At 39.4% G+C, this 60,948-nt stretch overlaps 1 protein-coding gene across 1 annotated transcript; it reads right to left on the reverse strand.

Annotated features, from left to right (window-relative positions):
- Window positions 1-18,014: 18,014 nt before the first annotated feature.
- LOC117553396 (protein jagged-1a-like) lies at window positions 18,015-59,217 on the reverse strand. The gene is given in 27 exon segments (XM_034227298.1): window positions 18,015-19,189; window positions 19,191-19,615; window positions 20,748-20,898; window positions 21,267-21,413; window positions 22,171-22,401; window positions 23,923-24,035; window positions 24,566-24,679; window positions 24,924-25,009; window positions 25,500-25,527; window positions 26,803-26,919; window positions 27,870-27,983; window positions 28,483-28,596; window positions 29,767-29,880; window positions 30,358-30,522; window positions 31,210-31,360; window positions 32,151-32,324; window positions 33,370-33,416; window positions 34,140-34,253; window positions 34,495-34,608; window positions 37,113-37,226; window positions 37,629-37,748; window positions 38,066-38,196; window positions 40,045-40,105; window positions 41,011-41,268; window positions 48,665-48,722; window positions 55,957-56,262; window positions 58,901-59,217. Coding segments are annotated over 27 exon segments (3,726 nt in total). The 5' UTR covers window positions 58,964-59,217; the 3' UTR covers window positions 18,015-19,093.
- Between the last annotated feature and the right edge of the window lie 1,731 nt (window positions 59,218-60,948).

The following is a 60,948-nucleotide window of genomic DNA, read 5'->3' on the forward strand; positions in this document are numbered from 1 at the left end:
TTCTAGAATTGTAATTCAACATTATGGAACTTTAAATTAACATTCTAGAATCCTAATTTAACATTCTAGAATTTGTATTCAACATTCTAGAATTCTAATTCAACATTCTAGAATCCTAATTCAACATTCTAGAATTCTAATTTAACATTCTAGAATTCTAATTCAACATTCTAGAATTTTAATTCAACATTATGGAACTTTAAATTAACATTCTAGAATTGTAATTCAACATTCTAGAATCCTAATTTAACATTCTAGAATTGTAATTCAACATTATGGAACTTTAAATTAACATTCTAGAATTATAATTCAACATTCTAGAATCCTAATTTAACATTCTAGAATTTAATTCAACATTCTAGAATTTTAATTCAACATTCTAGAATTCTTATTCAACATTATGGAACTTTAAATTAACATTCTAGAATTCTAATTCAACATTCTAGAATTTGTATTCAACATTCTAGAATTCGAATTCAACATTCTAGAATTCTAATTCAACATTCTAGAATTTTTGTAATTCAACATTCTAGAATTCTAATTCAACATTCTAGAATTCTAATTCAACATTCTAGAATTGTAATTCAACATTATGGAACTTTAAATTAACATTCTAGAATTCTAATTCAACATTCTAGAATCCTAATTTAACATTCTAGAATTTGTATTCAACATTCTAGAATTCTAATTCAACATTCTAGAATTCTAATTCAACATTCTAGAATTTTAATTCAACATTATGGAACTTTAAATTAACATTCTAGAATTATAATTCAACATTCTAGAATCCTAATTTAACATTCTAGAATTTGTATTCAACATTCTAGAATTGTAATTCAACATTATGGAACTTTAAATTAACATTCTAGAATTATAATTCAACATTCTAGAATCCTAATTTAACATTCTAGAATTTTAATTCAACATTCTAGAATTCTTATTCAACATTATGGAACTTTAAATTAACATTCTAGAATTCTAATTCAACATTCTAGAATCCTAATTTAACATTCTAGAATTTGTATTCAACATTCTAGAATCCTAATTTAACATTCTAGAATTCTAATTCAACATTCTAGAATTCTAATTCTAATTCAACATTATGGAACTTTATATTAACATTCTAGAATTTGTATTCAACATTCTAGAATTTGTATTCAACATTCTAGAATTTGTATTCAACATTATGGAACTTTAAATTAACATTCTAGAATTCTAATTTAACATTCTAGAATTTGTATTCAACATTCTAGAATTTGTATTCAACATTATGGAACTTTAAATTAACATTCTAGAATTCTAATTCAACATTCTAGAATCCTAATTTAACATTCTAGAATTTGTATTCAACATTCTAGAATTGTAATTCAACATTATGGAACTTTAAATTAACATTCTAGAATTATAATTCAACATTCTAGAATCCTAATTTAACATTCTAGAATTATAATTCAACATTCTAGAATTAAACATTCTAGAATCCTAATTTAACATTCTAGAATTCTAATTCTAATTCAACATTATGGAACTTTATATTAACATTCTAGAATTTGTATTCAACATTCTAGAATTTGTATTCAACATTATAGAATCCTAATTTAACATTCTAGAATTCTAATTCAACATTCTAGAATTCTAATTCAACAATCTAGAATTCTAATTCAACATTCTAGAATTTTAATTCAACATTATGGAACTTTAAATTAACATTCTAGAATTCTAATTCAACATTCTAGAATCCAAATTTAACATTCTAGAATTCTAATTCAACATTCTAGAATTCTAATTCAACATTCTAGAATTCTACTTCAACATTCTAGAATTCTAATTCAACATTCTAGAATTTGTATTCAACATTCTAGAATTCTAATTCAACATTCTAGAATTCTAATTCAACATTCTAAAATTCTAATTCAACATTCTAGAATTCTAATTTAACATTATGGAACTTTAAATTAACATTCTAGAATTCTAATTCAACATTCTAGAATCCTAATTTAACATTCTAGAATTCTAATTCAACATTATGGAACTTTATATTAACATTCTAGAATCCTAATTTAATATTCTAGAATTCTAATTCAACATTCTAGAATTTGTATTCAACATTCTAAAATTCTAATTCAACATTCTAGAATCCTAATTTAACATTCTATAATTCTAATTCAACATTCTAGAATTCTAATTCAACATTCTAGAATTTGTATTCAACATTCTAGAATTAGAATTCAACATTCTAGAATTTGTATTCAACATTCTAGAATTTGAATTCTACATTCTAGAATCCTAATTTAACATTCTAGAATTCGAATTCAACATTCTAGAATTCGAATTCAACATTCTAGAATTTTTGTAATTCAACATTCTAGAATTATAATTCAACATTCTAGAATCCTAATTTAACATTCTAGAATTCTAATTCAACATTCTAGAATCCTAATTTAACATTCTAGAATGTTAATTCAACATTCTAGAATTCTAATTCTAATTCAACATTATGGAACTTTATATTAACATTCTAGAATTATAATTTAACATTCTAGAATTCTAATTCAACATTATAGAATCCTAATTTAACATTCTAGAATTCTAATTCAACATTCTAGAATTCTAATTCAACAATCTAGAATTCTAATTCAACATTCTAGAATTTTAATTCAACATTATGGAACTTTAAATTAACATTCTAGAATTCTAATTCAACATTCTAGAATCCAAATTTAACATTCTAGAATTCTAATTCAACATTCTAGAATTTGTATTCAACATTCTAGAATTCTACTTCAACATTCTAGAATTTGTATTCAACATTCTAGAATTATAATTCAACATTCTAGAATTTGTATTCAACATTCTAGAATTCTAATTCAACATTCTAGAATTGTAATTCAACATTATGGAACTTTAAATTAACATTCTAGAATTCTAATTAAACATTCTAGAATCCTAATTTAACATTCTAGAATTAAACATTCTAGAATTAAACATTCTAGAATCCTAATTTAACATTCTAGAATTCTAATTCTAATTCAACATTATGGAACTTTATATTAACATTCTAGAATTTGTATTCAACATTCTAGAATTTGTATTCAACATTCTAGAATTTGTATTCAACATTATAGAATTCTAATTCAACATTCTAGAATTCTAATTCAACAATCTAGAATTCTAATTCAACATTCTAGAATTTTAATTCAACATTATGGAACTTTAAATTAACATTCTAGAATTCTAATTCAACATTCTAGAATTCTAATTCAACATTCTAGAATTCTAATTCAACATTCTAGAATTCTAATTTAACATTATGGAACTTTAAATTAACATTCTAGAATTCTAATTCAACATTCTAGAATCCTAATTTAACATTCTAGAATTCTAATTCAACATTATGGAACTTTATATTAACATTCTAGAATCCTAATTTAATATTCTAGAATTCTAATTCAACATTCTAGAATTTGTATTCAACATTCTAAAATTCTAATTCAACATTCTAGAATCCTAATTTAACATTCTATAATTCTAATTCAACATTCTAGAATTCTAATTCAACATTCTAGAATTTGTATTCAACATTCTAGAATTCTAATTCAACATTCTAGAATTCTAATTTAACATTCTAGAATTCTAATTCAACATTCTAGAATTAGAATTCAACATTCTAGAATTTGTATTCAACATTCTAGAATTTGAATTCTACATTCTAGAATCCTAATTTAACATTCTAGAATTCGAATTCAACATTCTAGAATTCGAATTCAACATTCTAGAATTTTTGTAATTCAACATTCTAGAATTATAATTCAACATTCTAGAATCCTAATTTAACATTCTAGAATTCTAATTCAACATTCTAGAATCCTAATTTAACATTCTAGAATGTTAATTCAACATTCTAGAATTCTAATTCTAATTCAACATTATGGAACTTTATATTAACATTCTAGAATTATAATTTAACATTCTAGAATTTATATTCAACATTCTAGAATTCTAATTCAACATTATAGAATCCTAATTTAACATTCTAGAATTCTAATTCAACATTCTAGAATTCTAATTCAACAATCTAGAATTCTAATTCAACATTCTAGAATTTTAATTCAACATTATGGAACTTTAAATTAACATTCTAGAATTCTAATTCAACATTCTAGAATCCAAATTTAACATTCTAGAATTCTAATTCAACATTCTAGAATTTGTATTCAACATTCTAGAATTCTACTTCAACATTCTAGAATTATAATTCAACATTCTAGAATTTGTATTCAACATTCTAGAATTATAATTCAACATTCTAGAATTTGTATTCAACATTCTAGAATTCTAATTCAACATTCTAGAATTGTAATTCAACATTCTAGAATTGTAATTCAACATTATGGAACTTTAAATTAACATTCTAGAATTCTAATTCAACATTCTAGAATTTTAATTCAACATTATGGAACTCTAAATTAACATTCTAGAATTATAATTCAACATTCTAGAATTCTAATTCAACATTCTAGAATTATAATTCAACATTATGGAACTTTAAATTAATATTCTAGAATTCTAATTCAACATTCTAGAATCCTAATTTAACATTCTAGAATTCTAATTCAACATTCTAGAATCCTAATTTAACATTCTAGAATGTTAATTCAACATTCTAGAATTCTAATTCTAATTCAACATTATGGAACTTTATATTAACATTCTAGGATTTGTATTCAACATTCTAGAATTTGTATTCAACATTCTAGAATTCTAATTCAACATTCTAGAATTCTAATTCAACATTCTAGAATTCTAATTCAACATTATGGAACTTTATATTAACATTCTAGAATGTGTATTCAACATTCTAGAATTCTAATTCAACATTCTAGAATTCTAATTCAACATTCTAGAATCCTAATTTAACATTCTAGAATTCTAATTCAACATTCTAGAATTCTAACTCAACATTCTAGAATTCTAATTCAACATTATGGAACTTTAAATTAACATTCTAGAATTCTAATTCAACATTCTAGAATCCTAATTCAACATTCTAGAATTCTAATTCAACATTATGGAACTTTAAATTAACATTCTAGAATTCTAATTCAACATGCTAGAAGGTGGTGGATGGGGAGGAGGCGGGCGGCAGCATGAACACCTGAAATCACAGCTGACTGCACGAGAGAGGAGTTAGGCTGCAGCAAGGTGATTGGCTGCTGAGATTGAGGTGAATGTAATAGGTTAACAGAAAGCCCGTGATTAGCTGATTATAAGCAGCTGCGGAGTGAATGTATACCAGTCTTCCTGAAAGAACTTGCGCTGAGCTTCATTTAGCAGACAAGCAACACTGGATCATAATTCAAATTAAAAGTCAATATTTGGGCAGCATTTCACTTCCTTAAATAAAGACAATACACTTTGACTTTTAGGAATATACCAGATAATTACAGTAGAGTGTTTATGCAAATCTGTTGTCTCACTTTGAGAATGCACACACTGAAAAGGAATCGGTGAATGTCTGTCACAATTAACTAACCCTAGCCACTCATCTCTTGTAAACCTCTCGTTAGTCATTAAATGTTTTCACTTTTTATCTTGCCTTCATCAAGGTGTTGTCATGTGGCTTGGAAAACAGAATACATACTTACATCTATGGAATGCAGAAATGTACATGAGAAATATGAATGATCAGAAATACAAAACATGTCACCTTACGGCCAACTTTCCTTAGTAGTACAGTAGTCTATCATCTGGGTAAAAAGGACACATCTCTTTTCTACCACATGTCATACTATTTTTGGGAACTCAAACAAAGGCCATACATGGTCTTTAAAAAGACGTATCCATATGTGGAACATTTCATGAAAATCAATGAAATATATAGGAATTTAGAAATGGATCCTAAAAGAGACACTCTTTTGTAAGCCACAGCAGGCTAAATGAAGAACTTCTGATAACGAACATGTGCTGGTTTTCACAAACATCCATCACTCCACAGCACTGATATCTCTGTCTGCAGGAGGTCGAAGGTCATTAAGATTAACTTAATCTCAGGATTCAAAACCAGACTTTGTTTCTTGTTACAAATAACTGTTAGGTTTCTTTGTAGTTTCTCTCTTTAAGTTCCTCTCAGAGCTAATTCCTGAACCCCTCCACATCAGCAGCAGTAATTAGCCCCACCTCTGTGAGAGAGTAAAGATTGCAACATGTTTACCCGTTTAATTTGATATTGATCTGCCGGTTTGGTTTCTCTGGAAGATCAGGGTTTGTTTGTTTTATTCAGGAGGACACACCTTTATAGTCTATGGGACACAGCAGCGTACAGTGATGATTAGTTATTATGGTGCCATTTGGGAGATGCTTTAAATCATTGTTCCTTCTTTTCGTTCTACTTTCACTTTTTCCTGGTTATTGGTGTATTACTCTTTGTGTAAATGCATCCACTATATGCATTTAAAATGAATGAATCTATAAGATCATATACATTTAAAAAGAAAAAGTCATGTTCAGGGTTCGTGAACTGAAGGCTCACACTTGTGTAACATTCATACTGGACCCCGATTGGCTTCAAGCTAGTTGAGATGTTCTTGTGTGTGAAAGATTTTTTCGAGGGGATATCAGAAAAGACAAAAAACTTAATTTACAATTAGCAAAACACACTTTTGAGTGGACGGACATTAATGCATGTTGCAATAATAACTGCGCAGGTATGGATTCAGTGCTTTGTATATTTCAATGTTTACACAAAGAAGATGGTGGCTGCTGGTGGACAGGTGTGTTTGGTGGAGGTTGATCCTGTATTTCCTGTTGCTGGTGGCCACTGGTTCTTCTGAAGAAGTTACTATATGCTACAGAAAAGTCAGCTGTTTTATGGATGTTTTTCTTCTAGCCTTTTATTATGGCTTTTTAAAGAGAGATAAAAACAGACACTAAATTACATTTGAGATACGTTTGAAGACACTTAAGCTGCAATTAGTCACTCCACAATATGGTCAGCTGATATTCCCTCATCTAGTTTGAATGGTTTCTTGTTAGAGACGTTGTTGTGCTCTTGACACTAAAACAGGAACATGTTCCCATTACATTTTTTAGACATTGTGATGCTAAGCTTACAGTTTATTTTACCAATGTCTGCTGCTTTCTTATTACATGACATGTTACTTGTTAGACGCTTTTATCCAAAGCGACTTCCATACTCAATACTGTGGACAATCCCCACAGGAGCAACATGGGGTGAAGTGTCTCAGGGACACAACGACATGCTGACTGCAGTGGGGTTTGAACCTGTGACCCCCTGTTCTGAACACCAACACACAACCCACTGCACCACACACCTGTTGTTCTTATGTTCTTATTGAACTGTTGCTCAGAGGTATGTGTATCTCTTTCTGCCCTTTACATTGTCAACCCTAAAATGCATAATAGGCCACTTTAAGTCTAATACTTGCACAAATGTAAGCAAACAAATTCTGAAGTTTGACATTTGCTTTTGAGAAGAGTTTTTACCAAAAATACTGACATTTAACTAAACTACTGCATTTAGAAGAAATAAGTGTTTAGGGTCAGCCTGGTTGAACCAATGAACAGCGTTTCATTCTCAATGTACAAAACGAAAGCCTTCACACATCAATATATTTTTGTAAAAAGGACGCTCTGCAGCAGGGATGTCAAACTCAATTTCATCGCAGGCCACATTAACATTATGGTTGCACTCAAAGGGCCGGTTGCAACTATATAAATATACATATATAATGTATTACATTACATTATTGCCTCTGAATTGGATTATTATCGGATGGGGTAATAACTTCGTAATTAGTCTGAAAGCAGAAGTCCAGGGCAAATAATTGCAAGTCTCTTCAGTGTGCATGTCACAAAACGAGATGCATTGTGGGACATGTAGTTTATGGGCAACCTGCTTCTGTAAAGTGGCATGTAACCGTATAATACACATATTATATTCTTAGCAAGCTCTTGCGGGGCCACATAAAATGAAGTCGCGGGCCGGATTTGGCCCCCGGGCCTTGAGTTTGACACCCCTGAATCTACAACTTAAAAGCAAATAATACCTGACCAAAGTCCTCTCAGACATTTGACTGTACCCAGTGCTTGAATTGGAATGAAAAAGGTGCCAGTACTCTAAAATCAGCAACTTTTTCAAGTCAATTTTATATATACAGCCCACAAACAAGAATTTGGCTACTATAATGCTGGTGGGTTTGTCTCTTTACTACTGTATATTTTAGAAAGGTTCACTGTACTTAACATTTTTTATGATAGGCAGCGGATATGGCTAAAGCTCAGTAAGGTCAATATTAACTGAAAATATAGCAATCAAAGTCTAGATCTTCTGCTGAAGACACATGAAGCAGAGACCTTTCAGGTGAGAGCCCCTCTGGTGGTGTTCAACATTAATGACAAGGAAACAAAGCTCTGGTCAGAAGCATTTTTTATAAAAAGCTTTAACAAAATTAAGTATTTCTGTACATTTTGAATGCAATCTAACTTTCCAACTCAGAAAACGAAAAACGAAAAGTGCCAAAAGTCTTCTCACATGGCTGAGCTGCTTTGCAATATACTTCACCACTGAAGAATACAAATATGTATAAAGTAAACTATGATGCAATCTAACTTTCCAACTCAGAAAAATGATAAAGAGCATGAACAAAGAACATGTAAAAACAAATGCAAAATGTGCACAATCTAAAATGAGAAACTGTAACTGCAAGTAACAAAGTCTGAGCCATGGTAAAGAGTTACATTGAACACCAAGCTGATCAGATAACTCCCTGGTTGGTCTGAAGTCCTTCTATCTCCAGGATCTGTACAAATCGGCACATTATGCCAAAAGTCTTCTCACTGGGTGAGCTGCTTTGCAATATACTTCACATTGTTAGAAAAGGCTCCAGAAGGCCTTGGGGACATCAGTATCAGGGGCTGGAGCTGGACAGGCTCTTTCATCAGCACTTCTCCTTCCCTTTGCCAGCCAGGACCTCACATACTGTTCCGGATTGAACTGTCCTAGTGATGGTCCATTACATTTAATGAAAACCAGGCTGGACAGTCGGCTGACAGAGAGAGCATTCCTTTTTGCAGTAAGGATATCGTTCATGCAGCTGAATGCCCGCTCCCACTCACTAGTGGAGACAGCGATGGTTCGGACTGCTTTCAGTAGAGGCTCCATGGCAGCAGGTGTACGGGATGCCCTGGTTTCCTTGTATTCGCGAAAGCCCTGAACAGTCTCTCTTCTGTCCACTTTCAGCACTTCGCACAAACGTAGCACCTCTACGTCCCCATACTGTACGTCTAACTCCTCTTCAGGCCAACTTCCAGGATGGATAACTTTCATGTCCTGGATTAGCTGATTGTCCCGGGCCTCCCGGCCATGTAATGGGATTTCTCTTGTGCTGACATGAGAGGAGGTTGTGGAAGTCATTCTGTGTCTCAGATTCTCTACCATACTGCGGAAAAACTGACCTGCATGAATCTGTACAAGCCTGCCATTCTCACGCAGGGCAACACCCTTGAAGGACTTCTCAGCTAGAGCTGTATGAACTGTAGTCATGTGTGGGCCAGGCATGGTGACCATGGATTCAAAAACTCGTATTTCTCGAGTTAAGAGCCTATCTGCTGTAGGCAGTGTCATCTCTCTTTTTTGGAGTTGCCGAGAGAGGTCGCTGAGCTCTGTGAGCGCATCGTACATCAGTCCCAGATTGCTGACAAACGTTGCAGATGTGAGCACATCATCCAGGCCCTTGTACTTTGCTCTGTCTCTGGAATCCCTGCTCGTGTCGTTTGCAGCATTTGTGAAGTGATCATGAAGCACTCGGTAGTTTTCCCAGACTGCTCTGACGCTCCTTTCACTTGAAGCCACCCAGCGGATGGACAAAACACGCCCTATCACCAGGAGACGCTGTCCGACTGCTTGCGCACACTGCGCTAACTGCCTCTGATTTTTGGGGGAGGCATGGAACAAGGAATAGAGTTTGTCAAAAAAGATCTGGAAATGATTGAGCCCTGAGACCTCCTTGACCACATCCCCAACTGCCAGCTCTAGACGATGATTGGAGCAGTGTCACACAAACAGGCTTGGGAATCTACTACACAACTGGGTAGCAACGCCTGTTCTCTTCCCTAGCATGACTGAAGCCCCATCACATGCAAAAGAAACGAAACACTGACCTAAAAAGTCCTCGTTAAAATCTCTTCCAAGACACTCCATTAACGCCTTTGTGATGTCATCAGCCGTTGTTCCATCCAACTCGATCAGCTCCCAAAAAAACGTTTCGGGCTCAGCATCAGCTAATGCTGAGCGTAGACACACAACAAGCACCGTTTTACCACTAATAGTGGTAGATTCATCGACCAAAACACAGAGTTTTCTTTGGTTTTCTGTAATGTCTTTTGCCATTTATTTCTTCAGCTCATGAGCTATGTGGTCGATGATTTCGCCACAGATTTTATTGGAGTGCAAAACCCTGCCCACGTTCAGCCCATTCAGTTTCTGTACATTCAAATCAGTTGGCATGTCTGTGAATGGCCGGCTATGTTTGCCAATTTTATATGCCGTTCGAAAAACTCTGATAGTGGTGTCTAATTCAGATTTATGCATAGACTGCACTTGATGTTGAATAGTTTCACGTGAAGCAGATGTAAGGATGTCAGCAGCTTTTACATGGGCTTGTGATTCTTTATGTTCTTTGATTTTTTTTCTCAGGCTAGCTTGTTGTTTGCCCTTGTCAACACCGAAATGAGACACTGCACACTCACCCCATTCAGTTGACAGTTTCAGTCCTTGTCCAGTGTGTATTCCCAAAGACTTGACATCTCTGCATATCCGACATCCTAGCTTCTTATCTTTAAGAAGGAGCCATGCATTGGTCTTGCAAAAATATTGCACCTGGTCCGTTGTCCAGCAGTCAGGTGCATCGCTTTGCCCGGTGTTGGTGGTGGCAGTTGCGCCAGCAGCAGCTAACGTTAGAGGCTCTGGAGGAGGCGGCGGAGCTAGTGCTAATGCTAATGCACTAGAACTTGGAGCAGGAGGATCAACCAAAGAAAGCTCCCCATCAGACACAATTTCCAACACAGGCACAGCATTCTCTGTATTTGAAGTTTCTTCCGGCGACAACCGCTGTCTTTTTGCACTTTTATTAATCCACGCTAACATTTTAGAAATGCTAATTTGTGACGTGACTTGCTTTCCTTCTCTCGGGGGCGTGCCTGCTCTGTTCTATCACTCTACATAGCCACCCACTGGGTGGGAGTTGCACTGCATAAACACAACACACGTGCATCTAGGTATGTAAATTGTAAAGCATTAAAACATGGTTTTACTAACAGTTTTCAGTATGTTGTTACTTCGGCATTATTATTATTATTATTTTGAAACGTGTATTACTATTAAATCACGGTCAAATAGGTTAATTTTGACATAGTCGTTTCCACCACAGTATTTACATGGAGAAGATAAGCCCCGCCCCCTCTCCAGCACGTTCTGTTTGAATGACAGGAGTAAACAGCTGACAGCCGCTGTGAAACTCCAGCGGTTAGAGCGATGAGAATGTCCGTTCGGCACCTCATGACGCATCTACTGAGTACCGGGCGGCTGTATATATATATATGGATGTATAATAAGAACGGCGGGAGAGTGTTGAGTACTGGCACGGTGCATGAGTACCGGAGTACCGCCAGCATGCCGGTACTGAGCAAGAAGTGCCGGTACTCCATGGGTCAGAACCAGAAGTGCCGGTACTGCGTACCGGTGAGTACCGGCCCAATTCCAGCACTGACTGTACCTAGAGAAGATGTGTGGCAGGAGATCACAATCTTTTCAATATTACATCGTTATTTGATGCATGTTGTTCATCTGTTGATTTTTAGATGATGGAGAGATTGAACAGATGCACGCTAACCTTTTGGCTATGATACTGTACTTTTCACATACCAACAGACCACCCTGCTGACTGCCTGACCTCGTGTTGAGCTTATCATTTACATTGTCTGACTTTGATCCTGACTTTTCCGTAACCATTTCACTTCCCTTTTTTAACCACGACTCATTCCTGAAAGCCCAATCCCTCCTGCCTAGATGCTGCTAATGCAGTCGGTGTCAAACTCATTTACATTTCTGCACGGAGGATGTTGGTAGATTGTTCATACCGTGGCTTCCCGATCCGCTGTCCACTCTCCCTCTTGGCTTTCTTCCAAGTTTAAGATCCCTGAGGCTGGCGAGCAGCACCACAGATGTTTACCCCAAACCCAGAGCAGAGAAACTGCATCCTAAGCAGTACTTTTCCTGTCATCGCTACCTACTGCTCCGTTTGGAAACAGTCAACCAGGCTGAACTGAGTGTGGTGGATTTGCGTCTTTGTCAGAAACAACAGACCACCCAAAACGGACATACGGTCAGTTTAGAAATGCCACCAACTTCACTGGCAGCAGACTGTCTGACAATGAGTCATTTCTGACGTTTAAATCGAGTTGTTCAGCCATGATGTCATGAGTCAGGCTGGAAACAAACACACAGCAGCATGTGGTAGTCATTACACTTTCAAAACTATCACTACACACACTCCTACATACATTCTGTGAGAATTCATGGTATGTAAGCGTGTCTGATTTATAGTTTGGACGAGAGATCAGACTTTAGGTTTCAGAGTTATTAGGAATGTAATCATTCTAGGAGAATGTTTTTGTCTTTGTACGGTAGATAAAGCAGGAATAGACCTAACATTAAAGGGCCCTGTTCGGCTCATTTTCAGGTTCATATTTATATGTAGTGCCTCTACTGGGACATGTCTCCATGCTTTAATGTTCAAGAAGCTCTTTATTGTTCTCACACTGCCTGTGCTGCAGCACCTCTTTTCACCCTCTGTCTGAAACCAGAGCCCAGTCTGCTCTGATTGGTTAGCTGGTCGGCTCTGTTGTGATTGGTCAACAGCTTAGAGATGTCCCGCCCCTTAGCCTATCATATAAAATGTGTTGGAGCTCTGTTGTGATTTGTCAATCAGTTGATGTAAGCCACATGTGTTCAAGCACTAGCCAATAGAATCCCAAGTGTTCCATCGTGATGTCATTATGTTACAGAAGTGAACAAAGGAGTCCAATGGAGGCATTTCAGACAGGTGGGGGGGGGGGGGGGGGGGGGGAAGTGTGTGGGAGAGAAACTTCCTCTGGAGGGAACACAGGGATTGGAGCCTTTGCAGACCATTTACATGCACACAAACCTATAGCACACACTACAGGAAAGGGAAACCCCTAAAACGTGCGCAAATGTAAGCAGACACATTCTGACACTTACTTTTGAGAATAGATTTTTACCAAAATATTGACATTTAACTAAACTAATACTGCATTTAGAAGAAATAGGTGTTTAGGGGAAGTTCTGCCTGTTTATGCAGTGTGGGAGGTTTTCCCTTTGAGAACGAGCTTCTTTGTTCAAGTTTTTTCTTTTTTCCCTCTCTCTGTTTGCAGATACGATTGTGAGAAATTGAGTCAAGATGTTGGATCTTTTGAAGAGAACACAGTGGACAGAAACAAAGCAAAGATAACAAGAAGGCGACAATAAAACATGTCAGGAATCATGATGGGATTCTGAATGTTGTTTCATTTTCTCCTCTGTGTTCAGCCAGAGAGAGTTGACGTCACTCCCCTTTTCTCCTCGCTGTCTCCAGACTCCTGCAGTTCCCACAACTGTTTCTGCACAGCTGAGTCACACACACACACACACACACACACACACACACACACACACACACACACACACACACACACACACACACACACACACACACACATACACACACACACACACACACACACACACACACACACACACACTCCAACCACACCCCTTCCAGAGCAATTTGTGAAAACACTGAGTTCTTAAATTACAACATCCATAACAACTGGAGTTGAACTTTGAATCGATTCTCTCAGGGTTGAAAAGCTCACAGCTCCACATCTGTTCACAGTATTAGCATTTGGTCACAGCAGGCATTGAACCCCCAACCCCTTTGGCAGTGCTAATGCCTTGCTCCACGGAGGCTTGTAGCATCAAAACTGTTCTCCAAACTTTAACGTCTTCGTTGAACTAAAGCGTCTGGCAGCTCCCCTTCCCCTCTGTGCTTTTGACATAATGGCAGACTCGGGTTTCTCAGATGGATTAGTGGAGCGTTGTGGAGGCGGCCAGGCGTTGGTGATCCTAACGATCACGTTAGCTCTGCTTTGCCAGCAGCTTTGAAGAAAGAGGTTCAGATTTCATGACTCTGAGCATTAAAAACACCAAAAAAAACAAAGGGACGCTGAACTGAGATGGGTGACTGTGGAGCTGACTGGAACCAAAGCACACACACAGGGAGAAACTGTGTGTGTGTGTGTGTGTGTGTGTGTGTGTGTGTGTGTGTGTGTGTGTGTGTGTGTGTGTGTGTGTGTGTGTGTGTGTGTGTGTGTGTGTGTGTGTGTGTGTGTGTGTGTGTGTGTGTGTGTGTGTGTGTGTGTGTGTGTGTGTGTGTGTGTGTGTGTGTGTGTGTGTGTGTGTGTGTGTGTGTGTGTGTGTGTGTGTGTGTGTGTGTGTGTGTGTGTGTGTGTGTGTGTGTGTGTGTGTGTGTGTGTTACTTGTGGGGACCTACATCTGTTTACACAGTCACGTGTGGGGTCTCACCTCCCTTATGGGGACAAAATGGAGGTCCCCATGAGGGGAATCATTCATTGTAGGGTGAAGACTTGGTTAGGTTTAGGGTTAGGCATGTGTTGGTTATGGTTAGGATAAGTCTCCAGGAAATGCATGTAAGTCAATGTAATGTCCCCTGAAGTGATGTATACGTGTGTGTGTGTGTGTGTGTGTGTGTGTGTGTGTGTGTGTGTGTGTGTGTTGTAAAGACAGCAGCATTTTAATCATAATGGATATATGGATGCACACCAACAACTAGGCGTTTTGTGCCAGATTCTGTATTAAATCAGCGATGTTGCCATGTTCAGCTCATTAACTACAAATAACATGTGTTTTACATTATTGATGATTTCAGATGTGTCTTCCAATTTGCATTTTTTCATTTGCATGTACTTAATTACACAATAAATAACTGTGATTTGCAAAAAAAGGGGTTTGTTTTTCATCCTTTTAGTGGCAGGGCCTGAGAAAGGAGACGTTGGGATTATTTTGGGGATGCCTGACCTTTCCTCTACTACTGTCAAACCTCTAGAATCAGCTTCACCCTCTTTAGGTCTGTTGTTTGTCTGTCAAACACTTTCATAATTTGGGGTGTAATGAAGACTTAGGTCGTATAACAAGTTCTGTTTTGGATCAAGTTTCGAGGTTCAGTTTATTCATCGAGTTAAATGAAATGGAAACCACAAAGATATGAGAAATTAGCAACCACAAAGTAAAACTAAATGTGGAAAGACCTTTTTCATTAAAGGGTATTATTCGTGAGATGTGATTCAATGCAGACTTCATTATCACTGTGTTATAATTACTAATTGAATAATAACTGAGACGAATGATCTATCTGGAATATGTTTCCAGTTTGCCAGTTTAATAAAGAGAAACCAGCTGCCTGGAAAAAAGAAAAACAGATTCAAAATATAAAAACTGTGACCCTTAAAGATTGTCAGAAAACACCTAAGCAGACCAAAAATAATTTTAATTTAACTGGCTAAATGTAAAATCAAAAAGGGTCCATTCAGAAATGCAAATATGTTAAACGTGTAAATACTTTAGGTTCGCTAGCAAGGACCACACAGCAACAACATAAAACAAAAATAAAGAGGTAAGGGGAGACCGAAAGAAGGGAGGGAAGGTTGAAGGGATGTGGGGAGCGATTAGGTTATGTATGGAGGAATGAATGTAGGAATGGATGAATGGATACAGGGATACAGGGAGGGATGAAGGTACGTAGGGATGGGTAAAGGAAGATATGGAGGAGGGCTGAAGGGAGATAAGGAGGGCTGAAGGGAGATAAGGAGGGATGAAGGGAGGGGTGCCCAATACGTCGATCGCAAAGGTGGTGTGGGTAGATCGCATGGCATTGGAAAAAAAAGAAGAAAAGAAAAAAAAGATTTTTATTTTTTAAAGTTAGCCTATCATCCATCCTTACTATGGCATTTGCCACTTGATGACGTACAGGTAAGCCAGAGTTGTATTGTGCCATACGGGTTCATGCAGTTATGAGGGGGCCTCACCTCCTCATCTGAAGCCAAATGCGGCGCACTATTATGCTTTTAAGCGGCGCAATTAGTGTAATTAGCCACAGTTTATCCGCCGTTTAGTCCACTAGCACCTCCCCCCTCCGCTCGCAACACAGATTGGGCAGGGGCGGCCCTGTAGGTAGATCATTTGGGCTTGGTCATTTTAAAAGTAGCTCCCAAGCTGAAGAAGTGTGGGCACAGCTGGATTCGATGATGTGTGGATGTAGGAAGGGATGAATGGGTGAAGGTTGAAGGGATGCAGGGATATAGGGATGAATGGATATAGGAAGGGTTGAATGGAAAAACCTAATTAAGTGAAGTATTTCTTCTTAAAATTAGATTTGTGTTGTTCTCAAATAAACAGAAAGACAGAGACAGTCTGAGAGTGGAAGTTGTGGTCTGGACCATAATGGCAGAGAGAGCGGAGGGGATTTTACACACAGGGAGGGGGAGAGATTGGCATCATGTAGTAGCCCAGATCGTGAAAACACACACCGCCACAAAGCAATCCAAATGATCGGCCACATAAAACCCCACTCTTATCCACTGACAGAGACTTTCTTTGCTTATCAGCAGGAGATTTGGATTCCCCTCAGCCACCGTTTGAAAATCACTGCGGAAGAATGCACATAAACACAGCCTTTCCCCTCTCGAGCCACCACACTGGAGCCGTTTGGAGGAGCAGGGATTGTGGTTCCCCGCGCACTGCTTGTCAGGATGAAAGTTTGATTATCGGGGCAGAAATTACGGCAGGAAAAAGCATTTATTCAAAATGTTCAAATGTTGTTTATCTGTGAGGAATAGTGGGTTGTAGGGGTCTTTTATAAACGCTCTCACATGTCTGCAGAGGACAGTGTGGGATGGAGATATAGACCATGGAGGATGGAAGAAACAAAAGGAATTCTGTTATCCACCTCCGTTAAACGCCTTCATGATGCAAGATGTCCGTCTGGGTGAAGAGAGCAACAAACAAAAGCACGAGATAATGGATGAAACTCTTTTCTTTTGATTAACGTTATGGTAAATAACCCATTATCAAATCTTAACCCACTATCAAATATGCTTATTAAATCAGCATTGTTTCAAACAGATTCTACTTTGGAAACATTTTTATTTGCTTTCTTATGTGTCTTCAATCAGGCAGCATTCAGTGAGATAAATAGGATTAAGATTGAGATGAAAGATGAAGCTGTGGTAGATCAAACATTTTGAAGTAAAGGGAGACATAACTATTGTCCCAGCATTGTGCATCACCTTTTAATGTCTCCTGGAATCACTTTGTTTTTTGTGATAATATTATATAATAACATTTATAAAAATGTTTAAAGGGCTCTTATTCTGCTTTTTGCCTTTTCCTGTTGTCTTTGTTTACTTCCAGAACATAATGACATCACCATGTAACACTCACACTTCTATTGGCTAGCGCTCGAATACATTGTACATGATAGGCTAAGGGGCGGGACATCTCTAAGCGGTTGACCAATCACAACAGAGCCGGCCAGCTAACCAATCAGGGCAGACTAGGTTCTGGTTTCAGACAGAGGGTGAAAAGAGGTGCTGCAGCACAGGCAGGATGAGAGACATAAAGGGATTTTTGAACATTAAAGCATGGAGACATGTCACAGTAGAGACAATACATACTGATATGGACCTGAATGTAAATGTATTTAAGAGTGAACATTAGCTTTAGGTAAATAAATATTATTGTTTCTATTCAAAGTAACAGATCGGGTGGACCACAGTTATTAGTTCTTTACGAAGTTCACGGTTACAGGTAAAAACAGCAGATACTTTATTTCTCAAGGTCCAAAAAACACAGAAGCAAAATGTATGAGAAAAACACGTTTTATTTGTTCCTCCATCAAGAACTAGAAGAGGCTGACGACTGTACACAAACTCTTATTCACAGCCTTACTTTTTCCTCCAATCAACAACAGGCAACATTTCACAAAAAGTGTTAAACTCTTTCAGTACTTCCTAAAATGGTTTCCTGTGACGTTTCAGACCTCGAGTTTCCACACAATGTTCACACTGGATGTAAATTCTACAGGGCTCATTCAGATTGTTACAAACATGGAAACAGAAAGCCTGTGCTCAACTCTTTTTTTTTTTACACTGTACAAATAATTGCAAAAAAAAGTTGCGTCCCTCAGAGAATGTAATTTCAGTAGCAAAAGCAGTATATGGGCCACCATGTTGGTTTGTATAAAAGGATCCTGCAGCAGCAAAATCTGTCTAACCATGAATCAATTACCCCCCTTCCTCTCCATGTACGTGTAGAGTGCTTACAACATAACATTCTGGCAAACATACCAACAAAACGGCCTCACAGACAATGTACAAAACATTTAATTGAGGCACAAAAATGCCCAAATCCAAAAGGCTAAAAATAAACTATTTTTCCAAGAACACTTTTGGCGTTAAAATTATATTAAAAAAAAACATTTCCATCAAGAAATCGTGAGCTTACAAAGCTTCAACTCATAAATAATAAAAAAAAAAGGCTCTTGATGATTAAGTTAATAAATCCAAATATACACATTGAGTAATAAAAAAAAAAATATTTACACATCTTTACAGAAACATTCTACACGGACGATTCTTCATAATGACTCAAAATTGGTCGCGCAAACAACTAAATAAATATTTTCCAACTTTGCTGCAGCACATTCAAACTACAAAACTCATTATTGAACCCAAAAACAAAACCGCTCATCCACGTCCAAATTTAACGAAAAGTGTCCGCAGTATCAGAGATCCAGCGGTGGACCGTCCAGATCCGCGTCATAAATTAAATCCATCAGTCCTGAAGAAAAAATAACATACAAAATTAACAAAAGATAACGTTTTTCCCCGTTTTGGGCGGTTTCATCTCGAAGGATTGTCCAGTCATTTTGAGCCCCGATGGTTATACAATATACTCCGTCCTGTTTACACTCTGTGACTGAAGTTGCCTGTTGTCCTGTTTGTTTGTCCAGTGTTTGCCTGTCAGATGATGGGGGGGGTCGCTCCTCCCAGTCCACCAGCGAATATGCCGGCGGGGCTCTGGCAAACCTCGCCTTCTGAAGCCTCTTATCCATCTCCTCCTCGTCTGATTGGCCCCCGTCGTCCGACTTCCTGATCTTGGCGTTGACCGCGTTCTTGTCCTCGCAGATGTGGTGGTGCTGGAGGTTGGGGGCGTTTTTCTCGATGGGGTTCTTGATGTGGTTGAGCTGCTCGCGGGGGGTGCTGACGCTGTTGTGGAGGGCGTTGTTGTCCTCGGTTGCCGGGGCTAAAGCTGATGATGTTGATGATGATGCCACCTGTGTGTTGACCCCGGTGTGAGCGCTCCGTTTCCTCCGCCTCCTCACACACCACAGCAACATGGAGATGACGGCCAGCGCCCAGATGAAGACCACCGCGGATATCAGAAGAGGCACGATGTGGTCTGCTGGATGGAAGAACAGATGTCAGGACAACTGAGAACACTATTAAATGACTTCTCTATCTGTACACATTGGTTAAGAATCTGTAATCTGATCTGTAATATTTATAATCTGTATCTATGACCTCAGACTAAAGTGTTAAACTAGTTTTAGGGCTGAGACATATGGAGGATATACAATATCACAAGTTTTTCGACCAAGTACCTCCATATTGATACTGACTTACTGGTGGTAAGTCAGTATCAATATGGAGGTACTTGGTTGAAAGACAAATAATATAAATGATAAAATGACACAAATTAACTGTAATACAGACTTTAAAATCTGAAATTGAAACCATATCATAATACCACAATATCCAAAATCTAAGATGATCTCATATTACGAAATCTATTTAGTTAGACATATTACCCAGCCTATATGTAAAGGACAGTCAGACCTTTTGGAAATGTTTAATTGTTATGAGCTGTCAAACTGCAAAAATGTCAGAACAACACAAGCCACTTTATTGAAGTTCAACTAAAACTGTACACATTATTTTAAAATCGGTATTACGCTGGACTAAACGTAAAATAGGGCTGGGCGACATGGAGGATATACAATATCCTTTGTCCTGTAGTCGGCTGACGGTAGAGAACGTGGCAATATGCAGTTAGGGTTATCCTTTTTTATTTAAGTAAAAACAGGAACTAAAATCCTCCATTTCCTCAAAGACCAAAGACAAGCAGAAACATTATCTTATCCCTGGTCAAATATAGGAATCGGACCTAGAGTTATAACCGTGATTTGAGCAGATTGAGATTACTCAGTAAATAACTTTATGGTCCTCAAATGGCCTCAGTGTGGACAAAACTGCTCAAGAACTGTCTTGGGTGTCAAAAAAGATGCCTTATTCTCCTCATCAGATAAGATAAGAGATCAGATTTTATTTATCCCGAAGAATTGTGCCAGAGTTACAAAAACACAATAAACACAGCAGCATAATAGTAAAATTGTACGTCACCAACAGTGCGGTAAAAAGAGCAATTAAATATCTACATCCCCATTATTTTGCTTATTTTGTCCAAAAACGATTCCCAAGAACAAGAATGAACGCTAAGACTTTAAAGCACCAATGTGTTTTCCACTGAGTCTCACCATTGGGGTTGTGGTTCTGCCGCCTCTGGACCCGGACCTCTGCGATGGCGCTGATGATGCTGCTGTTGGCGCTCCTCTTGCTCACCAGATCCATGATCCTGTCTGTGATTTCCTTGACGAAGGTCAGACCTCTCCTCTGGTCCTCCGTCGACTGGAATAACCAACAGAGAAACTCCATTATGGTCTGCTTATCTGTGACACTCGAGTCTAACTAAATGCTCATGATGGTTTCCCCTAATCAAAGATTCCTGCTGCACAATAAGTCAAAAAGCTTTTCCATCTCTAAGAGAACATTTTCTGGCATTTTGGATGCAGTGTTGCTGCTTTTATCTCAACATTCCTGTCTCTTTTCCATTTTATAATTCCAGACGTTGGGAACATTTTAATGTGATATAAAGGAAATAAGGATACATTTCAACCACAACTCATCATCTCATGACGGCTTAACATTGTTTTTGAGGGGGGTTTGTTCTGAACTTTCAACGACTAAAAATGACTTTAAGGCCACATGTAACTCACGATGGCAACGTGGATTTCGTTGTTGGTGCTGAGCGACGGCTCGCAGGTCATGGAGATGGAGGAAGAGGAAGAGGAAGAGGAGGAGGAGAGGTTCTTCTCGACATAGAGGCTCCTGAGCTCACGACAAACCTGCTCCACCGTCACACCCTGTACAATAGATAAATGTACTTTAATGAACACATTTTGGGAAGTTTTAGCACCAGCAGGTTATCAATGAATTCCACAGGGTAGAAAATACAGAGTAAATATATACAGAAACACTACAAAGATATGGAAACTAAAATATTACCCAAGGATACACATACTGTATAGCATAATAAGTGAAGTACAAGTACCTCAAATCAGCTACAGTAGGCAAAGTAAAAGTACCTCACACGTACCTTAGTATATAAAGTTAAGTACAAGTAGCTCACATCTGTACTTCAGTACAGGAAGTGAAGTAAAATGACCTCAAATATGTCCTTAAGCAAAGTAAGTAAAGTACTGTATAAGTACCTCAAAAGTGTATTTAAGAACATTATGTAAAATGACCTCAAATATGTCCTTAAGTAGTGTAAGTAAAGTACAAGTACCTTAAATGTGTACTTACGTGGAATAAAAAAAGTTAAAGTACCCAAAAAGTTCACATACAAGGAACGTACAAGTACCTCAAATGTAGACTTAATCAAAGTAAGGAACGTACAAGTACCTCAAATGTAAACTTACTCAAAGTAAGTAACGTAGAAGTACCCCAAATGTGTACGACAGTAAACTATTTAGTTACATTCCACCACTCTTAATCAAATACAAATAGAATGTTAATACAATGTTTTAAAAGCCTGATGAATAGCACTCGCCAGTAAGAAAAGTTTGACAGAGGATTATAAAAAAGGTGGAAGTAGGAAACAGGAAGTAGGAAACTGACCGTTGCCATGACGTCCTTGTTGAAGGTGAAGGTGAGGTTGGCACAGCCGCTCTCTGAGTCACAGCTGTCATTGGGCGGGGCCTGGTGGGCGGGGCTCCAGCACTCTCCCTGCCCCGGGCACGGCTTCACGAAGCAGTGCTCGTCCTGCAGCGCCTCGCAGGTCTGAGCCTCCGGACACTCAGAGCCTGGAGGCTGAGAGAGGAGACTGCAGGGGCGAGGGCCGCACTGAAACTGAGGAGGGGGAGAGAGGTTACACTCTCTAAATGTTCAATATATTACATGTAGGGCCGCACTGAAACTGAGGGGGGAAAGAGGGGTTACACTCACTGAATGTTCAATATATTACATGTAGGGCCGCACTGAAACTGAGGAGGGGGAGAGAGGTTACACTCTCTAAATGTTCAATATATTACATGTAGGGCCGCACTGAAACTGAGGGGGGAAAGAGGGGTTACACTCACTGAATGTTCAATATATTACATGTAGGGCCGCACTGAAACTGAGGAGGGGGAGAGGGGTTACACTCACTGAATGTTCAATATATATTACATGTAGGGCCGCACTGAAACTGAGGGGGGGAGAGGGGTTACACTCACTGAATGTTCAATATATATTACATGTAGGGCCGCACTGAAACTGAGGAGGGGGAGAGGGGTTACACTCACTGAATGTTCAATATATTACATGTAGGGCCGCACTGAAACTGAGAGGGGGGAGAGGGGTTACACTCACTGAATGTTCAATATATTACATGTAGGGCCGCACTGAAGCTGAGGGGGGGGAGAGGGGTTACACTCACTGAATGTTCAATATATTACATGTAGGGCCGCACTGAAACTGAGGAGGGGGGAGAGGGGTTACACTCACTAAATGTTCAATATATTACATGTAGGGCCGCACTGAAACTGAGGGGGGGGGAGAGGGGTTACACTCATTGACTGTTCAATATATTACATGTAGGGCCGCACTGAAACTGAGGGGGGGGAGAGGGGTTACACTCACTAAATGTTCAATATATTACATGTAGGGCCGCACTGAAACTGAGGGGGGGGAGAGGGGTTACACTCACTGAATGTTCAATATATTACATGTAGGGCCGCACTGAAACTGAGGGGGGGAGAGGGGTTACACTCACTGAATGTTCAATATATTACATGTAGGGCCGCACTGAAACTGAGGGGGGGGAGAGAGGTTACACTCACTGAATGTTCAATATATTACATGTAGGGCCGCACTGAAACTGAGGGGGGGGAGAGGGGTTACACTCACTGAATGTTCAATATATTACATGTAGGGCCGCACTTGCAATCAACCATGATGACACCAACTAAAAATAGCAAAGGTCCTTGAAGTACAGCTTTGAACAAGCAGAATACTTTTTAAGAGCAACATACAGAAATATATATTTGTTGCCAAGGTGCAGTTGAAACAGGAGGGTCTGCTTATTTGTTTAATATGAACTATTTGGTAGGTATTTATGTTTAGCTTTTGTTCCTGCTAGTTTTAATTTGAAGAACGGAAATGTCACACTTTTTAGATCTGTTCTACAATTATCTTACAATTAAGATTTATTTCGCGAATAAATCTTCACATAAAATACATGAACAACTTCTTAAATACAATATTGTGTTAACAAAAGAAAATCTATAATACAATGTGTCAAATCGTAAATACAAAATGTTTTTAAGAATGTCAAAAGAAGTACAGTGTAGTGCCATAAACCATCAGAATGATGTCAAACAGCAGGTGTACCTTGGTGCAGGTGGTCCTCCCGTTGTGGCAGCTGCAGATGTTGCAGTCGTCGTCCCACCGGCTGCCGTCCAGAGCCAGCTGCCCCCCCCCCACCACACAGGGCCGCCCCGACGCTGCAGCACAAACACACCGTTAATATATACTCAGAGTGATCAACAACAACAATTCAGTGCAAAGATATCCTGACAACTCGGCCATTTCACTGAACATAATATGATTGGATTGATTAAGTCTGGTGAATTGGTTTAACAGATATCCGATAGGTAGATTTTCTTAAATTGAAAGTGATGTTAGGCTCTTGGTAAACACAGTATATTGGCTGCTGTAAACTATCTGCACATACATTTTATTGTTCTCTTTTATCCTTTCGTCTGTATCTACTTGTCTTTCATCCTTTCTTTATAACTAATGCTGTTGATGTATTGTGATTTTTAAAAGCTGTCCATTATCATCTGGCCGGGGACAACAGCTAGACATTAGCAATGTTGGCTAAAGCTGCCCCATCTACTGTTTTGTGTGACAGTTGATCAATGGGGACTGTCCACGACACTATAAACCAATAAACTAAACATGTGAAGATCATGTCTAAGACCTGTTGTAACAGGATACAAACTGTATAAAGTTCACTGTCTGCAGGTTTTACCTTCTTGGCAGCGGGGGCCAGCTCTTCCTGGAGGACAGATGCAGCGGAAAGCGTTGATTTCATCCACACATGTGGAGCCGAAGGAGCAGGGCGACGACTGGCACTCATTGATGTCTGAAAAGAGACGAGTGACACTTAGTATTTTTGTCAACTGAAATCAATAACAGTGGCGTTTCTCTGTCTTTTGTAACACAGCGAGGCTGAGAACTTCACAAAGCTATCAGAGAGGAAAGTCTCTGAAGATGACAAGATCCAACAAAACTACAGCATGAAATAAATCAGTGTGTGTCTGATTATTATATGTTATTGTTGAATAAGCTGAATGAAGAGATGGAGGAAAGGTCAAAGGTCAACTCACTGATTCTGCAGTCTGGACCGGCGAAACCCGGAGAACATTCACATCGATACCAGTTGTCTCCATCCACACAGGTGCCACTGTTGTAGCTGCAGCACAGAGAGGATGATCAGATACACTGTGTGCAATAACAAGAAGAAATCATCTGTAGCGTGTACTCTCTGAAATCCTCAGTTTCTGGAAACAAAAACTAAACTACAAGTCAATAACCCTGACTTGACTGAGCTGGAGCCCTCGTACCAATAATATATCATTATTTTTTTTTAGATACGAGCAATTTGGGACACAGTGACTATTTTCTCTCCAAGACACAGAGCAAATAACAACTCTTGCTGGCATTGAGATGTCTTTTTCCAGATTTGATTTACTTGAAGGATAATTATGTTACAAAACGAAAGCAGATATAAACATTAGACCCTGACCGGTACACTTAGCTATGCCTTAAATAATGGTTTATTTAGTGTGCATCTACATTTTATATTCATATATATATGTATGTGTGTGTGTGTGTGTGTGTGTGTGTGTGTGTGTGTGTGTGTGTGTGTGTGTGTGTGTGTGTGTGTGTGTGTGTGAACTCACCAGGGATGAGGACTGCAGTTGTTGGCGTCTGGAAAATAAAGACAGAAAATGTTGCGTTAGACATCTATCATACCGTTAGCTGTTGACATAGTAAAAGCAACTTACAGCATAGAACCAAATATGCATTTAACCACTAACAAGTGTCGCTGTCCAAATATTTAGTGGTTTTCTTAGCGTATCTTCTACACATAGGCCATTTTAAAATGTATGAAATAAGCATGTTAACAAACTACCATTGTTATGCTAAATGCTATGTAACAATGTTAAAGGTCCCATGTCGTGGCCATTTCCACTGATCATAATTCCATTGTTGAGGTCTACTAGAATAGATTTATATTGTGCAATTTTCCAAACTCACTTTGGTTCCTCATACAGCATCTCTGTAAATTACGTGTATTCACTGAATTTCACTCTCTGCCTTTAACGGCTCGTTGTAGCTCCAATAGCCTCTCCAACGAGGCGTTTTGGGGAGGTATTTTCTGTGTTAGAGTTTTACTCGCTACAGGGTGTACTTTGAGGGTTTTGACTCTGCACACCGTTTACATGCAGAAAAACCTTCATAACACACAAGGGGACGGGTAATAACCGGAAAAGCATGACATGGGACCTTTAACATCTATTCTATATTATTTGTATTTACTTGCACTATTTTATCTTTTTTATTGGGTTGCACTGTTGGACCTAAGATTTTCATTGACATAAGTACACTGTAGCTATGTATAAAGGACAATAAAAGCCTTGAATCTTGAAATGTGGCTCGGACATGCTAAACGTGAGCGCATTAGCATAGTTTTATTGAACAGAGGTGCTTCACATTTTTAACACTGCATCTCCTGTCACAACTGATGAATACATGTCTTGGGACAGATGGTTTACCTTTAAAATGTTAAATTAATAATGCAGATTGGACTGGGTGCATATAATGCATTGTCATACTAAAAGTGACTTACAGCATAGCACCAAATATGCATTTAACTACTAACAAATGTCGCTGTCCGAATATTTAGTGGTTTTCTTAGTGTATCTTTGTACACATAGGCCATTTCAAAATGTATAAAATAATCATGTTAAGAAACTACCATTTGTTACATGCTAATTGTGGCTAGGACTTGCTAAACGTGAGTGCATTAGCATCGTTTTATTGGACAAAAGTGTACGATGTCAATACAAGATAATGCATCTCCTGTCACAACTGATGAATACATGTCTTGGGACAGATGGTGTACCTTTGAAATGTTAAATTAATAGTGCAGATGGGACTTGTTAATGCATAATGTGTGAACATGCGGGTGCAGTGACTCACTCTGGCTGCAGGTGGCGCCCTCCCAGCCTTCCTTGCAGACGCAGCTGAACGAGTCTCCGTCCACCACGCAGGTTCCTCCGTTCTCACAGGGACTCAACACACAGCTGCTGTTCTTCGCTGGAGACACAATCAAGTTTATTGCCAGGTACGTTTACACATACAGTACAAGGAATTTGCTTTGGTATCTGATGGTGCGAACATGAACAATCGAAAAAAACAAGTTGCAAAAGTAGGTAAAAAAATAAATATATAGGGATAATAAAAAAACAAGTATTTTTAAGAAGCAATTTAGCATTCAGAAAGGATGCTAAAGACAAGTATTTACACCAAATTGAACTGTGACTATACAAATAACACTAAAAGCTAAACAATAAAAAACACTAAGGACAATTAGTATATATGGCAAACTACGGTGTATTATATTTTAAAGGTCTCCTATTCTACTGTTTTTCATCAATATATTATAGGTCTCAGATATATACAGAACCTGTCTCTGATTGGCTGAAACACCAAACTGATGATTGCAGCATCCCATAATCCCCTCTGTTTCAGCCCTGTTTCCAAAGTGCTGATTCTCTGTCTGTTACTTTAGATGAAAATAAGGAGCCCCTCCCCACGCCCCTCTGAGAGAGATTTGGTTACAAAGAACACAATGGTGCTCTAGGAGGAGATTCAGGTGATAAGGTGGGGGGGGGGGTTACCTTGGTTGCTGATTGGCTAATGGTTACACAAGACAAAAAATCGTTATGACATCATAAAGTGGCCAAAATCTGATCAGCTCATTTTCAGACAGGTTTTTATAGAAATGGATCAAAAAGAGAGAGAATATTTGTTCCTGAAACTTTCAGAGTCTCTTTCCACAGAGGGGACACATGTTGATGTAGAAGAGACATGAAGAAGAGGGGACACATGTTGATGTAGAAGAGACATGAAGAAGAGGGGACACATGCTGATGTAGAAGAGACATGAGGAAGAGGGGACACATGTTGATGTAGAAGAGACATGAAGAAGTAGATTTGGCATAATAGGCGACCTTTAAAAAGTTTAAAACATGGCGTCATGCTCACCGATGCTACAGGTCGCGCCCTCCCAGCCGGCAGCACAATGACACTTGAAGGCATCTCCTTCATCGTAGCAGGTTCCTCCGTGGTTACACGTCTCCTCGTCACACTGACTCACTCCTGGAAATGAAAAAAGACATCAGTGAGTCACAGAAAGGGATTGAAAATATATATAATCTGAAAAGTAACCAAAGCCGTCAGACAAATGTAGTGTTTTTGATTTGAGATGTAGTGGAATGGAAGTATAAAAGGTGCATGAAATAAAAAAAACTATTATCAAACAATGGGTTAAAACTATTTTGGAACTGGATCACTTGAACTGTAGTACAATGTATGTTTTACTTGTGTAGAATATATCTGTATTGTCATCATACAAAGAACAACATTTTCTCTCACTGCAGTAAAAAATATAATAATATATAATAATAATTAAGAGTTGTGAACTTGAACCCCAAATCGCTTTGGATGATAAGGCCAGCAACTTGTTTAAATTGGAGTGAAATTGTAAAGCAATTTGGATAAATGTGCTATCTACTGTAAATGCAGCCGATTGCCATTTTGTGTCCATACAAGTCAAACCAGAAGCCAGAAAGTGATGAGAAAACACATAAATCCTCACGTGAGTGGCAGGTCTTCCCCTTCCAGCCATTGTTACACTGGCAGAAGAAATCGTTGACCCGATCTCGACAGACGCCGCGGTTCTGACACGGAGCCGAGCTGCAGTCGTCAATATCTGAACGACAAGAAAAGAAAACATGAGAGCACGTCCAACATGTCCGCTGCACGGCAGAGATGGCAAAAGCACACACATCCTTGGAAGTACAGATACTTGTGTTTAAAAATACTCTGATAAAAGTAGAAGTACTGACTAAACTTCTTTACTCAAGTCAAAGTAAAGAAGTATGGGCTTTGAAATGTACTTAAGTAAAAAGTACCCATAACTCCCAGCTGTTTTAAAGAGTACCTGACCTCCCTTTATATTAATATAACAATAATGTAATTGTTAGCTAATGAATGTTTCCATGCCGACCAACGGCAACATGACAACGTTTCCATTGGTCCCTCTTCTTTAGAGAAGACCAGGAAATGATGAATACACGGATCGTGTTCAAATCAATAGGCACGCAATGACTCTAAATAATAATGATCACGCCACCAAACACACATTCAGACTAAAGGAACCAGCCTGTTTGGAAAATGAGAGAAGTAGAAAGTACAAGTATTTGAGTTCAACATGTAAGAAGTAGAAAGTACAGGTGTTTGTGTTCAACATGTAAGAAGTAGAAAGTACAGGTATTTGTGTTCAACATGTAAGAAGTAGAAAGTACAGGTATTTGGGTTCAACATGTGAGAAGTAGAAAGTACAGGTATTTGTGTTCAACATGTAAGAAGTAGAAAGTACAGGTATTTGTGTTCAACATGTGAGAAGTAGAAAGTACAGGTATTTGGGTTCAACATGTAAGAAGTAGAAAGTACAGGTATTTGAGTTCAACATGTAAGAAGTAGAAAGTACAGGTATTTGTGTTCAAGATGTAAGAAGTAGAAAGTACAGGTATTTGTGTTCAACATGTAAGAAGTAGAAAGTACAGGTATTTGAGTTCAAGATGTAAGAAGTAGAAAGTACAGGTATTTGTGTTCAAGATGTAAGAAGTAGAAAGTACAGGTATTTGAGTTCAACATGTAAGAAGTAGAAAGTACAGGTATTTGTGTTCAACATGTAAGAAGTAGAAAAATAAGTAGTGGAGTAAAGTACTGATACCAGAAAAATGTACTTAAGTACAGTAATGAAGTATTTGTACTCCACTACTTCCCACGTCTACTGCACAGTGTGTTGAGGAGGAGGAGGAGGAGGAGGAGGAGGAGGAGGAGGAGGAGGAGGAGGAGGAGGAGGAGGAGGACTCACTGTTGTGGCAGGTGGGTCCGTCCCAGCCGTCTGCACAGATGCAGAGATACTGACTGACTTTATCGATGCAGGTCCCTCCGTTCAGACAGGGGGCGAGCTCACAGTCATTGATATCTGACACACAGAGAAGGACACATTACATTATTATTATTATTCATTCAGATAAAGCCCTGAAGTTAAATGAAGCTCTTCAATGGGAACAAACAATTATAATAAAGAGTATTATGGAAAAACGAATTAGATATTTATTGATATCAAATTGGAAAATTGTTTATAACAAAGCACATGAGTAAAAAAAATATACATATTAAATAATAAATAAAAAGTAATGAAATACATATTAAAAGTAAAAAGAAAAATATCGGTAGAGTTTGTTATTTAATAAATAACACAATGTAAAAAACTATATAATATTAAAAAGATAATAATAATACAGAAAATAATAAGCCGCTGTAATATACCAACTTACAAACAAACAATAAAAATAGGCGACACATACATTATAAAAATATACAAGTTGCAGTTTTTTTTAATGAATGTTATCTATTGGTCTTCTTCAGAACCATACATGATGAGTATGAATGTACTCACTCTCGTGGCAGTACGTCCCGGTGAACCCCTCCTCACACGCGCAGCTGAACTGTCCGCCCGCGTGACTCCGACAGCGACCGTGCGGCCCGCACACGTTGGACGAAATCAAACGCACCCCGCCCGGCGTGCTGTTGGACGCCACGGCAACCGTGCAGCTGTCAATCACTGAGGGAAAAGAGGAGATATTGGTTTTTAAAGTGCCGTCTTAACCTATAATAATATATCATCCTTTAAAGTAAATAAAAGAGTAAAAAGATAGTGTAGCAAGTCATTAAAAGTATTAATAAGTACAATTAGTAAGTATTAAAAGTGTAGTATGTCATTAATGTAAACAAAACTTATATTATAGCATTTAATAATATATCATAGTTTATTAGTTATAATTATATTTTGTATTAATAATCTGTGGATTAAAATAAAGTGAAGTGAGTCATAAAAAGTATGAATTAGTATGTATACGATTAGTAAGTAATAAAAGTGTGCATGTCATTAGTGTAAAACAAACTAATGTAAAATAAACTTTATATTATAGCATTACTTAAAATGATTTAATTGAATCTAGTGCCATAAAACAGTATTAGTGTAATATGTAATCAAAAATTATATAAATTCAATTTATATTGTTTGTTGTAAAAGATCATTAAAAAAAAATCCCCATAAATGTCATACTATAAAATAATAGCAGTGGTCGATATTAACATTTTAAGTATTTCATTAGTTTACTTAAAAATACTCCGGTAAAATGAAGTTCCTCAAAATTGTACTTATTGCAGTACTTGAGTAAATGTACTTGGAGTCTTTGCTCCGCTGTTAGCAGTCACAGAGGACGTGGGTAATAAGTAAAGTGTCTACCTTTGCAGGGCGTGGTGCGGCAGTGGTCCTTCAGCCGCGAGCAGTTCTTCCCCTCGAAGTCTTCGGGACATTCACAGACGTACTCGCTCCCCAGGTTGAAACACTCGCCGCCGTTTTGACACGGACTGTGGAGGCAGTAATCGATATCCAACTGTGGAGAGAGGACAATTCAGAAAGGTGAAAAACGACACTCAGCGTTTTACCGTTTCCACGACGGCTGCACAATACACACATCTATGGAGACCTCATACAGAACGACAACAAACCACTTACAGTATACAACACTTCAAATAATAACGATGAATACATTCTAATCATTTTCTCAACAGAGTAATATAAAAACCTTTCTGATTCCTTTTGTATGACATATTTGACTAAAGCATTTTAATGACTTCTTGAATGGCACACTAAACTATGATTTTTGTAATACAAGAAGAACTTAATTTAACTTGCAACAGGGAACATTGTTTTATTAAACTTTGATGGAATGGCTTTCTTAAGACTTTCCTTAATACTATTAAAAACGACATGACTTCACTTTCTCTTATAAACTACCCAATGACTTTTCAATTACAATCTGACTTTTTTTTTTAATGGCAAATTTCATTTTTCTTTTTCATAAATCATTTAGTTATACTTCTCACGTTGACAGAGACAGACGATATGATTTCACTGTCTGTGCAAACATAATTATATGCATTCAATTTCATTTATCCATTTATTTTTGTTTGTGATTCCAACGTTTTTAAGATCATTAAATGAATGAGCCCTCAACTAAGCAGGTTGTAAAGTTGTATGTATATTAAATGTATCTTTAAATGGTTTATGATATGGATGCTATTCAAAATCAGAACAGAAGTTACAAAAGAAGAAGAAAAATGATCAACCCTTTGTCTGAAAAATATTTATGGCAAACTCCCTGTATCTTAGCAACTGCTCACCTGACAGCGACTCCCAGAGGAACCGGGTGGACAGAGGCAGTGGAAGCCGCTAACTTCGTCATGGCAACGGCCGCCTTTGAGACACGGCTCGCTGGCGCACTCGTCCACGTCCGTCTCACAGCGTTCACCCCCGAAACCCGGAGCGCACACACACTGAAACCCGTTCACCAGGTCCTGGCAGAGACAGAAAGTTCTGTTAGTATTTATAAATTAATATTAATATTTCCCAGTTACAGTTAAGTGTCATTGCTTCTCCTGAGGCATGTAGAGGAAATACCAGAATACAGGCTGGAGTGAAATATGTATAGAACAAACATTTACAAGAAGAAGCAGCCTTAAGATATAAGATATCAGGATCGGGGTCTAATCGCCAAAGACTTTTAACATTTATCAAATAGCGCATGTGTCAATAAATGTTCTTTAGTACCTTAAATACTGTAGCAATAAAAACACTAGTAAGAAGGTACAATTAGAGATTCAAGTGCATATTTGAGCATGCATGAAGTCGTCCTAATAGAGGGATTTTCTTCCTGCCAGGCAACCACTGATTTGAGGTCATTGTGATAAATATCAGCTTGCAAGAAATTCATCACAGTCAACATCCAGTTACCAGTTTTAATCCAACCGTATCTTTAATGCGTGATTCAACAAATAACAGCTTATAACAGATGATAGCTTCTTTATTTAGCCTTTAGCTACACACAAAAAATAAGCATCAATCATAAGAAAGTCAGGAGGAGCACTTCTTTAAATAAATGAGTCTTAAAATGCGAATACAGCCCACAGGCATTGTGGTTTGTACTTTTGATTTAGCTATACGGAAAAATGCTTTCCCTTTGACTTTGTGCCACTGAACCATAAATCAAACAAATCGGTGTGTGATGAACAGGAACACTGACAGATAAAGCCGCAGATGAAATATAATCGGCCTCCCATCAGTAAACAATGAACCATTGTGAGAGGAAGAATGGCAGAAAAAAAAGAACAATCAGCGATTCAAAAAGAACGAGGACACGGTGTTTATCTTCCGCTGGGAAATGAGAAAGTTTGGAGAAATCCGATCTGCTGTTGTCATGGAAACACACACACGTCTCTGTCCTACATGCATGACTCAGCATTTAATGTCTACAGCGCTGGTGAAGACACCGTGTGTGTGTGTGTGTGTGTGTGTGTGTGTGTGTGTGTGTGTGTGTGTGTGTGTGTGTGTGTGTGAGCTCACCTTGCACGTGGCTCCGTTCTGACACTGACCTCGGCAGTCGTTGATATCTGCAGAAACAAGTTTTATGAGCTTCTGAAATACAAACTTTAAGAAAACAAACAAGAAGACCGGTTTCCCATCAGATAAGATGTTTGGTGTTGTTGCGCTTCTACCTGGAGACACAACTACCTGCTGTTCACTTCCTCTGTCAAACATTTGTATATATTTTAGAGCCAATTGTTTAGCTTATGGTCAGAGTGAAATCACTAAGAAGCAGGGATAAGATCTGTTTTATCTTCTGGTGTACAAAGCTTAGATTTACCAAACCACATCTGACTCCAACAAAACTTCAAATGTTCTTTTTTAAATAATCTTTTGTTGAAGTGAAAGTGTTGTTCAGCTCGTTAAAGGAACAGTTATTATAGGCTTTAAACATGTACAAACAGTAAGAAAACTCAAAAGTGAAGCTCAGGTTGTGTTGATTTTTACTCCTGAGCAATTAACCCTTATGTAACATTTGAGCATTGGATAGATAAGGAGTCCATGTTATGATTCAGGTATTACAAGTTGTCTGACAGATGGACTAGATTAAGCAAAGTAAACAACATCAGAGCTGGGAAAGACCAAGAGTTGCATCCAAGAATTTCTTTTTGGAGCAAAGAACAAACACACTTAAGTCTCAAAACAAAAACGTTTTGTTCCCATACGAATAGATATTATTGTTATTGCTTCTGTGGGTTCTGTTCCCATCTCCTCCTCATTACACTGATTATTATTTAGCATGTACTCACTGGTGTCACAGTTCTTTCCCGTCCAACCTGGGAGGCATTCGCAGAAATATCCTCCTATCAGATTCCTGCAGGAGTGGGCGTTGACGCAGGGGTCGTCGTCACACTCGTTTGCATCTAAAACCAAAAGAATCCACAAACATTATAACGTTTGAAACCTTTATCTGTTGTAGTCCAGACACTTCAAACCGTCGTGACCAAGAGTGTTCACTTGTGATCAAATGTGGAACAGGTAAATCATTGATCCACATTGATGGATGGATATGTATGACATTATAGATCAAACAGCTACTATCAATGGAGAAAATGATCTGCAGATGAATTGATAATGTTAAAAAGTCGCTGGTTGCAGCCTCACCGATGAGGCAGGTCTTCCCGATCCACTGAGCCGGACAGGTGCACTTGAACCCGTTGATCAGGTCCTGACAGGTGCCTCCATGACTGCAGGGGTTCCACACACACTCGTCCACATCTGAGACACACAGAACAGGAAAGAGTTCATACAGCTTCCCTGGAGGGTTGAAAAGGATCTGGGGAAGGACTTTATTATTTCTATTGAGATGTTTACATTTTGGAATATTTACTTCTAGTCTTTTAATTGTTATTGTACAATGCCATGTCTTTTTATGCTGCTGCAATGCAAACATTTCCCAAATTGGTAATTCTTATCGTATATTAAAGGTCCCCTATTATACTGTTTTCCATCAATATATTACAGGTCTCAGACAGAACCTGTCTCTGAAGTGTTTGGCTCCAAACACCAAACAGATCATTGCAGCTTTACCCATAATCCCCTCTGTTTCAGCCCTGTTTCCAAAGTGCTGATTCTCTGTCTGTTACTTTAGATGAAAACAAGGAGCCCCTCCCCACGCCCCTCTGAGAGATATTTGGTTACAAAGAACTCAATGGTGCTCTAGGAGGAGATTCAGGTGATAAGGTGGGGGGGGTTACCTTGGTTGCTGATTGGCTAATGGTTACACAAGACAAAACATCGTTATGACATCATAAAGTGGCCAAAATCTGATCAGCTCATTTTCTGACAGGTTTTTATAGAAATGGATCAGGACAAAAAGAGAGAGAATCTTTGTTCCTGAAACTTTCAGAGTCTCTTTCCACAGAGGGGACACATGTTGATGTAGAAGAGACATGAAGAAGAGGGGACACATGTTGATGAAGAAGAGACATGAAGGAAGAGGGGACACATGTGATGGAGAAGAGACATGAAGAAGAGGGGACACATGTTGATGTAGAAGAGACATGAAGAAGAGGGGACACATGTTGATGTAGAAGAGACATGAAGAAGAGGGGACACATGTTGATGTAGAAGAGACATGAAGAAGAGGGGACACATGTTGATGTAGAAGAGACATGAAGAAGAGGGGACACATAGTTATGTAGAAGAGACATGAAGAAGAGGGGACACATGGTGATGTAGAAGAGACATGAAGAAGAGGGGACACATGTTGATGTAGAAGAGACATGAAGAAGAGGGGACACATGTTGATGTAGAAGAGACATGAAGAAGAGGGGACACATGTTGATGTAGAAGAGACATGAAGAAGAGGGGACACATAGTTATGTAGAAGAGACATGAAGAAGAGGGGACACATGGTGATGTAGAAGAGACATGAAGAAGAGGGGACACATGTTGATGTAGAAGAAACATGAAGAAGAGGGGACACATGTTGATGTAGAGAGACATGAAGAAGAGGGGACACATGTTGATGTAGAAGAAACATGAAGAAGAGGGGACACATGTTGATGTAGAAGAGACATGAAGAAGAGGGGACACATGTTGATGTAGAAGAGACATGAAGAAGAGGGGACACATGTTGATGAAGAAGAGCCATGAAGAAGAGGGGACACATGTTGATGTAGAAGAAACATGAAGAAGAGGGGACACATGTTGATGTAGAAGAGACATGAAGAAGAGGAGACACATGTTGATGTAGAAGAGACATGAAGAAGAGGGGACAAATGTTGATGTAGAAGAGACATGAAGAAGAGGGGACACATAGTTATGTAGAAGAGACATGAAGAAGAGGGGACACATGTTGATGAAGAAGAGCCATGAAGAAGAGGGGACACATGTTGATGTAGAAGAAACATGAAGAAGAGGGGACACATGTTGATGTAGAAGAGACATGAAGAAGAGGAGACACATGTTGATGTAGAAGAGACATGAAGAAGAGGGGACAAATGTTGATGTAGAAGAGACATGAAGAAGAGGGGACACATAGTTATGTAGAAGAGACATGAAGAAGAGGGGACACATGGTGATGTAGAAGAGACATGAAGAAGAGGGGACACATGTTGATGTAGAAGAGACATGAAGAAGAGGGGACACATAGTTATGTAGAAGAGACATGAAGAAGAGGGGACACATGTTGATGTAGAAGAGACATGAAGAAGAGGAGACACATGTTGATGTAGAAGAGACATGAAGAAGAGGGGACAAATGTTGATGTAGAAGAGACATGAAGAAGAGGGGACACATAGTTATGTAGAAGAGACATGAAGAAGAGGGGACACATGGTGATGTAGAAGAGACATGAAGAAGAGGGGACACATGTTGATGTAGAAGAGACATGAAGAAGAGGGGACACATGGTGATGTAGAAGAGACTTGAAGAAGAGGGGACACATGTTGATGTAGAAGAGACATGAAGAAGAGGGGACACATGGTGATGTAGAAGAGACTTGAAGAAGAGGGGACACATGTTGATGTAGAAGAGACATGAAGAAGAGGGGACACATGTTGATGTAGAAGAGACATGGAGAAGAGGGGACACATGTTGATGTAGAAGAGACATGAAGAAGAGGGGACACATGGTGATGTAGAAGAGACATGGAGAAGAGGGGACACATGTTGATGTAGAAGAGACATGAAGAAGAGGGGACACATGTTGATGTAGAAGAGACATGAAGAAGTGGATTTTGCATAATAGGTGACCTTTAAGGTGTAAAGAGGTCTTACTGATGGAGCAGGAGGGTCCGGTCCAGCCGGAGGAGCAGCGACACTCGAAGCCCTGACTCGTCTCCACACAGCTTCCGCCCCCCAGGCAGGGGTTAGACAGACAGGCGTGGTCCGCTGAGACAGGAGGGGAAGAAGTGTTATTTTTCTATGAATTTTTAACTGGATTTATGGACATTAACCCACAATGAACATCAGATATCCTTTGAGGGGCCGGCGTGTGATCAGAATATGGAAATCAAACTAACTTTTCATCCTGTATGTACAATTTTCTCCCTGATTTTTATACTAAAATAAAAGATTACGCTCTTATTAAACACCCTGATCACATCACACATCCTCTGCTTTTCTGTTTTTATTGATTGATTATATTATTGTGTTTTTTGGACTTTTGTGTACCTTGTACGGCGACCTTGAGAGCCTTGAAAGGCGCCTTTATAAATAAAATGGCGCTCTTTTTAAAACACACAGAATGGGTTGAAGCCTCTTTAAACTGCACCCTGGACTGCCTCCTCTCACCTCTCTCACAGCTGACCCCAGAGAAGCCCTCTGGGCAGGAGCAGTGGTATTTGTCCGGTCCCGTGTTGCTGCAGGTTCCTCCGTTTGAACACGGCTGCAGCGTCGCACACGTGTTCAGATCTGCACAACAAAATACATTATTTATCTGTGTAATCAGCAACAGAAGTTCACATAATAATCTGTTTTTTATCTCTGGAAATAATCTTTAATAGTTTATTAAGACTCTGTATAATATATTTACTTCATATTGTGCAGCTCTAGTTCTATTCAGGTGTAGACACTCATGTTCTTCTTAATGTGGACAGAAATCCCCAGGAAAATGTAAAAGCTACTTTCAGAGAAGTTCTCTAAAGACTTAACAGTGTGTGTGTGTGTGTGTGTGTGTGTGTGTGTGTGTGTGTGTGTGTGTGTGTGTGTGTGTGTGTGTGTGTGTGTACCTTTGTCACAGAGCTGTCCTCCATAGTTGGTGTCACAGAGACACTGCCAGGGCTCCATACAGCTGCCGTACACACAGCCGGGGTGAGGGATGCACTGGTCGCAGTAATCCCCCTGCCAGCCGTACAGACACCTGAGAGACAAACACAATAATATACATCAGACCCGGCGCCAGAATAAATCTAGAGAGGGCATATGTTTTCATGGGAGGGCACACAAAACCGCCATGTGCCGCGGCCAGTGTCGACGCCAGAGATTTTCTTTTGGGGTGCTGTGGGGTAGCTTGACGTTTCATAGACGGTGCTCAAACATGTAGAGTTTCCCATTAATGTACCGGGCGCTACAGTGGAATGTTCTACTGCAACACTCCCCACACGCACTAACACAGTGTACCCGCGACTGTTACAATGAAGGCTCGATAATCAGCTCACGGCATATAGGTGTAAGTAGGGGTGTTTTTTATAAGTGGGGGGTGGACCTAACATCCTCTAACATTTTTATAAATAATAAAAAACGTGTTTATCGAGAACCGCAGTGACGCATCCTAAAACCCGGAAGTAAACTCCTTCCGGTTCCTTCGTCAAAAACGCAATGCAATGTCTCCATAGGATTTTGGAAAATAGCTGGAAATAAGGTCTGTGGTTGAGACACATTTAAGAGACGGATCACGTTTTGTTCAGCCGGATAATCTCCCCATGTCTACCCTACTTTTATAATTTTCGAATGATAAATCTAGTCGCAAGAAGCAAAATGCTAACGTTATGCTATAAAGGAACTACAGCAGGGTCGCTGCTTCAACGTCACGCCAACTTTAGATCGATATTCAAACATACAGATTCTAAATGGTAAAAGTTGAAGCGTTTGTTTGAACACTTTGCAGGAGGCAGGAACTTGCTTTCAAGCAGAACAGGGCAAACAAACTTAGCGGGAGTGTTTACGCGTTCGGTGTAATGACGTAGAATGTCCTCGACAACTTCTGTAGTCCTATTCAGCCACTTGGTAACAACCATCGTTTTTCAGACACGTAAACTCTTCAGAAATCACCAGCGGGGTCACTGCTGATGTGTTTAATGTCGTAGAACAAAACGTGATCTGTTTCTTCAATTTGTGTCAAACACAGACCTTATTTCCAGCTATTTTCCAAAATCATATGGAGAGATTGCATTGCTTTTTATCGAAGGAACCGGACGTGGTAAAAATGGTAACTTAGGACGCGTTACTGCGGTTCTCTATTGGGGGAGGGCAGGAATGTCGAATGGGACGGCCCCACGGCGCCGGGTCTGATATACATTAGTTTGATAAAGTCATTGGTTGATTATCTTTTCGTATAACGCATACATTTCTTGTGTATCAATGCAAAAAATAGTGCTTTATCAGCATGTGTACATTTGGTTTACAAGGTATCAGAACGACTCTTGGTGGAGATTTATACAAAAGATTGTTTTATACAAAAGATTGTATTATTTTTCATTATTAAAAAAAAACCTGTTGTGTTAGAAGTGTTTAGATCCTGTACTTGAGTCACAACATTGATACCACAGTAATAAACTACTTTTAGAATTACATTTCAACACATTCCTGATTTTGTCCTATGATTATTCAATGTGACTTTTATACATTTGACGTTTATTTAGATTTTGTGCTTCATATTGTGATCAGACTGTCGCATGTTGCTCATTTCAGTGTTTATATTTCTCATCCAGGCTGCAACACTTCTTAAAGAGCTTTTGTATGTATCTAACTGTGGCTTTCCTGGATAATTAAAGGTAACATTTTGGAAAAATACGGAGATTTAAATAAAATGTAAAAAGCAGAAATGCAATAATAGAACAATTTTGCGTAAAAGCATCTCTGAGTTTAATCCTGTTGGAGACATTTGTTGCATGTCATACCTCTCTGTATCTCACCTCTACCATCTTTACATCTACATTCAACTACAGACAAAAAGCCAGACAAGGTGTGTTGCTGTGTTGTTTCTTACTTGCACTCTCCAGGAACTTTGCAGGATCCGTGCTCTGTGCTGCAGCCCTGTCTGCAGATCGCTGTCGTGAGAAAGAGAACCAAAAAGAAACTATGAGCAAACATGAACGCAGCAAAAAGAACATTCATTTTATTCCATTAACGTCTTAACAGGAATTTAGTCTGTTCCAAGTATGAGATTTGTTGGCACCCAGTAAACAACTTACGAATGAATTAATTGGGATACCATCGTTCCTTTTCAAACATCCATAACTTAATCAGGTACTTCAGTTAAAATACATTTGAGTTAGAGAAATAGTCCCCATGCTGACGCCAAACAGACATTTTAGTCCAAGATGGAGGCACAGAGGGACAACTCCAGTCTTGTTCAAAACAGATGCCTGAGTTAAAGAAGACTTATCTTTGGCAGAGGTACAGAAATATCAAATATCTTAAAGTATAATTCCCTTTCAAGAGATTGTTGATATCTGCTGTTGTTCCGTTTTCCTGACTGTTTTCCCACCAAATGTTTTTTTCTTTCTCAAAGGGCTGAAAGCTCAAGGAAAGTTTTTAAATAATCTTAAAAAGGTGTATTTTGAAATAAACACAGGAAACAAAAAATGTCCGTCTGAAAGAAAAAATGTAAAAATTGCTCTGATTTGATATAAAATCTTGTATTTAATAATAATATAATAATCTTTATTTGTAGAGCACCTTTCATACAATAAGTGCAGTTCCAGGTGCTTCACTTAGACATTTCACAGAACATTGATATCACACAGAATACAGTTACCAGTAAAAGACATACAAACAAACTAAAAATAGCAAATAGTAGACATAGAAAAAATAATTAAAGGTACAACGATGAAATTGTGCAATAAAATGGGGATAATGCTAATTCAACACTATCAAAATGTTTAATGGTCTGAAACAAGGAAGAATCCCCTCTAAAGTTTCCATACATCAATAAAACCCACTGATAACTCACCAGTGTTGCAGTCTGGTCCGGCCCAGCCGTCCAGACACGTCTTGTTCCCGTTGTGGTCGCACTCGTAGTGTCCGAAGAAGTCGTCCCGCGGGCGGCAGAACTTGTTGCAGCCGAAGCCGTAGTAGTGCTCGTCGCAGCTGAGGCGGACCTGGAAGTGGAACTGAGCCACGGGGCCGGTGTGCTGCAGACTCTGCCACTGCCGGCTCGGGTTGATCATCCCCGAGAGGACGGCTTTCTCAATCATCACCCCACCGACATCTGTGGACAAAGAGGAATTCATATTAAAGATCAAAGATTCAAGGCTTTATTGTCATAAGTGTTAGGGAAATAATTGTCCTAGACTCCTAGATATGACGTGCATGACCAACCCTGACGTCTGTTATCTCCTTTAAGGAGATAGGCTGCTTCAGCCATAATGTTGTTGTTCCCATTCTATGACCGGGCAACCCTAGGTCACAGATGGTTTATTGTTGTGGGTACACTGGGACACTTCCTTCTCTGTGTTTGTGGACTCCAAGGTGTGAAATCTTCGAGGCCATAAGTGTCAGACGCAAGTAACTCAGTGTTCCCAACTGTTTAGGCTATCTTCTCAAATATGTTGATTACTCTCTGTGAAACCAGTTAAATGGGCTAACGAGAGAGAGGCGCTCCAGAATTGACGTGGCAACTCTCCCATGCAGTCAGACCGTGGCTGCTGTGACTTGTGATGTGAATTCTCCGGCCGAAGCTCCAAATAAACCTCCAGTGTTTGACAACAAAGCTCCTGCTCTTCCCGTGTCTCTTTCCTGAGTCGGTGACTCCCACTGCATAGCTACACAGAAGTTTCCCTTACAATAAGCACAGTAGCTACAGTGTAGATATGCCGATGGACATCTTTATTCCCAGGCTCCTCCAACGACGAAACATAAGGTTCAAGGCTTTTATTTGTCATACGTACATAGCTACAGTGTAATTATGTCAATGAAATTCTTAGGTCACCGGCTCCTCCAACAGTGCAACACAATAAAACAGAAAAAATGGTGTAAGTAAATACAAAAAAATAGTAAAATAGTGAAATAAGAGTCTATAAACAATAAGATATACATACTATTGTTTATGTTGTTTTCTTTGTATTGTTTCTGTTCTGATGTTATGTAAAGCGTCTTTGAGCATTAGGAAAAGCACTATACAAATTCCATGTATTATTATTAATATATAGACATAAAACAAATAAAAAAATAGTGCAAGACAGTAGAATAAAAATAGTGCAAGATCATCTTGCAATATATATATATATATATACACACGTCGAAACAAATGTAATAAGATCAAGATAATATCAGTCAGATAGCACATTTAATTGTGTTTTAAAGACAAACTGGTAGATACTAGAGCTGAACGATTAATCGATTTCAAATCGAAATCACGATTTTAAATGATGCTATTATCAAATCGCAAAGCCTGCTATTTTTTATTTATTTGTTTTGTTCTTCTTGTGTGTCAGTCATCCACACCAATCAGAAGTGCTGTGCTCCACATGTACCAGCCATTGTTAACCAATCAGAAGTGGCCCATGATAGACGGTGATAGACAGATTGATCCAATCACCTGCCAAGTATTTCTGAAATACTTTTCCAAATGGCTTCCAATGGAGCTTTAGATGGTCTGGTGAAACAAACCGTCTGAGTCAGGTTAGTAATGCTCCATCACATGTTTCTATTACAGGGTGAATCTTAAACTGAAGCTTGACTTTAAAGCAACCCAACGGAAGTTTCATGTAAGTTTAGTTCTTTCACTCGTAGCTCGGGCTGCGGGGGTGCTAGAGACGGGAGCACGTTGATACGACCTTCCTAGCCGGAGATTTGGCCGCATTTTACAATGAACTTCCGTTGGGTCGCTTAAAAATAAATATCGCAAATCGAATCGCAATATTTATCAGAAAAATCGTGCAGCCCTAGTATATACATACAAAAAAAGACAAATCACTTTTGTTTTTAAGGAACAGCAGACACAAGAAGTGTTTGAGTTTTAAATGCTAACTTATTGCTTTTCAAAAGATGGTGCAAACGATTACAGTTGTCATTGTGTAATAAAATACTCCTGCAATAATATTATGATTTCAAACATTAGGCGCTCAAATAAAGTTCTCCTTTAGGTCAAAATATAAATACAAGATATAATAAAAAATCCATAGTTATAATCCAAAACAGAGACATTTTAAATTACATTACATTGAATTTAGCTGACGCTTTTATCCAAAGCGACTTACAATAAGTACATTCGACCAGGAAGACACAACCTTGAAGAAAACAGAATCATATAAGTACATCAGGTTTCATAGAGCCAAACATTTCAAGTGCTACTCAACTGCCTTTAGATTAGCCAGTCCTTTATTAGTATAAGTGCTTTGTTAATAAATATATCGCTCGAAGTGGAGTCGAAAGAGATGAGTTTTCAGTCTGCGCCGGAAGATGTGCAAGCTATCTGCTGTCCTGATGTCAATGGGGAGCTCATTCCACCATCTTGGAGCCAGGATAGCAAACCCACGTGTTTTTGCTGATGGGAACTTGGGTCCCCCTCGCAGCGAGGGTGCAGCGAGTCGTTTGGCTGATGCAGAGCGTAGTGCACGCGCTGGGGTGTACGGTTTATCCATGTCCTGGATGTACGAAGGGCCAGATCCATTCGCAGCATGGTACGCAAGTACCAGTGTCTTGAAGTGGATTCTAGCAGTTACCGGAAGCCAGTGAAGGGAGCGGAGGAGCGGAGTGGTGTGGGAGAATTTAGGAAGGTTGAAGACCAGACGAGCCGCTGCATTCTGGGTGAGCTGCAGAGGTCGGATGGCACATGCAGGTAGACCAGCCAGGAGGGAGTTGCAGTAGTCTAGGCGTGAGATGACGAGAGCCTGGACCAGAACCTGCGTCGCTTTCTGTGTCAGCTGGGGATGCATCCTCCTGATGTTGTAAAGCGTGCATCTGCAGCAACGGGTTGTAGCAGTGATGTTTGCAGTGAAGGACAGGTTGTTATCTAGGGTCACACCCAGATTCCTTGCAGTCTGAGTCTGGGAAACAACTGAGGTGCCGATGTTGATTGTTAGGTCAAGAGTGGGACAATCTTTTCCCGGAAGGAAAAGCAGCTCAGTCTTGTCAAGGTTGAGCTTGAGGTGATGAGCAGACATCCACTGAGAGATGTCAGCTAGACAAGCAGAGATGCGTGCGACGACCTGGGTCTCTGAGCGGGGAAAGGACAGAATTAATTGGGTGTCGTCAGCGTAGCAGTGGTAAGAAAAACCATGCGGGCTAATGACTGATCCGAGCGAGTTTGTGTACAGGGAGAAGAGGAGGGGACCAAGAACAGAGCCCTGAGGGACCCCCGTAGTTAATTGACAAGGGTCGGACTCAGACCCTCTCCAAGTCACCCTGTAGGTACGGTCTTTGAGGTATGAGGTGAGGAGGGAAAGTGCAGAGCCTGAAACTCCAAGTTCTTGGAGAGTGCGAAGGAGGATCTGATGATGCACCGTGTCGAATGCAGCAGACAGGTCCAACAGGATGAAGACAGAGGAGAGGGATGCAGTTTTGGCAGTGTGCAGTTCCTCCGTGACAGCAATGAGAGCAGTTTCTGTGGAGTGACCTGCCTTGAAACCAGACTGGTGCGGATCCAGAAGGTTGTTCTGATGGAGATAACAGGAGAGTTGTTTAAAGACAGCGCGTTCAAGTGATTTAGACAGGAACGGGAGGAGAGAGACAGGCCTGTAGTTTATAACATCTGACGGGTTGAGAGTGGGTTTCTTTAGGAGAGGGTTTACTCTTGCCTCCTTGAGACTGTTTGGAAAGTGACCAGAAGTTAGAGAAGTGTTGATGAAATGGGTGAGAAACGGTAGAATATCAGGAGCGATAGTCTGAAGGAGGTTTGAAGGGATAGGGTCCAGAGGACAGGTGGTAGGGCGGGCAGAGGTAATGAGGGTAAGAACCTCACTTGGAGAGAGAGGGGAAAAGGAGGTAAGTGTGTTGGTGGAAGGAGGGTCTGGTGACCCAGCGGTGAGTAAAGGTGAGTCAGAAAAAGAAGAGCGAATATCATCAACCTTTTTTTCAAAGTGGGTAACAAAGTCGCTTGACAGAAGGGAGGAGGGGGAAGGGGCTTTGGGAGGGTCCAAGAGGGTGGAGAAGATGGAAAATCGTTTTTTGGGATTGGAATAGGAAGATTGGATCTTATCTTGAAAGAAAGTGCTTCTTTTGTTTGTATTTGTTGATATTGCAACTGAAGCTGCTGTAATGCAAGAAATCATTTTTATCGCTTCACATCGTAATAACTCGAGCTGTAAATTGTCTTCAGCCTGACAGTATTTGAGCAGCTGCACAAACGCAAACAGTCCTGGTTTGTGAGGACGGTGGTACTTGCAGCTGCAGGAGGATTCGGTCTGCTGTAATAAATGTCCAGAGAGTTTGAAAATGCTGAGCTGCTCTGTGGTATTTCACCAGCGGGGTGGAAAGTGTGGTCGGGCCGAGGTGACGGCGTCTGTTTAACCGAAGAGCATCAGGACTGAAACGGCCGAAAAGAGACGGTTGAAACCTCTGGAAGCAAACTGTGACACTTCACATCACGATGGGGAATAAAACATGTGCTAAAAATGGCACACAGGTAGCAGATTTGAAAAATGGTCAACCTCAAAAAAGACTGGATCCGTTCCGTTGGGGAATATTTGAGCAAATATTTAAACCTGGCACTTTATCGAGGAATACCGGCTGAGCTGTCAAACCAACACCTGCCTGAGATCTGCAACTCAGTCAAACCTGGACTGAAGAAAAAAAACTGTTGAAAATGTCCTGCAGTCGTTTCTGAAGGAACTGATGACTGAGAATCTGAGGCCTTGAGATTGGGTTCACTTCGATCATTTTTACTGGATAATAAACTGATTTAAACTAGTTCCGAAACGCATTATGGACTAGGGCAATATCCAAATCGCAGAAGGCGTGATAATTGGTAGCAGCAAAATATGTGAAAAGTTAAGTATTGTATTGTGTGTACAAACGGTATTCTCAAGACTTGTTTGCTTCATAAAAAAAAAACATTTAAGTATATTTTTCAATGATAAAGTGAACTATGGTCATTCCCTCAAATATCACAAATCATATACAATTGCAATATTACTTAAAATAATGGAAATTAGTTATTTTTCCCAAATGTTGAAGCCCTGATTTCAACTTTTATGACAGACAGTAGAAGGAGAGATGATCCTGGAGAATATTGTTAGTTTAACTAAAATATTGCGTGCATTGAAAAAACAAATGAAGCCGTCTATTATCTACCTAACTCTTGAATATTAAGGTTTCATTCATGAATTCATTGGCCACTAAATGTCAGGTTGTAAACACAACACTGACCTTATAAGTAGTTGTGGCAAACTTGTTAGCAAACAGTTGCGTACTTTCACATCCACAAGTTACAGAACATCATGATCATTCATTAGGAGTCTTTGTTTTTGTGAATGTAAATCCAACATCCACTCCGTTTCTGCTGTGTTTTCAACTCCTGAGGGAAATATCAGGCCTTTTGGTTGCTAAGAGCTCCACTATGTTCACCAGCTAATCTCTAACTGCGTCTGCTGTTTGTTTCTGAGCAGGAAGTGATCAGAGGGTTCCTGCAGTTACAGAGTGATTCAGGCGTTTGTTACCGACCACGCGTCGAGGGCACTTAGCTTGTTGATGCTAAACTGAGAGGGTCAATATTTGTTTCGTCCTCTTAGTCTTTTGGCTTTAAAGCAGTTTCAGCTTCAACCTTTCAGCTCCGTTTGACTGCTGAAGGCTTCTAGATAAACTACATCCAATCGAATCAAAGTATCCATCAGCATGTTTAACTTAATGAAAGACATTGCATCGTATTAACTCTAGCTGGAAATTGTGTGAAAGACAGCTACGAATGGGATGATGTAAGCAATTAATATCATGATTGCTGTGGTTAAAATAATTTCCAAAATCATTGATCAAAATGCTTTAAACTATTGACCCTAACAAATGACCTTAAGAGCTACTGTCTTAGATATTGCTTTCTAATATTTTTGATTGCATCACAAATGGGACACTTCTTTTTTTAGTAAAAATCCTTTTTGATAAAAAACAAACATTAAAACCAATTTTAAATAAGCTAATCGTAATTGAATATGAAAGGATAAATACATTTTCAACTATATATTAAAAAATAATAATATTATGTGTAGCGTGTCATTCTCTTCTTTCTTTCATGATAATTTTGAATTTAATTTGTACGTTTCTACATGATAGTGAGCTAGAAAGCTTTTTTTAAATCACTACTGTGTGGATATTCACAAGAAACAACTTATTGGAAGTGTTTTATTTTGTGATCTTGATAAAATCCCATATAAATAATACTCGAATGAACTGGACTCGCCACACACCCCCTGTTACTCGTTGTAGGCACTGAAGACCACCTTTTGCCGAGGTCAGCCGACTTCACACCGGGCCTATAATGGTTCCCTGAGGGACGCCAAATACAGCACTGAGCCAACGCTCAAACCGCCTCGCTGCCGGCCGGGTGATAAACACACGCTCCAACTGAAGATGCCAACTTTACTCCCTCCTTACACACTCTTTACAAACACTTTTCTGAATGGGACTCATGTAAACAACTCTAAAAGGCCATTGTAAAAATATAGGGGGAGTTAAGCACTCTGATAAATAAGAAAAGGCTCCAGAAGTCTGCGAAGGGTTAATCAAATGAAGTAATAATGTTCCTGGATCAGGCAGAACATTTAATAATAGTTATTTAATGTCTTCTGTGCGGTTTAAGTACAGACTCTTATTTAAACAAACATGTTCTGACAAGTTTGATGTGCTGGCTTTCAGAATAACATAAATCCCTCTGTACATACATAATTTATCTGATGTGTTTGTGTCAGTAACTGGGTTGGCAACAGTTGGTAAACTCTTATGGTAAACTCAGCCTTGTTTGTTGGGTTGTTGTTATCACCGGAAAAACACCAGAAAAGTTCCTCATAACTGTTGATAGTGAATTAATTCATAACACATTCTGTTAACCCTTTTGGTTTGTTTGATATATGTTTTAGACTGTTATACTCATTCTAGTTTACCTACACTGGATTTTCGAACATCCGAGTACAGAAACAAAATATGGGAAAAAATTAAGTCCCAGAAAATGTAAAGGTAATATAATCAGCTACACAAAAAGATGTTTTAATCCAAGCGAATTACAGTCTAATAATTCAGGGGCTTGCAAAATAAATCTATGCCTTAATACCTCATAACATCACAAAACATTTTAAATACATTTTCTTTCAATGTAATTTCAGTTTTTTGTAAATGAATTTGCTCTGCTTAATATTTCATTTATTTGCTAATATGTCACCCAGGTATATATATATCATTCTCTACCACTGCTGGCCTAAAGCACATTAATCAAAGTCCTGTGCCATGCCTAGGATTTCATAGGTGATATTATTTTCTATCCTGTACGTGAAATGCCCATTTGAAGTTTTCTTTCAACGTTTGAACAAACACACCGAAGCCGATTTGGAGTCCGTTAGTTTTCACACAGAAGTGGCATCTTTATGGATTCAAGCTCTCAGGTTAAAGGTCATGTTTGTGTCAGCAGAGAGGAGTGAAGAAGGATGGATGATGAAGAGGATAACGATGAAGATACTCACTGCCGGAGGACGAGTCGTTGTTGAAGTCCAAGGCTTCCACGATCAATGTGTAGGATCTCTGCACAAAAAGACAGAAAGAAGGAAAATTAATACATTTTGATCGATTTTGTTGAACGTTTTATAATTTCAAAACAACAAACTTTTATTAAAATTAGAAGATTTGCAGTTGTTCTATGTTTATATATTGGATACAACTTGGAAAATCTAATGTCAAATGGTGAAATATGCCCAAACCTACAAAAAACAGTTACGCAGCGTCCACACAGCGGCGTGCGTTGAAGCTTGCGGGCGTGTCTGAAACTCGACCAACAACCAATCACATGAATGTCCCGCCCCGGACACACAAGCACGCGGCGGTTTGATTGGCTAGAGCTTGTACTGGCATATGATTTGATTGGCTGACGCTTCCGTCAAAGCTTCAAAAGTTGAACTTTTCTCAACGTTTGAAGCGAGCAACGCGAAGCGACGGAACCACAATGCAGTTCGGCGAAGCGGGACGTCACCCCATTCAAAGTGAATGGGCAGAAGCGTTGAAGCTTCAACGCACGCCGCCATGTGGACGGGCCGTTAAGATGGATATTGGCATTGGTCCCCCGATTGCACTTCATTTAATACAAATTAAATTAGATGAAATTTGATTTGATGCTTGAAGACTATTCATCATAAATACAAATATGTAATATAAATTAAACAATTCTTATAATGTATGGTGTTAAACATCCTACTTATAGTATATACAACTGCTCTTAAAGTGCACATCAATTGTACATGTTATGAAATTGTCTATTCAAAAGAGACTGCAGCATTCACAGAATATTGACTTCAGATTTAAATATAAACATAGTTTTCAGGAAAAGCAAATATAGGATCAGTCTCTGAAGAATAAACACAGAAGAAGTCAACTTCTCTGAACATTAAGTATTTCATGAGAAAGACTCAAAACTAAATAGTCATGCGCCACTGAAACATCCCAAAGTCCCTAATTGTACTGCACAGAGTATGTGTGTGTGTGTGTGTGTGTGTGTGTGTGTGTTTTGGGGTTTTGCGTCCCATTATTTCGGCTCAACTTTGAAACTCTTTGTCTCTCTTAAAGCCACTGTCGCTCTCACCACTATCGAATGACAGACAGAGCAGAGCCAGTGTGTGTGTGTGTGTGTATTGTATTGTGGTTTGAGGCTTGCAGAGTTTTCTCTCTCGCGCTCTCTCTTGTGACACTTTCCCTCCAACATTCACACCATTCAAACGCGGGGACTCCAGAAATAGGAGCAGGGAAACACAAAGACGGAAAGAGAGTGTTTTGTGGGCTCTTTGAGACGACTCATTTAAGTTTTAAACATGGAGTCTGAGGAGATTATGTCTGGTCTTCACTTCTTCAATGGCTTGTTTGGGGGTTACGACTCAGTTTTGAGGTGAACTTTAATGTTAAGGCAATGTATTTGCCAGTCAGAGTCCTCACAAGTATAGAAGTACATTCCTTTGGGTGATTGGCAGGTTGCAGACTCCCTGCGGCAATAAATATGGATTTGAGTAATTCAATTCAAATGCGATCTGGCTCATAAAACAACAGGACATTATTTAAGCATTGCTGATATTATCGGGTAATATTAGCTCCTTGTTGCAGAGATAAATGATGGATCAGTGAGATGTCCTGAAAAGAGATTACAGAGCAGAAAGGCTAATGTTATGTTTCAAAGTTGGACAAAGTATTTCAAGCTTGTCCATTAGCCTAACTTTTTATAGAATATTTTACAACTCACTGCATAAACTTAAATGTTCCTGTTGTTCCAGGGTGTTCCATCCCTTCAAGAAAAGCTTGAACAGAATCCCAGTCATTTTAAATCAGTGTATCTCTCCTGCTAACACCAGTCCTGTGTGAAGAGAGCTCAGCACTACACCCGACCAACATCCAAAACCGCAGCGGGAAAACTGCCAGAGCAAGAGTGGAAACCCCAGAAACCTGTTGACATGATGAGTTTCTGGTTTGTTGCAGCGTTTATGTTAAATCAGCGCTCTTTGATTAAATAAAAAAACATGTTTTAAATGTGCCTGAACTTCATCCTTGGTGGTCTCACATCATCCTGTCCACATGTATTAAACCCTGCCGGTGTTGGCGTAGATCCACAGCAGCTAGATAAACTCTGTCGCCCCAACACTCAGCCCTGCAGGAAACCACAGTGGTTCATGTAGCTTTCAGATTAGCGGTTAGCTCGGGCTGTGATGTCGGGCTATCGAGCGCTCAGAGCAGCCGACAGGATTATTGGACCATAATGAGCCATAACAAACATCACACAGGGGATTCACTCATGTCTTATACGTTTCCTGTGTTCTCTTCTGAAGATGGAAAATGACGGTGGACACCAATGTCTGGACACCAATGTCTGGCGTGGATCTTTGATGTGTTTGCAGCCATGTGAACTCAACGATATGTTCATACAGACCCCACAAAATGGTGTTTTCCACCACACAATCAACAGCTCCACAAGATTCACTGAGAGGCAGATTGTTTTGTTTGTGTTGAGTTTGGATTTCTTACATTGACTTCAGTCTCCTTTGTTGAAGACTTTGTTATAGAATCATTGCAGTTTTTCACAACCTAGGTATTTTTTGGTTAGTTTTGTCCATTGTTTCTGTTATTACTAACAAAACCGTACTTCTCTAGTTAATATCTGAGCACGAAGTAACATCACTAAAAAGATACAACAACCAGACAGGTTGGTCACAAACCAACAGTTTATCCAGATAATAAAATACTATATTGTTTCGAAGAAAAATGTGAAGTAAAATCACCTAAAATCTTACTAATTATCCCTCATTGTACACAAACTCTGTTCATATGACTTCAGTTAGTTGACCTATCATGCAAAATGCACTTTTGTACGTCTTGTATACATGAATATGTGTCCCCGGTGTGTCAGGGAACTCACCAAGTGTCAGAAAACACAACCCTCTCTTTTCCTCCATACCCAAATCTCTAAAAATGGGGCTGCAACGAGCGGATACAGATTGATAGAGATTTGAAATATCTCTGATGTCAGAAACAAGGAGCTCCGCCTATATATCCAAATCTCCACCCATCAGGGGAATGGGGGGTTGCGTGGCATGGTAACAGCATGGTAACATGGCGCTCGTGCCTCGCCCCCCCTCCTTTGCAGGGGGGCGAGGTCAGCTGCAGCTCATTTGCCACAGAATCAGCCCTTGTGAAGACAGGGCTGGAATAGAGCAAATAGAGCGAAATGAGGCATGGCTAAAATGCATGATCTGTTTGGTATTTTGAAAAAAAAAACTTCACGGACATGTTTTATATAGGTATGGCCCTACAATATATTATTCAGATATAGCATGATAGGTCCACTTTAAAGCAGGAAGTTAGTTTGTAAATTGTGATTTATTTTTACAACAGATCATTTGGGTCATAAATGAACAGTTCCCATACTATTTCTCAACAAAAAAAAGTTGTTTATTTTTGTTTCCATCTGTCTCATCGCCTGATTGTTTGTTTCTTCACCCGTATAACCTCTTCCCAGTGAAACCAGTTTTAGCATCATGTTCCCGCAAACATGACTTTCCCCTAAATATGGAAATGTTTCTTAACCACATTCTTTCTCTTTCAATTCAGCTGAGGCGTTACAGCAATCACTGAGAGGGGAAGTTTGGACGTGTTTACTTTGATGTTTACGAATGAAAGCCGGGCTAGCATGCAAAGTGTGGCGGAGCCTCACCAAAGTAAGCTGTGAGAATCAAAATGTCCTCACTAATGCATATACACTGAAAGCAAGAGTGTAGGGTTTTTTCTGCAAGTATGAAAATGCACTGAGATACATTTTGATGTCCAGAATCATAGATGCCACTTTGTCAATCTCGACAGAAGATATGTATTTATTGTTGTGTTTATTCTACCCAAAGTATTACAAAATATGTCATCCTTCATGATGAGTTACTGTTTATGGCAGCTGAAAACAAAGTTGTTTGTGATTTCCACATATTTTCTTTCCTTACCAACAAGATTTTGAACCAGAATCTAAAACCAGAACGAATGAAAAACACGACCTCAGTCTTACAAATCTGTAAAAAATCTTCCCGATTGGTTCCGAGTGGCTCCACACAGAGCGTCATGCCTCTAGTGTACCAAAGAGCTGTTTACCTCGACGCCACATAACTGTCACTAAAGCAGAACCGAGCTAACGTGCCGGAGCTGTAACTGAAAACCCTCAACAACTCTTGCCACATCCTTGCGTCACCTGGCTGGCTGACACAGGAACTGGGCGTCGGGCTGATCACCCCGCAGGAAAAATAAATGTGTTGTCCACCAAACATAGTGGGTGGCACCTCAAAAACACTTCGATAATTAGATTTGAAGACAAGAACAGGAACATGACAGCTGCCAACAGGTTCCACTCACTTATGCCAAAACATCTACCAGCATTCGACTGTCGGTGATTTCCCATCACTCCCCGTCCCTTTGATTGTTTGATTGAAGAGGTGGAACTGCTTTCTCTGGCTGGAAGCTCAGTGTGGGAAAATACTTTGTGAGCATTCAGAGCCAGGCGACATGTGGAGGCAGGTCCAGGCAGAGAGGAGGAGGAGCGCTCAAACTAAAACACTTCCTCTATTTATGTTGTGTTTGGGATTTTATCTGATGCCTCAATCATGCCAAATGACAACATGATGAGAAGAACATGCATTTTAGACATAGGTTATTAATAAAGCTAGAACATTTAAGACTTTTTGAGGGGATCCTACTTTAAAACAAAAACATTTAAGATGTCACTCAATCTGTAAATAACAACTATTTCCATGTTTCCGTATCATAATTGTATTTGTTTTGTTCTGACAAAACTCTTTATCCATCAAATGTATCTATTACACATTTCCAGAGGTGACGTCACATTGTCCGACCAACAGTACAAAACTATACAAATATTCAGTTTAATATGATAATACAATAAGATAAGAAAATAAAACAACAAACCCTCACACTAGAGAAGCAGAATGACTATTTGTGTATATATTTACATTTAAAAACAGTCATTATGTACCTAAAAGGAATTATGGACTACATGTTTCTGTTACTGAACTAAAAAATCAATAGTGTGGTTGAATCAAATAAACCTGTTTCCATCACAAATTAGTATGGTTAAAATGTGTAGTTGCATTATTTTATAAAATATTAATATATCTTCACACCTACAGGTCAGATTATCCTCAAACCTTTTAAATGTAATCTACACGAAAGTATGACACCTGGTCTTTTTGGTGACCTCCTGACCTTTCCTCTTGCACTAACTGGAGGCAGAAGTTCCCCTTGTGCAGAGGAAGCTTATATCAATGTATTGATCTCCTTTCTGCTCCTTAAGAGAATGTACATTTGTATGACCTTGTGAAGTCACAGAATTTCATAGAGCACCACCTTCAGAACAAACTGTCTTTTCCCAGGCTTTGCCTAGGTTTGAAATAAAGAATTGAAAGTGTGTTTGTAGTGAAGTTAGCTCCAGGTGGATCAACAGCACAGTGACAGTAGGGGAGATTTCAGTATGCATCAATGCTGCATCACTAACTTTGCTCTGGTTGCCGTTTTACTTTTACTAACCCACCTCCACTACTGTCTCTCTTGCGGTGGATACATTGTTCCACCGCCCACCCCAAATCCCATCCCTCCGCCCCCAGCATTGTCCCATAAGCCCCGGCTGCAGCCCAGCAATGGTCCTGCCCATTGTTCCCATAGTGCTCTGCTGATATAACCCAAAGAAAAAGCACAGAAAGAAACAAAAAGGATGAAGCTGAGATCAGCATCAGAAAGGCTGAGACACCGAAAAAAGGGTTTAAAAAATGCTAAATGACAAGATAGGAGTAGGGAAAGGATTTAAAAAAACACAAGGGCTGTAAATTAAAAGAGAAAGGGGAATGACTGAGCAAAACGGGGACTCTCGGATGAAATGCCGCAGATTTGGCACGACTTTCCACATGCTAAGCTGCCATCAGAGCTCCAATAAACACGACTGACGCACGCAGAGAGGCGGTTTTGTTTAGTTCTGCCAGTTTTATACAAAAATAAAAAGGGAACAACAAAATCAGAAACCTCATTCTGCCCGACGACGGCTTCATTTAACATGTCAGTAACCAGGGTCAACAGCAGGAATGTCCTACAGCCGGCCAAAAACGAGCCTTTATCCCCCGCCACGCTGAGAGGTCAGGGGATAACTACCACAACAACGCAGGGAAGAAAGGAGTAGGTGCCCTCGGCTCGCCGGTGTATTATCCTCAATGCAGCGCCTCAACCAGAGCAGTTTGACCTCATTTGTAGTTCCAGGCAGGAAACCACAGCAGCCACTGATGAGCACATGAAACCCAGCCAGTGTCTGCTGAGGGAGCACCACAGGGATCTGGACTCAAACCAGAACAACTCTGAGGAGGATCAGAGAAAGAAACCAGCCAGCTCCATATTTGCTTTTAGTTCCCACCGGGACAATACACAGGAGATAGAAATAAAACCTCTTAGGAGCTCATAACGATCAGTCAAACCAGCAGATTTATGACTCAGGATTCTGGTATCCAAAGGTCAAATGAAATAATGAAATTCAGTTTTAGCTGTAAAGGTTTACGCATCTAGTTGGTATCAATAGAAAGGCTTAAGGTGTTCAGGTAACAGTTTGAAGGAAAATTCTCAAAGCAGAGGAGGCTAATACATGTTTCAGACTTATTCATCTTTCAACATGATAACTCTTTAAGGAAGGACAAAAACACTTATTTGCACTATAGAACTTTTTCTAACAACTTCAATCCACATTTCAAGTCTACTGACCTTTAAAGTCCCAAAAAGTGTTCTGTCTGTTATCAAAACTATTCCCAGCTGTGGGACTAGTAAAGGATTATCCGATCTTATCTTGCGACGGTGAAATATCAGAGAGATACTGATGCTTTCCCTGACTCACCGTCCGTCTATGCTGCAGATCTGATAAAGAAAGAAATCTAGAAAAATAATCTAAATAAAGAAGTAGACCTTAAATTGCCTCAGCTGAAGGCAAACTATTTAATACCTTCAAAAATGTCCTTTCCGTTTGACTGATGAGCGGAAACTTCATCAGTCAAACAGCAGAAACTGAATGAACACCGGAAACACAGCACATCTGTCTGAGAACTGATCGTCACATCCTGATGTTGATTCAGTTCTGATCCAAGTCTTTAGTCCAACAACTGAACATCTGGCTGACGAAGCAACAAAACATGTCCACAACCAAACTTTCTCAGACACAAAAAATGAAACATCCAAGCAAAAAGACAATCTTTTAACTCACCGGCCAAGCGAAGCTGAACGGCAGCACGATCCTGGCTCTGGCGTTGCTCTTGGCGTTGCGTAAAGAAAAGTTATTTCCACCGAGCACGGGGGTGGAGGCGGTGCCGAAGCTGCAGGGCCCGGCCGAGGAGATCTTCAGCTGGTACTCCTTCAGACACACCCGGAAGTAGGTGTCACATTCGTCCGCCGAGCATCGTCGATCCGTCACGTCCCGGGGTCCGTCGCAGCAGGCGCCGGTCTGCAGCTGACCGTTAACGTTCTGCATCGACAAAATCTGGAGCTCAAAGTGTCCCGAAGCTGAAGAAACCTGCAGAGAAACGGACAGGTGAGTTCAGAGGGAGGAAAGAATGAAGGCAACAAGTCTTTAAAAGTCCTCATTGGTCCAATTAGTTCTAAGAAACCATGAACCATCGTCAAGATCGACATGGAACTAAAGAAAGGTCCAGTTCTATAGATTCTGCTGATCTCAGGTCTATGTGTTAAACACCCAGAATCTTGTGTTCGTCTCTTGATTAGATTTGCGGTAATGTCTAAACCAACTAATTCAAATCTTCACTTGAACTGGATCTGACTGTCCTTGGGTCCCTTTTGGATCTGGTGTCTTTGTTAAGAAAATATATTTATCCACATCGGGTTTAGAAAGGTTCCTGATTCAGTCTAAAGCGTTGGCCCAGTGAAGACATCTACTCTGCCCATGTGTTCAACTTCACTCTTATCTTGCAAAGAGATGCAGCGATATCTTGATGCAGATATTGGATATCAGATGATTTTTTTTTACTCAAATAGCTAGATAGGGTTTCGGTGAGAAAGGGCCAACTTGATATTGGAAACTATTTACATACATATATATTATGTTGATTAAGTTGTAATTTATTGTTATACAAAGCTAGGAGAGCCATGGGAGAGTCAAGCCTGCACACAGTGAGTCATACAGGTAACCTAACGCCACTATCAGACTGGTATTCAAAAAAACAAGTCAGAACGGGGCATCCATCCACTTAACCAACTTTAACTACCATGGATGAAGGCGAGTAGCAAAACTGTATGATGGGAACTCCTAAGAAGTCCTTTTCAAACTCAGATTTTCTCCTCAAATCCCCCTGAAACAGATCCAAACTGATTGGGGGAAAATCATTACAGGCTGCTGAGTACTACTCTGCATGATAGGTTAACATGTGTACAACATTGTTGATTGGCCCTAAAAGTTACAAGAAATGCATGACAATCTCATATTCTTAAAATGGTTGCAGCTCTTCATTTAAGCAAAATTATGTCTTATACAACAATTACCCCAAAATACACCGTGAAATATTAAACGCTGGGTTTTCCCCTAGAACGATAAGCCAAAATCAATCAATCAATGTTTATTTATATAGCCCAATATCACAAATGTTACATTTGTCTCAGTGGACTTCACAGTTTGTACAGAATATCAGTATGACAACACGACACCCTCCGTCCTTAGACCCTCACATCGTACAAGGAAAAACTTCCGGAGAAAACCCACAGTTTAAAGGGGGAAATGGGAGAAACCTCAGGGAGAGCAACAGAGGAGGGATCCCTCTCCCAGGACGGACAGACGTGCAATAGATGCCGTGTGTAAATCGAAAAGATAATACATTTGCAACCTAGGTAGTCCAAATGTTTGGAAATGTATGTGTGTATAATAGGAAGATGAATCCACGAGGATATCGAGGAAAACGTGAAGCTGTAGAAGAAAGCAGGCATGGAGACAAAACTATCCACTAACTAATCCATGTGTTGATCGACAGTAAGTAAATCGGCAACGATCAAACATGAAGGGAAAGCATTCATTTCTGACTCCAAACTCCATTTGTATATTGTTGTTGTTTTAGAGGCGGCCTTGCAGAAAAAGATGGAAATAATTCCAACTGGATGTTTTTTCGTAACAAGCTCTAAACGACAGCTACATGTTCTGTAGGCTACTGGAAGTTTTTAAAGTGTAAAAATAACCAATGAGAAGGAAACCAAACTTTATAAAAACAGGTGAAAAGTGAGAGCACATAAAGTCGCTGAATGAGTTGTGGTGTCACAGAGTTCAACTGCTGCAGGAAACACTGCTCTCGATACTTTTACTTTACGACTTCAGTGTTCCCTGCAGGATCTCTTTCACCCACAGCAGCCCACATTGAAAACGGATTACCATAAAGGAGAAGAAGTATGATTAAGAAAAACAAAGTCAATGTTAGTCCAATGATTGATTTTAACAACAGTTTGTGGCCAGTGCAATGCATGAGCCCAAAAAGAGAGTCCATGTGATCCCAAGCTGACCAAAAACAAATGGAATTTATATCCTTGTGGAGCTAGAGTCCCATACAAAATGATTTATCGATGCACACAACCGTAAATGTGAATTATTGGTCCTTTAAATGCTGTAATTACAGCCTAAACTCCTGAATCACTGATATCAGAGAAGACTGAAGAAATGGTGTGGGTTTTTTTACCCCTTAAAGTCACTTTTTTCGAGCACAGGACAATTTAATGTGAATTTTAAGAATTTATTTTGTTAATTCATTTTTATATTAAAGGATTGACTGTTTTCTGAGAGCTACACCACAAATTGCACATACTTTGAAATCCAAATAAAGTGAGGATTTATCATGATATTCATATAAGAGCCGACTTAAGAGCATTTAGGATATTTAGTAACTAAATGCAGCTCTTTGTGTCTTAAATGTTAGTTTCTCCAGGCACGTGTCATCTTAATATCAATACATTTGATAATGCAAAATACGTTTGAAATGTAAAGAGTCCAGCACATTTCTACTTGACACGACTTTCTCGAACTTGGTGGAAAGTGCTGATTTATGAGGATGTCAGGAAGATAAATCAACATCATTTCATCCAGAACATGAAGATGTGTTTGGTTGCATTGCTCAAAACCTAGCCAGTTGCTGTTTACATATGACTCGAGTCTGGGGTACCTGTATGCGGGCAGAGAGCAGCAGGGTCTGCAGGAAGAGGACCGAGCTCCGCGTCACAGTCATGCCGGTGGTGGGGTGCTGCTTTTCGGCTGTCGGTGCTCAGTGAGAGTCGGTGCGTCCCTCCACTCCGGGTGTATTCCCCTCCGGATGGGACATGCACAGCTTTACTTCCCAGAAAAAACCTCCACAAATTCCAGACAGAAAATATGCGTCCCTCGTCCTTCCTGTAAGAGAACCTTTTGTCTGCTATTGTCCTGTTTTTTATGTTTTTGTATTACCACTAAACGCAGTAGGAAACCGACTTGTCTGCAGCTGAAGCGCGGATAGCACTTTGATCCGTTCCGAGGAAGGCTGGGTAATATCCACCAGAAGGGTGCGGGGCGTATTATAGACCACACCCCCTGGTGCATATTAATGAGCAGAGGTTTGTTTACAGTCAGTTCACATGGAGGTGCAGAAGTGCCTTCACACATGGAGTCCAAAAAAAACCAAAGCTGACATGAGAGGGGTTTATCGTCCGAATGATAATTCTAGAAACCGAAGAAGAAAGTAAAGATGACTGTTTCAGTTATTTTTCAAATACGGACCCTACATCTCACATTTCTGTAACTTCGTCAGTAATGTTGGGTGTCGTGCTGCTACCTGTACGGTGGCTCCGAAGGGTCAAAAACAGCTAGATTTGAACTGAAACCAAAGGATTTTCTTTAAGTTTAGCACTTTATATTTGTATTATAAGCTTCAAAGTGCTGGAAGAAAATGATTTTTTTGTAACAGTATGTGATGTCTTTTTGTGACTTAAATGTGTGGACAATAAAATGTTGCGGGTTTGTTTGATGCATTTTTGTTTTGATGATATATGAAGTGGATATTTTGTAGGTGGATATCAGGTGGATATACATTAAACTAAAACTTTAGGGGCTTCTTCGTACATTCTAAACCAACTAAATATAATAAACTGTGCACAAAAGCATATTATCTGACGTGCCCAAAATAAAACTATTGCTTTTTTGGGACCGTTAAACATAAAAAAAATTATAATTTCAATGCTCTGTGTAAAGTAAACAACTTTCAAAATGAAAGCCCTTATGATGTCACAAGTCATTTACAGATTCCTGCAGTTACTGTCAAAATAACCACCTGATGATCTCAATTTACATCTGCCACCTTCATCACTACCACAATCACCCTCATCATCATCTAGGTTTAACCTCATTTCAATTAATCCACTTTTACAAGCTTGGTTTTTTCTACATCCCTTGTTTTCTACGTGTTTTGACATTTTATTTTCCTAATTTTGGACTTTCTTAGTTGTGCAAAAATCTCAATGTATTTCTGATCATGTCTATGTTTAAAATCATGTTTAAAAGCAATCGACAGTAAAACACACACAGAATAGTACATTTTCAAATATCTTATTTCATATTTAAATCTTTTTTGTATTTATTAGAAAATACACAAAGACAGCACAACAAGGAGATGACTAAACATGTGGATAAAGGTACAAGTATGATGAAAAATGGATGTAAAAGATGTTCCTCATTGACAGAAATGCACACTGTACACTAGAAAACGTGAGATAATGAGAAAAGATGATATGCATTTTATGCGAAATATATAATGTTGGGAGTGGAGGAATGAAAGGAGGCAGGGGAGGAAGGGGAGGGGAGGGGAGGGAGGGAGAGGGGCGGATAGGAGGAGGTTGAGGTGGTTGATGTTTCTTCATGAAATGGAGCCTGAGCAACAGAACAAAGGTAGCCTCCTCTTTATTCTCAAATTAGAGCAGCTGGGCTCTTTTCCCTGGAGGAGCCCATGAATAGATTATTGGACTGTTGTCACTGAAAGAGAGACAAAACACTCCCCCCCCCCTCCTCCTCCCTCACCCTAAACACCAGCCCCGCCCCCAATCCTCTCTTTCTGCCTCCCCCGACATCCCATAGCAAATCACGAGGACCTGCTCTGGACCAGGTTTGAGGTCGAGACGATCCCTGTCTGCGTCTTTCTCTGCAGACCAGCTGACATTTTGTGAGGATACTCTTTGCAAAATGATC

Source organism: Gymnodraco acuticeps, unplaced genomic scaffold (genome assembly GCF_902827175.1).
Source record: "Gymnodraco acuticeps unplaced genomic scaffold, fGymAcu1.1, whole genome shotgun sequence".
Lineage (NCBI taxonomy): Eukaryota > Metazoa > Chordata > Actinopteri > Perciformes > Bathydraconidae > Gymnodraco > Gymnodraco acuticeps.